The sequence below is a fragment of the Malania oleifera genome, chromosome 2, assembly GCF_029873635.1.
Source record: "Malania oleifera isolate guangnan ecotype guangnan chromosome 2, ASM2987363v1, whole genome shotgun sequence".
NCBI classification, from domain to species: domain Eukaryota; kingdom Viridiplantae; phylum Streptophyta; class Magnoliopsida; order Santalales; family Ximeniaceae; genus Malania; species Malania oleifera.
In genome coordinates this window covers 96,478,726-96,550,814 of record NC_080418.1, presented here as the reverse complement: position 1 = coordinate 96,550,814, position 72,089 = coordinate 96,478,726, and the positions used below count along the sequence as shown (strand labels likewise).

Sequence of the window (72,089 nt, the reverse complement as noted above, 5' to 3'; positions counted from 1 at the left end):
TGATTTTAACAGCAGACCACTACAAAATTGGACTGTCACCGTTGTTCCATTGTATGAGTAGTTTATTTATTTTATTTATCTTGTCCTATTTGATTCCTTAAAAGAAAGAATAAGCCAAAGCATTTCTTTTCAATGGATATTGCCCTTTTTACACTTACTTCTCGTGTCCTTAATCGTATAATTTCTTTCTTGTTCTTTATATATATATATATATATATATATATATATATATATATATATGTATGTATGTATGTATATGAATATAAATAATAATAAAAATCTGAAGATGTTCACCACTTACACAAGATAGTGTTAAATATAATGATACCACTTTGATTTAACCTATGGAGGGTGAGGAGGAAACTAAACTAATAGTTGAATTTTTGTGGTTGATTAAATAGGAGGGCATAGAAATGCAAGCCCAAAAAGAAACCATAGAGTTCATAAACCTAGGAAGTGAGTGCACTCCATAAGAAGTAAAAATAGGATCTATAAAGGATGGTTAGCTAGAAAAAAGTTGATATCACCGTTACGGGAATTTAATGATATTTTTTCATGGTCATAATAGGGTATGTCATGGTTAGATACGGATATGGTCCATCAAATCCCAATAAGACTAGAATGTGATCCAATGTATAGAACCTCAAAAGGATGAAATTGGAAGGGTAGATAGAAATTCCTGGCGAGGTCAAGAAACAATTCAATGTTGGGTTTCTAGAGGTGTTTCACTACTCTAAGTGGGTGGCTAACATCATATCAGTACACAAGACAAACGGGAAGGTAATAATGTGCATGAATTATAGGGATCTTACTAAAGCCAACCCCAAGGATAACTTCCCATTGCCTTGCATCTATATACTAGTTGATAATACAACACGCCATGCTATATTTTCATCCATGGATGAATTTTAGGGATATAACCAAATAAATATAGCAAAAGATCGAGATAAGATCAATATCACATTTATCAAACAGTGGGGCTTCTTTTACTATAAGGTCAAGCCATACGGACAAAGAAATGTGGACATAACATATTAATGGGTTGTAGTGACGTTGTTTCTTGATATGATGTATAAGGAGTTGGAGATGTATGTAGACGACATGATAACCAAATCAGGGGATGGAGAAGAACACATCGTATTCTTGAGGAAACTATGCAAGAGATAAAAAAGTACAAGTTGGGATTGAATTTGGTGAAATGTACTTTTGGGGCTAAATCAAGTAAACTATTGGGAGTCATAGTCAATTAAGAGAGAATAGAGATGAGATCTAGCTAATATTGCAAGTACCATAGAACAAACGGAGCCCTTTACTACTTAGAAATAGATCTAGGGTTTCTAGTTAGATTGAACTGTATTGCACAATTCATATCCTCATTAACCACCACCTATGAGCCAATATTCAAATCACTCAAGAAGAAATACTCAAGGAAATGGAATAGGAGTGCCAAGAAGCTTTTGATAAAATTAAGCAATATTTAAAGAAGCTCCCAATATGAAGGCCACTCGTCCCAGGAAGACCCCTGATATTATGTGAACAATATTGGAGGAATTCATGGGATGTGTTTTGTGCCAACATGATGAATCCAGAAGGAAAGAGACAACTATCTATTACTTGAGCAAGAAATTTTAGTAGAATCCAACTATACTTTTGTGGAAAAGGCTTGTTGCACCTTTGCATGGGTGGCACATTACCTATTATATATGTTATACCACACCACATGGTTAATATCAGGGATGGATTAACTTAAATTCATCTTTAATAGACACACTATATGGTGAGATCGCCCGTCTTAATACATATACTTCTTCTCTGTATGCTTGTCTTAATACAAGGTGGTATCTTGTAGTTTTATTATGACCACTAGTATTTCTTTTTCAAAAAAAAAAAATACTGCTAAATATTAATTTTATTATTATATATGAATAAAAAATTATGAAAAGAATAAAATACCCATAGTAAATGTAATGAAATTAAAATATTGAATAATTAGATTAAAATCCATATGAATTTTAAAACTTATTTAACTGCAACATAAGTTTGCAAGGTGGATATTTAGACCGGATATTAATTTGTCATGTTTGTTTAGGAGAGGGAAGATTAGGTCCACAACTTTTTTTTTTTATAAATATTAATAAAATTAATTAATATTTTAATTTCATGACATTTTGGTCTTGATTTTTAGCACATTTGGTATTTCATAGCCAATTAGATATTTCAAAAAACAATAAAATGGAAATAAAAAAGAAATGGAAATAATAACTAACTCTTCAAGTACCATAGAACAAATGGAGCCCTTTACTACTTAGAAATGGATCTAGGGTTTCTAGTTAAATTGAACTGTATTGCACAATTCATATCCTCATTAACCGCCACCTATGAGCCAATATTCAAAACACCCAAGAATAACCACTCAAGGAAATGGAATAGGAGTGTGCTTTTGATAATATCAAGCAATATTTAAAGAAGCTCCCAATATTAAGACCACTCGTCTAGGAAGACCCCTGATATTATGTGCAACAATATTGGAGCAACTCATGGGATGTGTTTTGTGCCGACATGATGAATCCAGAAGGAAAGAGACAACTATCTATTACTTGAGTAAGAAATTCTAGTAGAATCCAGCTATACTTTTGGGGAAAAGGTTTGCTGCACCTTTGAATGGGTGGCACATTACCTATGATATATGTTATACCACACCACATGGTTAATATCAGGGATGGATTCACTTAAATTTATCTTTAATAGACCCACACTATATGGTGAGATCGCCTGTTGCAGTATGTTACTGTGCAAATATGACATAGATTACAAGACGTAAAAGGCAGTAAGGGGACAACATTATAATCCAGACTTTTCAAAATTCATTCAGTGGGAAAAGTTAAAGAAGAGATAATTAATTATATTTTTTTTCTATTATATTTTAGCCTTGATTCATGAATACATTGAAATGTTTTCTATATCTAAAGTTGTAAGCATAGCATAATTTAATAATTTTTCTGTTAGCTACTATTTTATTTTAGGAAAAAATTACATATACTTCTCCTATATATGCTTGTCTTAATACAAGGTGGTATCTTGTAGTTTTATTATGACTACTAGTATTTCTTTTTCAAAAAAAAAAAAGAAACTGCTAAATATTAATTCTATTATTATATATGAATAAAAAATTATGAAAATAATAAAATACCCACAGTAAATGTAATGAAATTAAAATATTGAATAATTAGATTAAAATCCATATGAATTTTAAAACTTATTTAACTACAACATAAGTTTGCAAAGTGGATATTTAGGCCGGATATTAATTTGTCATGTTTGTTTAGGAGAGGGAAGATTAAGTCCACAACTTTTTTTTTTTTTATAAATATTAATAAAATTAATTAATATTTTAATTTGATGACATTTTGGTCTTAATTTTTAGCACATTTGGTTAACAAACATCAATGAAATCATGATTTGATATAGTTCTAGAAATTACAAGAAGGTTTACTGGTGATAATGAAATCACAAGATACTTTTATTTTGGACTCAAACAATGCATAGGGGAATTTTGTAATTTTTTCTTTATTTTATTACTCTCTCTCTCTCTCTCTCTCTCTCTCTCTCTCTCTCTCTCTCTCTCTCTCTCTCTCTCTCTCTCTCTCTCTACTTATAAGACTAAATGCTTAATACATTCATTGCAAAAGCAGTTATAGGCTTCTTCCTTGATATTTAAAATAATTAAAATACTAAATTAGACATTTATGAAAAGAAAGAAAAAAAAAGTCATTAAAAATAATAAGAGATGTAAGTGAAATTGGTTTAGTGGAAATCCCACTCAATCTACATCCATGTGGCCGGATCTAGAGAGTCCTTAGTGGATTGGGGAAGTAATTGGAGAAGATTTGCCATGCGATTTGAATTTTTTGTAGCAATATGAGAATTGTATTTTCCTATCCAAAATCCATCTACTCCTACTAGTTTAGGGCTATTTGACATTACTCTCAAAAATTATAAAGACTATTGCGACGTCCCGAGATATTTTCCTATCCAAAATCCATCTACTCCTACTAGTTTAGAGCTATTTGATATTACTCTAAAAAATTATAAAGACTATTGCGACTTCCCGAGAGCGATGTTCCTCATGAATCGTGAGTGTGAATAAAAATATGATTTTTTAAAAAAATATTTTGAAACTTGGAGTCGCTAATAACCTATTTTTTATGTTGCGGTTAGGACACATAATAACTACTCAAAAAGTAGTTTCGGTTTGCATATACCAGAATTGGGATTAAGAGTTCAGTTATATAAGAGGAAAGTATTCGTACCCCCTACGCTCCTGTTCTACGATCGGTACCTAATTAATTAAAAATTATCCCTAAATTGAATTTTAATAACCTTTAAATTTACTTTTGTTTTTTATTGAAGGCAATTAAATGAATAACTAAATAAATAAAAATATAGATAAATAAATAGATAAAAATATAGATAAATAAATAAATAAATGAACAAAATGAAATAAGAGATTAAAAATCTCAGCGTGGTTTAGGAATATCTAATAAGATCTCCAAATGAGAGGATCTTGTTAGAAAACCCCTCTCAGAGCTAATACAGGCGAGGTATAAAAATACACATTGCCCCTTTTACAATCAAAGGGACACAAACACAAAAATAAAAAATAAAAAATATATACATATATATTTAAAACAAAAAAAACATTCCCTAATCTTTCAAAATATTTGTAGAAATTTTCTTAACACTTTTAACATTTTTCCAAAACATTTTGGGATTTTTTTTAAAGATTTATTCTTTTTTTTTTTATTTTTAATAATAATTTTTTATTAAAAAAAAAAAAAAAGATCATATCAAGTAACCGAGTTTAACTATAATACATATAACATGCAAAGGTATTTCATAGCCAATTAGATATTTCAAATAATAATAAAACGGAAATAAAGAAGAAATGGAAATAATAACCAACTCTTCAAGGCATTAAATATTAATTTGACTAGTCAGAATTAAGAATGGTACGTCAGAAATAATTTGGTAAAATTTTAGCTTAATCGATAAAAATCACGGTCCCATCGTTTTCATTATGTTGACTGTGCAAGTGCAGGCGTCGAAGACTCCGCTTCTACTACGGCGAGGCTGCACTCCAAGGCACAATAACAAAGATTCAAAGCTCCAAACAAAAATTCAACCAATGAAAATTAACATGAGTGAGCTAGAAACAACCTGGCAAAAATTTTGACCTCATTGACAAGCAATCACCGCCCGATCGTCTTCATTAAATTGACTGCGTACGCCATGATGTCCTGTGTTGCTGTCTGTGAGCTGCTCTGACGCTGCCGCTGCAGTCCGTGAGCTATTCCAGCGCTGCCGCTGAAGCTGCTGCTATGAGCTGTTGCTGGCTGTGAGGTGTACCACTACTGCAGGTGAGCTGTCTCGGCGCTGCTGCTGCTCTTCTGGCGCCGCCGCTGACGCTGCTGCTGTTGTTAACTGCTGCTGGCCTTGAAATTTGGTTGTGTGGGCGTGAATAGCGGCTGAATTTCTGCTGCGAACCGGGAGAGGAACAACCGCGTGGTGGAGCTGCTGCTGCTGCTGCTGCTGCTGCTGCGTCTGCTGGCCTTGAAATTTGGTTGTGTGGGCGTGAATAGCGGCTGAATTTCTGCTGCGAACCGGGAGAGGAACAACCGCGTGGCGGAGCTGCTGCTGCGTCCTCTTCTTCTTCTGCTATTTTTCTCTCTCTTCTTCCTCTGCTCCGCTCCCTGCTCAACTTCTTGGCTTTGCTCTTCTTCTCCTCTGCAATTTATAGGCATTCAAATTCTAAAGGCTAGTGCGGCTCCATGTGCAAGCATGTAGAATTCCGAGAAGCTCGTTCAGGTGCCTAGAATGCAACAGAATTCTTGTGCGGCTCCATGCTTTCCTGCATTTTAATTTGTTGTTTTTATTTTATTTTATTTTTATTATATATATTTCTTTTGAATTCCAATTTTTTTTATTTTTATATACTTCTTTATAATATATTTTTTTTGATGCATTTTCCTTTGTTTTATATTTTTTCTTTCACGGTAAATGTACACATGGTGTACTATAATAATAATAATAATAATAATAATAATGCATTTTATTTGAATTTTTTTAATGTATTTATATATTTTCATTAACATTTTTTTTGTTGTAATTGTATTACTAAATATTTACTTTTTTATAATTAGGTCCAGGACAAAATCAGGTGTCAACAGTTGTCCCTCTTTATAGGTTTGTTGTTTAAGATGATAAAAAGGGTAGTCTTTTGTTATCTTTCAATAGAAAATCTAAAAAGATTAAAGATACAGATTTTGGATTGGGCCAAAGATAACTAGAGATACTAATCCATGGAATTTCAAGTCAACCTGATGAGCTTGCCCCACAAAATATAGGGGACCAAAACCACAGGTTTTTGAATTAATCAAAATATTTTTGAATGTGACCACTCAAATTAACGAGATGGTCAAGACAACTTGGAGTGTTAGCGGTCAGTATAATACTGGGGTGTTAGTTGTCAGTACAATATTGAAATGTTAGTGGTCAAAACAATATTGGGATGATAGTTGTCAGTACAATGTTGGAATGTTAGTGGTTAATACGATATTAGAGTATTAGTAGTTAGTGAAATATTGGAGTGTTAGCATAATATTGGGGTGTTAGTTGTTAATACAATATTGTGGTGTTAATACAAATATGAATGCAACTATTTGGATTTGGGAACTCTCAATGCCACATGCCTTTGAAATAGCCAAAATTATATGAAGGTTACCACTCAAATTTGGGAACTCTCAATGTCACATGTCTCTAAAATGGTCAAAACAATTTTGAAAACGACCATTCGGATTTAGAAACTCTCAATGCTACATGCCTCTGAAATAGCTAAAGCATTTTCCTTTGAAGATGACTAATCAAGTACATAACCCCTGAGGTAGCAATAGCGTTTTTCTTTGAAGATAACTACTCAGGTACTTAACCCGAGCACCAGAGCATTTTTCAATTTGGAAGATGACTACTCAAGTATTTGACCCGAGAGCTAAAGCATTTTCTTTTTGGAAGATGTGCAGACACCCTAATTTAATCAGGTCTTCTCGAAAGGATCTGGTGAAATAAAAGGTGACTTTGAGTCCTAAATCAAACCCTTTTTTAAAATTAAGTTCTTGAGTCCTGAGTTTCAAAAATTCAGCCCTTTTGAGTTTTAAATTCAAGTCCTAGTACCATTTACTTTTAATTGAGTCCTATATTTTCAAAAAAATTGAGACCTTTTAAACTAAGGTTCTCTAACTTCAGTTAATTTCAAAATTAATTTTTTTTATTAGGTTTTCAAAAACTGAGTCCTCATTATTGAATTTTTCAAACTTTTAGTCGATTTCTGTAAGTTTCAAAATTAGTCCTTTTATTTTGAAAATCAAGTTTTCCATTTCTCTAATTTGAGTCTAGGAATTTTTAAATTGAGTCTTTAATTTTGGGTCTTTCAATTTCCAAACCAGGAATTTTGCTAGGCCTTAAGGTCATATTTTATCACCATGTGTTCTTTGGGTAAGGCTGGCCAATCTTGATATTAGAGTTTTAGTCCAAATTAAATAAAACATGCATAAGGTCATATTTTTCATTAGAAGGGGTGGCCATGTGCCCTAAATTGAAGTACAAGATGCTGCAGTGCACATACATACAAAAAATTGTAAAACGTGCATACATACAATGGGTTAAAATTGAGCAAATACAGGGAAAGAAAAAAGGTTACAAAGAAATGTTGTAGTACAGACAATACGAGGGTACATTCAAAAAGATAAAAAAAATTCCAAAAAAAAAAATACAAGGAAAATCGCAAGCCCTCAGCTCCTGGATTGCCTGTTGGAATAGCTGGAGCTTCCTTGCCCAATTTCCCTGCACACAAAAAGAGAAATAACACATTAGTTAGCAAAGAAAATTCATAAAAAATAATAAAATTCACACGTGCAAAAGGAATGAAGCTTATTAAAAAGAAATATTCCTTGTCAGCGTCAAGGAATAAGGAAGGGAGATCGGTTAGGAGGGAGGAAATTGGCACCAAATCCCCCCCCCCCCCCAGTCGCATTATAGAAGGGTCAAGGAAGAGTGCATTACAAAATCCCTAGAAAAATTAAGAGACAATCAAAGAGCATTACTAGAGAAGCTCTGTCGAAACTTTGTAGAGATTGAGTGGGAAAACATTGGAGAATGCCTATAAAAATTGAGAGAAAGGCAGACAAATGCCTATAAAAATTGAGAGAAAGGCAGACAATCGTAGTAGAACTTTGCCAAAATAGAGAGAATTAGAGAGAAAAGGTAGAACTATAAAGAGAGCACTTTGCAGAAATGGAGAGTAGAAGCAATTGAGAGCCATAAAAACTCTACAGAAGCCAAGAGCAGAGAGCACTACTCAATGCGCCACCAGTTCCACAATACAGAAGCAAACAAGCTCAATTCCACTCACTGGAAAAGAAGACCGAAGGAGGGAAGAAGGGAAGGTAAAAAAATCTGAAGCCCTCACTCCCGTCTAGTTCAATTTACATAATAGTTGCATGTGAGTTTGAATGTAGGTACCCCCCCCCCCCTCCCCTCCTCAGGTTTTAGGTTCATATTTGAACCTGAGTACCCCTGCAACTAGATCCTAACCCCAGATCCGGACCCTAATTTGTGTTCGAACCCTTCTGATAATCACCTTGAGTTGAATCTTGAACTAAAAACTTGAACCCAAATTTGGGTTCAAGCACCTTAACCCTGTGTTTGATAAACCCAATGCCCCATATTTTTAAAAACTCCCAAGCCCATTTGTAAAAATTAACCCAAGCCCAAAAAGTCTTTCTCTTGGGCATTTTATTTTTACAAATCATATTGCTTATAGTCTCATATCTCATTCATTTTTCAAATCATTATCTTGAGAGTAAATCCTAATTTTTCTCCATATATTTTCATTGATAAACATCCTTGGATAAAAAATATTTCGTGCTTGTGAATCTTGCACATCCATTGCAAGATTCAAAGGCTCATTTGCTTGTGCTTACAAAAATAGTTTTGAACCATAAACCTAGATTCTTTGGTACTTTATTTAGAAAAATATTTTTGGAGGGATTTCTCATTTGGGTTAAAATCTTTGAGCACTTATCATAAACATCTTTATACAAAGATTATTTTATGAGAAAATCACCATACTCACATTGAGCTTATTTTCATATCATACATGAGTGCATATTGTGCTTATTAGTGTACACATCAGCTTGTGTTAAAAGCAATTTATTTGTACACAAATATTTTATTGGTTGTATTCCCAGCGTGTTGGTTGAAAGAGGGAGACTTGCTCTATGAAGAGTCCTAAACTTGCTCGAACCCGGTTAGGAGAGCACTGAATTGCTTAGACTCGGTTAAGAAAGCACTCGATAGTTCAAACCCTGTTAAGAGGACCTATTGCATCGTAAGGTGTAGTTGTAAAGAATGGGATTAGCCCTGTGAATGTGACCTGGAGTATTCCCTTGCCCCGTAAGGAGAGGTGAGTGTAATCAGTATCGCTCCACCTGTCAAGTGAGCATATTAGTGAATCCTCTTAGTTGTTAGCTTGGGGTGGGGACATAGGTAGTATTGGCTGAACACCAATAACATATTATGTGTCTACTTTTAATTTCTTACACTTTATGTTCCTGCACATGTATGTTATATTTGATATATTGTGAATGTTGTGCACGATTTAATTTCTACATATTATATTTATCTGCGCAATTGGTATATGCTTAAAAAGACCATAGGTTGTGTATTATTACTACTAATTTAGTTTAACCTAGGAATAAATTTTTAATACCCAATTCACCCCCCCCCTTTTGGGAATACACCAATCCCAACAGTTTGGGCATTTATTTATTTTACATCAAATGAAGTTACTCTCACTTAATCTTTTTATTTGAAAATCATTTTGAGAGTATTCTTAGAGTTTTTCCCACATTATTTTCTTGATAAATTTCTTTGGGAAACTCTTTGTCGCATGTGAATCTTGCCCATCCATTGAAAGATTCATAAGCTCATATTCTTATTGCAAAATTATTTTTGAGCATAAACCTTAGTTTCCCTTGAACTATATTTTCTACATATCATTTTTGGGAAAATTATTTGAGGACTTATAAGATCTTTGAAGTTTTTCATTGCATACTCCATTTTTGTTCAAACATCATATATTTAAAAATAATAATTTTTTAAGAGCAAATACCCAAGTTCTCTTATTTCTTGAAAAATGTTTTAGGGAGAAAATTTTATTAGGGTAAAATCTTTGAAGTACTTATTATATACATCATCTTTCAAAGATTGAAAATATGATTTTGAGAAAAACATCCTTACTCTGAACTTATTTCATATCATTAGAGAGTGCATTTTAAGAGCTTTCATTGTGTACATATTTTCTTGTATTTAGAAGCATTTTATATTGTACAAAATGTTTTATGTACCGGTTGGGTTCAACATGTAAATTGAACTGGGGAGTCTCTACCCCATAAGGGAAATCGATTTGCTTCAGTCCGATAAATTGAACTGGGGAGTCTCCGCCCTGTAAGGGAGACTAGTTGGGCTCAATCTGGTAATTGAGTTGGGCTATTCCTCACCCCGTAAGGAGAGGCTGTATTGGTTGTGGGTCAGTCCTATAATTGAGTTGGGGTTTATCTCGCCCCCTTAGGAAAGGTTGTAATGGTTTCTGCTCCACCCGTTAAGTGAGTAGGGTTAGTAAAATCCTTGGGGGGTATGCCTAAGGCGGGGACATAGGCTGGTTGACGAACTTTGATAACAAATCTTGTGTCTCTCTCTCTCTCTCCCTATCTCATTTACTTTCTACACTTAAATTTCCGCACGTGTATGCTTGTTTATTTATTAGTATATTTACTTGCATACACACATTTTAATTTAAATGAGATATGCTGCACACGTGTATGCTCGTATTCATTACTTAATCATTCCACATACACATTTTAAATTTTAAATGGGATATATTGTGGTGAATCTTAGCGTAAATAATTTTTAATACCCAATTTACCCCCCCCCCCCCCTCTCTTGGGAATACACCATTCTTATCATCATCTTTAAATATATTTTTGAGAGAAAATCTTTTGGGTTATTCTTAAGGAGTTTTGAGCATATATCAAATTCATATATATTACTTGAATGACTTCTTTTTATTGTGATATTATTCGAAGATCAAGTTTCTCCTATTTTCATTTTGAAAATTCTTTTGGAGAAAATCTTGTGAGTTACAAGAATGACTTCAGTGCCAGCCTGACCATAAGACCATTGAACAGTGTGCTTAGGGGCCCCCAATTCTTTTTTTTTTTTTAATATTAACATTATTTATGATGCATGTCATCTCTTTCCATATATTGATTTTCTCACTATCTCAAAAGTTGGGGCCCCCAATTTTTTTTTTTTAATGTTAACATTCTTTATGATGTCATCTTTTCCCATACATTGACTTTCCCACTATCTCAAAAGTAAACGAAATTGTATTTTGAAAAGTAAGGTAAATATAATTTAATTCTTTCATTTTCAAGTTTCAATGTAATCTTGAATATAAAACTTTAATTAGTGATTTTGCATCTCAAAAAGTTAGAAAAATTAATTTTAAATAAAAATAAAAATTAAACAAAATATTAAGAACCCCTAATTAAATCATTCGCTTAAGAGCCCATATTGTGAAGAGTCGGCCTTGAATGGCTTGAGCATATATTTTATTTCATATATATTGCTTGGAAGTCTTCTTATTATTTGATTTATCAAAGGTCAATCTTGGAGAAATATTTTTCTTCAACTCTTCATTTTGAAAAACCTTTTGGAGAAAATATTTTTGAGTTTTACAAGGTAGCTTTGAGCATATATTCATAAATATATATTGGCTTGAAAAGCTCATTGAGAAAGGTTATAGCATTGATTTACACTCATATACTTTGCTTGGAAGCCTTATTGAATTTGATTTTTAAAAGGTCATTTTCAAAAAGAAAAAGCAATTTTCATACTCTCAGTTTTACTTGGAAATTGTTTTTGAGAGAAAACTAATACTCTACTGAGCTTCACTTTACCAATCATATGAGAGTGTATTTAGATTTTTAATGTGTACAAATCAACTTTTTAAGAAGCATTTTTATTGTACAAAAATTATTTTTCGAAACAGCCCTTCTCAATTCAAGTTGTGAACCGTGGGCCAAGTGAGGGTATATCACTTGGATAGGTGGCTCCACCTATGAGTGTATAACAGTTTGGCTCCGCCCGATTAAGGAAATTAGGAGGACTCCACCATGTAAGGAGTGTGTAATGGTTTGACTCCTTCCGGATAAGGTATGTAAGGGGCTCCACCCTGTAAGAAGTATAAACAGTTTCTACTCCACCCAGTTAAGTGAGCAGATTTAGTAAAATCTTTGTGGGGTTTACACAAGGTGAGGACATAGGCAAAATTGGCCGAACCTCGCTAAAAATATTATGTCATTCTCTCTCTCTCTCTCTCTCTCTCTCTCTCTCTCTCTCTCTCTCTCTCTCTCATTTAATTTCTACACTTTAAATTCTGCACATGTATGTTTGTGTTTATTGCTATAATTATTTTGCATATATGATTTATATTTTGATTGAGATATTGATTCAGTGAACTGGTTCATTTTATCTGTAAAAGTTTTTAAAATCCAATTCACCCCCCTCTTGGGATCACATCGTTTCCTTAGAAATAATTTGATAAAACCTTACATTTTATGACGAATAATTAAACTTAGTTTAGGCAAAAACAAATTTATACTATATATAAAAATATGAATAGCGAAAATTATTTTTTGGACCAAAATACCATTATCTTTGTAAGTGATAAAAAAATTTTCTAATAAAAGACTAGAAGGATATTTCTATATATAAATATGAATTGTAGACATCATTATGAGAATTGAAATATCCACACCTTTTAAAATAAGACTAAACATTTAATACGCAAATAATTTTTTATACTCTATGTAGAAATGTAATTGTGTAAAAAATTTTGTCCATCTTTTGAAAATAAGGCTAAATATTTCTAAAAGCAGGAATAACTTTTTTATATTATAGAGTAATTCAATCTAAATTAGATTAAAAATTTTCATCTATAATGTCTAGAAGTTATTATAAGACAAAATATTTTAAATGACAGTAAATTCAATTAAAATTAGGTAAAATAAAATTATAGAATCTATTTTGGATAAGTTAAATGTGGAAATTGAAGAAAAAATTAATTTGGCGGACAAACAATATAAACTAGTAGTGTAGATACGTATCATTATACAAAAAATATGAATAGTGTATATCATGTTGTAGAAAAAATAAATATATTATTATCTTTTAGAAGTACAACAAAGAATTTCTAAAAATATTAAAGAAAAAAGATAAATTTATATTTAATGTTTTTAAATATTTCATCAATTCATTAATTAAATAATAAAATGAATATAATAGTATTAGAAAGACTAGATAAAAGCTAAATCCCAAAATAAAATAGGTAAACTCCTCTAATCTCCTCTAAAATTATTGTGAAGTTACTTAGATAAATGATAATAACATTAATTCTAAAAATAAACTTTAGAACTAAAACTATAGACCTACAAGTACCCCCTACATAATTTTTTTTTTTAATTACAAAATCATTAATTGATCATTATGTAAATAAAAAACAATAATTACCAAGATTTTATGTAGCAACTTACAATTTTGAAATTAGAACAATTTTTTTAAGAATTGGAAGAAGTTAGATATTAAATTTTTTTACAACATAATAAAAATATATTCAATGTATATCCATATGTTAAGGTTCTATCTATAATGATATATACATAAAATTAATATTTAATATTTTGTGCATGTTAAATAAATTATTCCTATCATATCATATACTATAGATAAAGAATTTTCTTACTCTAGTATCAATGTGGTATTATAATAGTATCTCATGTTTATGATTTTATTTATAGTTTCAAATAAAATATAATTTTTCATAAATAAATTTGAATATTTATACTTTAATATCAGTAAACTAAATTATGAAAAAATATCCTCTCCTAGTTTTAAAAATATATATAAATTTTATTAAAAAATACAAATCTGTCTTTTTTTAGTATTATTTACATGCAAACACTTGCATGTAAAGCATGTGACAAATTTACTAGATCATGGAAGCATGCTCATTAAATCAAAATAAATAAATTAAAAATGTACATTATTTGATGGATTGTCATACAATATGTGAATAGAAAAGTAATTGCCTGTGAAGCTTAGAAGTGAACACAAAGATAACACTACTCCTAATTTATACAAATTAAATGGCAAAACTCTTAATTGATTAACCATTATTTTTTGTGGGTTCAACGAAATAAAAATACAAATAATCATAAGAGAATGGGTTAAAAACCAGGCAAGGGAAGGAATTTTCCTTTCTAATAATAGAGATTATTATTATTATTATTCACTCGTTAACTTAAAAAAAAAAAATGAGGTTGCTGAGCATCTCTTTTTCTTTAATAATTTTCCTTTCTTCCTGGACAGCTGGTCTTTCCTGGTATTTATAGTAAAAAACCAACGATGACGCTTTCTTATTTCAAGCCCCTGCCGATCCGGGCACCTCTACGTGGAGATTCTTCCTCCACACAACACAAGTTGTCATTCCATGTCTCCCTTCCCCTCTCAATTTCTCTCTCCCCAAACCTCTCCGGCATCTACGCAACCATTTTCCGGTGACCTCTGCATCGATATCCTTCCTAACTGCCACACATTCTCCGGCCAACAAATCAACCAGATTTCGCCGTTGACATTAATTAACACATACCCCCAATTTTCCCCGACGGCGCGCGTTCATATCCCCGACGGCGAATCAAGGTAACGAACGTGCATGGAGCTGGTGGGCAGCCAGCATTCTCGTCCTCATCTTATGATCCGTGAAGGGAGCGTTTAATTAGACCGTGCATGGTCCAATAGTACGTGGAAAAGTTTAATGCATGAGGCGCATAAAAATAAAATTTCATGTTGGATTACCTAGTTCAATGTCAAACATGTTTGTTGTTATTTCACCCTCAAGATCACAGGTTTGATAATTAAGAGAGAGAGAGAGAGAGAGAGAGAGAGAGAGAGAGAGAGAGAGAGAGAGAGAGAGGAGCGAGACAGAGATAGAGAAGGGGACTCGCAATGTCTTCCAGTCATCCATTAAGAGCACAATCAATGCACGCCCAATCAAGCATGTCTCTGGGAGACAAATTGGGAGAAGAACCCGTGACGGCTAAAACCGCGCAAAGCACGGTAACTTGCGTCTACCAGGTGAACATCGCCAGCTTCTGGCGCTCCGTGACCATTCTATGGTGCAAGAACCTCATGAACCATTCCCTCTGCATCACCGTAGACAGCGTCGAAACCGACACCCCTCACACCTGCAAAATAGACCTCAAGCCCTGGCACTTCTGGAGCAAAAAGGGGTTCAAGTCGTTCGAGGTCGACGGCAACCCCGTCGACGTCTACTGGGATCTCCGGTCGGCCAAGTTCGCGGGTAGCCCCGAGCCCTGCACCGACTACTACGTCGCCTTGATTTCCGAGGAAGAGGTGGTTCTATTGTTGGGAGACTATAAGAAGAAGGCCTACAAGAGGACAAAATCCCGACCCGCACTCGTGGACGCCCAGCTATTTTACAAGAAAGAGAATGTCTTCGCCAAGAAATGCTTCTCTACCAGAGCCAAGTTCGACGAGAGGGGAAAAGAGCATGACATCGTGGTGGAGAGTTCGACGGCGGGGCCGAGGGAACCCGAGATGTGGATTAGCGTAGACGGGATTGTGGTAATACATGTGAGGAATTTGCAGTGGAAGTTCAGGGGGAATCAAACGGTGTATGTGAACAAGCAGCCGGTGCAGGTTTTCTGGGATGTTCATGACTGGCTGTTTGGTAGCCCGGGCACCGGCCACGGGCTGTTCATATTCAAGCCGGGGGCAGCTGAGGCTACATCGGAAAGTGACAGAGAAAGCAGTTGCAATGGCGACGACGGGGATGGAGACAATGACAGCTTGGGGAGCAGGTATTTTTCCTCTCGGAGTTACTCGGGGGCGCCAGAGTTCTGCCTATTCCTGTATGCGTGGAAGATTGAGTGACCAAGGATATGACGATGATCTGCATGCATACATGCACAGACTTGCATTCGGTATATATCTTAATACGTGAATTGTATTAATTTGGATCAAAATGCATGCATGGTTGACACCAAGATGACTGTAAAGATGGTTTTTTTGTTCTTTCAAGTCATGGATAGACCGTGTTTGGATCAAAATGACTACACCAAGGAGACTGTAAATTAATGAATTAATGAATTAGGAAGGGCATATACCCTTGTATGGACGTTTACTTGCATATTGGCTATATATCAAAACGTTGAATGTGAACTTGGCCACATTGTCTGATCGAGTTGGACATTACTCGGCCCAAAACTCATCCTCACTGTGGAATTGCTTTTTATCTTTTCCTTCTAGCAAGTTATGATAAAAATATATGGTGAAACTGATCTGGGAAGCATTTATATATGATTACACCTCATGTTTATGTTCTCTCTCTCTCTCTCTCTCTCTCTCTCTCTCTCTCTCTCTCTCTCTCTCTCTCTCTCTCTCTCTCTCTCTCTCCTCATTTTTTTATTAAATACCCCAAGAGGTTCTTTTCCGACTTCTTTGCCATGCATTAATATACATTGTTGTCCATTCTTTGATACTGAGCGGTAGATAGTTTACATTAATTTGCCACTAGTGTACAACCCTGAAATAATCACAATCTGCCTACGGTTATGTCCACAAAGCCACCTTGAGATAACCCTTCCTGTAGCTTTATACTTGTGAATCTCCAACCCAAGAATTCTCTTGACCGCACCCAAAACTTTCATGTCAAATTTCTTTTTCAATAATGTTTTCAACTGATTAACCTCAATCGAAATCTTCCTAGCAACATGTCATTCACATAAAACAATAGAATAATTACCCACTTGCATCCTATCACTCACTTCCCCTCTGGAAGCTGCACCAGCTCTCATACCTGATTCTTATGTAGTAACTTCATCTCCTCTACTATAACACTCGTCCATCTATTTTTTCCTTTGTTGTGCACCGCATATATCTTGAAAAGTAGTAGGAACCTTACTAGTAGTAATAAATGCATAAGACATCAGATCATCAAACTCATACCTAAGCAATGACCTGATAGTGCATTTGGGCCTATTGTGATCCTACTAGTCTCCCAAGTTAAAACTCCTTGCAATATGAACGATTTCATCTCTGCTTTGAGTTTGTAACTCCATCTACATCACAATCTCTTTTTTGCTCCAGTTTATACTATGATACTATTGGTCTCCTGAGTTAGAGCTCCCTACACTTCTGCCTTGAGCCTCCAACTCCACCAGCACAACATGCTTATTGCTGTTGCAACTTTCTGGCACTCGTTTCTCTTCATCTACCTAAGTACACTGCACCATCGCTTTATCATCAAAAACCATGTCACCACCGATCACCACCCTATTTGCCATTGGATCACACAGCTTGAACCCATCTTTCTTATATCCTAGAAAGATGTACCGTCCAGACATTGCACCAAGCTTAGATCTCACCTCACTAAAAATGTGCATGGTTTGACCTACAAACTTTCTTAAACCAGAGAAGTCTACCGCATAACTTGTCTAAACCTCTCCTGCAACTCTCCCATCCAATTATGCCTTTGGCGATCGGTTAATCAAGAAACACGTCATAATTGCTGACTTTATCAAGAAGTTCCTTTCAAGCCCTACATACAACCTGTCATGCTCACAAAACTCCTTGAATACCAGTGTACTCAACTCCAATGTCTGACTTAAAGAATTCTCTCCAGGTCTAGTTTTCCACCTCAGCCACAACTTAAACTTGAAAAACATCTCCAAGTTGTGCCGCATAAAGTACCCTCAGACCTTTTCGTGATAAACTCATGAAGTACCTATGTCCAACCTGTGATGCTACCCTTATCGATCCCCAAACATCCAAAATTTGACTTAGAACTTTTAGCTGCAGTTCCACCTACAATTGTGTTACCTGGAAGTGCATAGAGATTCCCCAGTAACCTCTATCCCTTCATCACAATCAAGGCGCCTTTACACACCTTCATTGTCCCACTTTCAAACTTGTATTTATACCCATTACAATCCAAAGTGTCTAATGATATCACATTCTTTCATAGATCTGGTACATGCCTTACACCACATAACGTTCTTACCACACCATTATAAATTTTGATTCTAATATCCCCTATTTTGACAACTTTACAGATAGCACCGTTTCTTATCAAAACAGAACCAGAACTCACCAATATGTAAGTGGCAAACCATGCTTTGTTGGGCATCATGTGAAAAGAACATCCTCTAAGATCCAAGAATCCATGAGGCATTCTAAACTCGATGAAATAGAAAGCATATCATAATAACTGCTCCCTGAGTCTCCTTCTTTCACTACTTTCGTAGAATTTGACGAACCCTCTTGATTTTATGCATTCCCTTTCTTCCACTCCGGACATTTCCATTTTATGTGCCCAATTTTCCTGCACTTAAAATGATGAACGTCCTCCCTCCTTTTGGACTACAACTGAGTTTTATTACCGCTCAATCTGCTCCAGAACTTGCCTCTCCCACGATCCTGATTATCCTTCACCACGAGCCCTTTACCTTGTGAACTCTCATCGTTGGCCTTCTTCCTCTACTGAAACCCCAACAATGCACTCGTGATATCTACCAACTCTAGGGTTTCTTTTCCCTATGTCAGAGTCGTAACGAGATTCTCGTATGTAGGAGATGTAGGTATGGAATTAAGATAAATCAATGCTTTGTCTTCATACTCAAACTTCACATTAACTCGCTTTAGATCACTAATGATCTGATTGAAAATGCTGATATGCTGACTCATGACCAAACCCTCTGCCATCTTAAGCCAATATAGTTTTTCTTAAGATACAAATTGTTCTTTAATGACTTAGACATGTACCGGCTCTCCAATTTCATCCAAATCGCTGCCGGTGATTCCTCATCCAAGACGTGATACATCACGCATTGGCCAGACAATTTCTGATAGTAGACACATCTTTTGCTTCCAACTCTTTCCAACTCGTTCCAACTCGTGTCATCCATGCCTTCTAACTCCTTTCCGTATAGTGCCTTCACCATACCTTGTTGCACCGACAAGTCCTTAACCTTCCTCTCCCAAAGTCCAAAATGTCAACAGTTTCAGCAAACCATCCATACCTCCTCTGCAACTTTTTCATCTTGTGATGCCCTTAGTGATCTGTTAACCAAGAAACAAGTCATACTCACCGTCTCAGCCCAGAAACTCTTAGCGAGCAAAGCATTCAACCTAAGGGTTCAGTTTATCCTTTCTGCCACATGATTGGCTAATTTTATTGACTTCCAAGTGCAGAAGCTATCAAAGTAATATACAAGGGTGAGTCCCAGGATCAAATTCATGGGGACAATGGGAAATATGTAAGCATTAAAGTTTCAGTTATAGTCCAAGAAATCAAATTATTATTTATGGTGACAAGAATTCCTAAAACGAATAATTAACTAACGAGTTAAAACAATAATCAAGAAAACAAAGATAAAAATAATGAGATTCATGCACAAGTATGATTTGAAGATGATGATAAATCTAAGGATCTAAAATTACCAATAACTAAACAACTCAAAGAATCTAAGGATCTAAAATTACCAATAACTAAACAACTCAAAGGAAATGCATAGAAAAATAAATTGCAGTTGTAAAAGACAATTAACTAAACACTTGAAACGCAAGTTTCACCCATTTCCGATTTGATGATGGATGTTCCCCTAATTTCCTTTTCTCTCTATCACATTCCCAATCCTGGAGTTCATGATCGGATAATATAACATTCAAGCCTGCAATTTCAATATAATCCAAAACACTCAACAGATTGTATAACAAATTCAAATAATAATAGTTCAAGCATCAGTTATGCCTTCACGTCTACAACTAATCAAAACCAATAACAAAGAATTTGCAGGGAACTATTAAAATATTGTTACTAGTTCTAGCATCAATTGTGTTTTCACGTCTACAACTGATCAAAACCTAAAATAGAGAATTTTAATATTTTATAAATATAAAGTGAAATACAATCCATTAATTTAAACATTAAAGTTCCAGGGAAAATAAGGAAATCCAACCCAAAACATCCACGAGTTACTCATTGAATCTCAAGATAAAATTTAGCCTAATATGTTTGCACTCTGAAATTTTTGGAACAAATTAAACCAACAATAAATCATTGCAAACAATAAAATAAAAGACAACAAAAGCAAAGGAACAAAGACAAAGGAAGAGAGGATGAGAATAAGAAAATAGGAGAGTCGAGCACTTGGTGAATGGTTTGCCCTTCACAGCTGCCCTGCTTGTGGCTGAACCACTTTTTTTTCCTTCACGGCTACCTCCTTATCTTTTTTTGTTGCTGTTAGGTGCACATGGCAGCCCCTCATGCAGCTGCTTGCTACCCTAAAAACTGCTACCCTCTATCCTTTATAATATGTTGAGTTACCCTAGCCTCACATCTATTGCTTCTTTGTTTTGGGCCAGCAATTTGCATTGCCCATGCAATTCACACAAGGCTATTGCGTGGTAGGCTCTCCAAGGTTTGGGTCCTTAGCTACCAAAAATAATATTTATACTACCTAACAATCCCAAGTTCAGTAGAAAGTGGGGAAGTCGGGTGTCGATCCACAGGGACTAAACCATGTAGTTATAAACCTTCTCTCAATTAGTCTATTGTTGTCTCGTGTAAAATAAAGTGAAAAGGATGGTATTTTGAAATGAGTGTTCTAACAACTACTGCAAAGCATGTAAAATCTGAGTTACCCTATTCCTACAAAGTGATGCTTAGATATGAATCAGCCACTGGACGTCATGCCTCAAATTACGCTCAACTAGTTATACATAAGAATACTAACCCAAGAATCATAGGCCAATCGGGGATAGGGTCATTCGAGGGCACAGGGTAGCAAGGGTGCACCAACTGTCCAAAGCACAGTTGGGAACCAGAGTATACCCTATCTCAATGATTACACGAGCACCTCTGCGTTTCCATAACCAACTACTTCTAGCTGGTTGAGGTTGTAGTAGTGCTTATCCCTTCATACAAGCCTTTATCAACATCAAAGCAGTAAATCAAATCAGTAAATCAAAGCATGTTAATTGAAAGCATGTAAAGAAAAGTAGTAAAAATGGTTTCTTATTGCAAACGGATTCTTCTGTCACTAACGATCAGAAATACAAAAAAAAAAAAACCACAACAAGAATGTAAAGGAAAGCAAGTAAATCTACTCTACGGTGGTTCTCAGTTGTGTTCTAAGTCTGTCACTAATCCATAATTAGCCAAAGAGGAACCCGAAGCTCTTGTTCGTAGTGGATATTTATAGGCTCTAGGGTTTACAAGGTTTGATGTTAGGAAAGTTTGCAGCAAATCTAGCTCAAAAGATCATCGCTATCGACCAAGTCGCTCCCATGCTTCCTTTGTTCGTGCCCTGGTCGAGACCCATGGGAAATCGGGGATTTGAATCTTCAGTACTTTTGACTAAGTCGCTTCATAGGGTCTTGCTAATCGACATGCATGATCTCTTTCATCGAACACTTCGTCGATACTCTCAGTAGTTTTGCTTCAGCATGCTTCAGTATCTCGACTTGGTTGCCCCTTGAGAGTTACTTGGTGGAAGACTTGATCGATCCTTGCAACAATTCTTCTTCAGTCTGAAACCTTGGAGCCTGTAGATGATGACTTAGTTGCCCCTTATGTTGCTAGTCGCAACACTTTGTCGAACATAACATTCTTTTCTCTTGGTGATCCGAGGCTTTAGGAACTTGACTGAACATCTAAACTAAGCTTTGTGGACTCCAAATTTTCCTTTAGCTTCTTGTATGCCTAACTCCTTGGTTTTAACTTGTTTTCCAAGAAAATACCAATAAACCTTACATAGCTCTGAACAATGATAACAATGGATAATTACATAATAAAGTAAGGATAAACAAAGGTAGATGAGAGTCTAAAATCATGCATTTTAGGGACTCATCACAACCTCCAACTTACACTTTACTAGTCCTCGTGCAAAACAATATCTTATAAAATTCTAAAATCCTATCTACCTTGGGAAACACAGTTGCATTTACTGTTTGCAACAAGGCTTTAAACCCCTAGATTGATCCTAGTGGACGAGTTCTAGTCTCGTAAGGGTTTTCAGGGCGATACTCACAAAAACCAATTCCAATGAACATAGCTTATCATGCTAAGGCTTAGAGGACCAAAAAGTAGCAATACTTCTCCATGCACGTGAGAGGCTCAACACAAACCAAAGCTCTAAATGATTTGATTTAAAAGACAGGAGCTCACAAGATGAGATTGTATAATACTTTTATACAATTAAATTTCCTTGAACTCAAAAGAGTATATGAATATCTAATGAATGATACTCTTTGGTCATTACAAGTTTGCCACTATCAGAAAGTATCCTTATGATAAGATCATTATTTGGAGCAAGATACAGGCGAGTGACTGAATGAAATTTTATCATATATGATCGTGTTGTGGTAAAGAGATCCTATGGAGGAAATGAGTGAACCAAGATTAGAGGATTCAAATTTTAGACTCAAAAGGAAAATTTGATTTAACTATGAAACTTGAATCCCTTAGTGGACGCCTCTAATATTGATTACAAGAAAAATGTCTTTAGATAAGCACCGGAAGAATAGGAATTTATGATAGCCAATGCTTAAGCCTAAAGAGATGGCTAAAATTTTTAGCAGGCTTTTAGGAGAAGAAAAATGAGTTTAGGGATATGATAAATAGAAAATGATGAATTCCCTAAAGCTTAATTTTGTGCAATGGAAAAACTGTGCTTAACTCAAAATATTTATATTTAAGCGTGAGTTAAACATTTAGAATTAATTACCTGACAAATATGCTTTGTCCATTTGGAAGTGGAGCTTACTTTAGCTAGTTATAGCTAATATATTTTTAAGTTTTACCCCATCATTGTGATATATATGAATTAAATTAAGATTAGATTAAACACCTAAATTTTCGTATTGGCTAGCTTCCCTATGGTTTTTAGTATAATAATAGTAGTGAGTGCATATACTAAGATTTGACATTTGAAGCCCAAACCACTTCCCAAGCCTATAGTCATCTCTACCCCCTATAGCTAACCCTAAATGCTAAGGAAGAATTGTGTGATCATGTAATTCCTATTTGGGTAAATTCTTCTTGAATTTCAAGGGGTTTGCTTTCTTAACAACGCATACCATTTTTCTGTCTTTGATTCTTGATGGGTTAGGGGTCGGTGATTTTTTAACTTTTCATACTCGTTTGGGTTTCACACCTTTTCTTTTAAATGGGCAATCAAATTTTATGTGCCCCTTCTTTTAAAACAAGACACATGTGGTGTGAGTGTATGGACCAGAGGAGGTACTAGCATAATGTTTAGATTCTCTTACAAAGTATCTCATGTACAGGTTCTTTCTTTTCCTGTTCTCAATGTCGTTAAAACCTATACCTTCTTTGTCTTAGGTCATCTTTTGGGAGCCTAATAATTTTTCAAAGTTTTCTTGGCCCTTAGTAAATTTGTGGATGATCTTAGTTTGGTCTTCTAATTTTCTTTCTAGGCCTTGAACTTTCAAATCTTTTAAGCCTTTGCAAACACTTTGCAATTTTACAAATTCTTTGGTCATGGTATTTGCATTACACTCAAGTTTAGAGATTGGAAGATCCTTTTCATTTTCAATAGAAACTTTGGATCTTAACTCTTTAAACTCTTTATTCAACATTGCATTCTTGTTATCTAATCTTATGATTTTCAAAACCTTTTCAATTACAATAAGAATTTTAGATTTAGGATCTTTTAATAAAGCCTCATTCTTATCTTTCAACAACATATATCGTTTGTTAATTTTAACAAGAGACTTATGAGTTCTAATATATTCCCTTTTAAGTTCCTCATAAGTTGGCATGCTATCATCATCAGATTCACTACAATGTTCACTACTAAAAGTATCATCAGATTTAACAGAATCATTGCATGAATCATTTAATAAAATGGAAGGAGACGAATTTACCTCTTCGTCGGTTAAAGTTATAAAGCACTGATTTTATCCACCATGATCCTTTGAGCTTGAATCACTGGGAGTGATGGCCTTTTCTGGTTTAGTTTCTACATACCTCTTTTCGAGTTTCTCACATATTTCTTTCGCACTTTGACATGTCATAACTTCATGAAGAATGTTAGAATCTAAAGCATGCAATAAAGTGTTCATGACATCAAAATTTATTTGCATTAAATTCATGTCATTCTCATTCAACTCATTTTCTAGCCTGGGAATTTCAATATAATCAACATATTTCATAGGCACAACATTCCCATGAGCAATAATTTTCAAAATCCTCCAATTTAATGCTTTAATAAATATAGTCATTCTAAATTTCCATTTGGTGAAATTTTCACCGTAAAACACTGGAGGGTTTGTAGATAACCTTCCCTCACAAGATGGGGATACACTAACTCGAGTCATTATGATCTTTTACAAAATAATGTTTAGGTCTATATGACGAGGCTCTAATACCAAATATTGACTTTGGTGTAATCCCAAGAGGGGGGTGAATTGGATATTTAAAAATTATTCTTCCTAAGTTTAACTAAGCCAACGGCAGTAATACACAACCTAGGGTCTTTCTAAGCAAATACCAAATGCATAAATAAATTTAATATACGAAATTATAAATCAGTGTACACAAGATATGTTATCGAGATTCATCCAATACTACCTACATCCCCGCCTCTAGCTCGCAAGCCTGAGGATTCCACTAAAACTCACTTAACGGGTGGAGCGGCACCGTATACAATACCAGGTCAAATTGTCCGGGCTGACCTCAACCTTTACATACAATCCTTATGGACTAGATTTTTACCCCTTTAGGCCACACTTGGAACACAGCAAATCAATACAAATTTTGTGTATAATATACATGCTTCTCCAATAAGCAAAATTTTACCAGTATAACCAATGCATTTCAAAATGATAGGATATTATAAGCTCAGTGAAGACAATATAACTACTCTCAAGATGATGCAAATAATTAAATCAAAGTGTGAGAGTGTGTTAGCAAAGTTTCTTTGAAACAATATATATATATATATATATATATATATAACCACAAATAATGTTTCAAAGATTTCAAGAGTATAATCAAATATCTCAAAAATTAATTTCTAAAGTTCAAGCACAAGAGATATTTGCAAAACAAGCTTGTCAAAAATATTTTCTTCAACACACAAGACAAGTTTAAGAGTCTTGCGATAAAAGTGCAAAGACTCACAAGCTTATAAAAGTTTCCCCATAAAATACATTTATGGATTAAATCAATGGGTTCAACGTTTGGGCTTAACTCTTACTAAAATCAAAAATCAATCACAAATATGAGAGTATAAGCTTGTAGTGGTAGTGTAGGTAATGTCACAATACTCTCACTAAAAATGTTTTTGCAAAGGAATGAGCAAAGGTGTTGACTTTTTGAGTCTGATCCCTATTTTGATGCTGACAAAGTATAAGAATCTCATGTGTGCATTTAGTGTTTTTGAATAGGTTCATGATTCAGCACACACATGAGGTAAAGGACATGGCAGCCTGGGGGAACATAAAGATCATAATTTCTGGCGTATTCCATGAAGACTGAAGAGCAAAAGACGAAGACGTTCATTTTATTTTATATATGCATTTAATTTTTATATCTTGATCTGTAATAATGCATGTATCTGCATAATATGTCTTGTATGCTCAGATAGGCCTTAGATTGACCATAGGGAACCAAATGACCATAGGTGGTCGATCAACGCCGAATTTTTAGGGTTATTTCTCAAAGGCCTTAGATTGACCTTAGGACCCTGAATATTGCATAAAAATGTCCCCCCATAGTTTTGAAAAAAAAAAATCATATAATTAGGGACAACATTATAAAGAGAAAAGGACCGAAAATGCTTAAATTGGCATGTTCGATCGACTGAACTTAGTTATTCTGATATCTTCGGTCGACCGAACCCCCACCGGGTCAACAAGTTGATCGCTCGGTCGACCGACCAAATAAATATAGGCAAGCCCTGGTCAACCGAACATCACTGGGTCATCAAGTTGACCGCTCGGTCAACCGACCAGAAATATATTTGCAATGCCCTAGTCAACCAAACCCCCATGTGGGAATGTCAATCACCCGATCAACAGAACTTCATAATTCAAAATGACCTGGTCAACCTAACTGCGTGGATTTGGAAAATCGGCCTTAAACCCCTCAAGTACGGTCCACCATCTTTCTAATTCAAAATACTCTCGATCGACCGAACCCAGCCACTTGGTCAACCGAACCTTAAGTTTGGTCGACCGGTGCTCTCCGGTTGGCGAATTTTACCGATGTTAAAAACATTGTTAAATTTTATTAACCTCCCTTAAACCTTTTGTAAAATGACTAATATGTTCCTAACGGTCGGATTTTTAAAAAAATCTATATATACCCCCTCCATAACTCAAATTAGTAACTTTGATTAACTTTAAATTTCTCTCTAATCTTTTGTTAATCAAAGTTCCTCCAAACCATTCTTATTGTAAAAATTTCTTCTTTGAGACAAAAATTTTCAAACTAAACTCTCTAGCTCTCTTTCCATCCATTCATGTCAAAGTCATTTTGTGAGAGTATATTTGTTTTGGGCAATTATTTTTATATTCACATGTTATACTCTCACATACTATTTATTTTTGAAATTCAATTTTTGAGAATATAGCTTGGGTTTCTCTCGATTATTTTCATGATAAATATTTTTTAGGAGAAATTATTTATTGCACAAACATTTTCTTGGACTTAAAATCTAGATTCTTCAAACACTTTAATTTGCCAAAATCTTTGTTGGAGAACATATTTCTCATTTATATATATTCACATATATTATTTGTGCAAAAATTATTGAAAGAGCAAAACCCTAGGTTCTCCTATATTATTATTGAAATATATTTTTGGAGAAAACTTCTTATTAGGTTTTAAATATATTTAAGCACTCTTACTCTACTGAGCATATTTCATATCATATTGAAGTGCATGTATTTAGAGGTTAAATGTATACATTTCTGCTTGTATTTTTCAAAAGCATTTTCATGTACAAAAATATTTTTCATGTATCGGTTGGGTTCATCTCGGAATTAAATTGGGGAGTCTCAGCCCCATAAGTGAGACCGGTTCGATTTAGCCCGAAATTGAACTAGGGAGTCTCAGCCCCGTAAGTGAGACCGGTTTGGTTCAACCCAAAAATTGAACTTGGGTTTTTTCTCACCTCGTAAGGAGAGGATGTAAAAGGCTTCTACTCTGCCCATTTAAGTGAGTAGGGTTAGCAGAATCCTTGGGGGGTATGCCCAAGGCAGGAACGTAGGTAGTATTGGCCAAACCTCGTTAACAAATCTTTGTGTCATTCTCTCTCTATCTTATTTAAATTCCCGCACTTAAATTTCAGCATGTGTATGAATGTTTGTTTAATGTTATAATTATTTGCATACATGTATTTGATTTAAATAAGATATACTACGCACGTGTATGTTTACTTTCACTGTTAAAATTATTTTACATACACGCATGTACATTGAATGGGACATGATATGTGGTGAATCGGTGTAAATATTTAATTTAGTCAAAAAAATTTTTTAAAACCCAATTCACTCCCCTCTTGAGATCACACCAATTCCAACAAAAGGTGAAGTATGTAGGCTTGTATGTGAAAGAAAAGCTCTAGAAATTTCAGAGAAAATTTTTTCAATAAAAGCTCTAATCTTGTTGCTAATCTTTCCAAATGGAGACATACATATAGCCTCTAACAAAAATATTGTTGTTGGGACATAAAGGGTATTATTAAAATTGTTTAATGAATTTTTAATCTAATTTACCCTTAATTAATCTCAGTTACCGTGATTAAAAAATATGGCAACCCGAGAGTTTTGGTCGACCGTATTCATGGTTCGGTCAACCCAATTGCCAAGTTTGGTCGACCGTGAAGATTTTGAATTACGAATATGGTCGACCGTATTCAAGGAAATTTTGAAAACGTTCGAGGTTTGGTCGACTACTAAACTATTCGGTTTGCTTAATAGTTGGGTATTAGACTTGTGTTAATTCAATCGAAAATGGAAGATACGTTCAAAAACTGATCAGTCGACTGAGCGAAGTCAACAAGTTGACTTCTGGTCAATTTGGTCGACCGAGGTTTTTTTAACGCACTGAGTTCAATCAACCAAAGCCCTTTCAAACTTCAAGATAAGTCCTATTTTTGCTTAAATTTTACCCCTATTTGCATAGATATGATTTGTAAGTTAAAGGGGATTTTTCCAAGTGATGTGAAAGGACCTAAGGTCGATCTAAGGTCATTGAGCTTATAGTCCTACCATGCATACAATGCATTAATTATTACAGACTGATAATTATTATAGACCCAAAATGATTAAAATATTAAATACAAATAAAAACAATTTGGTCTTCATCTCCCTTGTATCTCCATATGCCACCATATGAAGTAAGAATGAACCTGTACACAAACTTAGGGCAAAGGTAAGATACAAAGATATTTGTCATTATCAAAACAAGAGATGACCTATAAGATCAATAATTAGTGCCCTCTAGTAAACTTATCCTAATGCCCAAGGGCATTGGGTCATCCATTAAAGCAACAAATGTAAATCACGCAAAATTGCTTCAGTCAATTCCAAAATAATTGCCTCCAACTGCAATCGTTCCCACCATAACTGATGGGGATCAACATGCCTTATCTATCCCTTTTACTGATATGATGACACATAGATGACCTCCCAATGTCCACTCCTTTGCTGATATGATGACATGTGGACAACCTCCAGATGTCCACTATTATTTATATCTGCTTTGCAGGAACACATGGGATCAATTGAAGATCTTCTACTTCTTTGATCGATAACTTTTTTTTATGTGAAGACTTTGTTATTGTGTTAATTTATATTTTTCATGGATATGCTATTTTAAGATTATTAGGTGCTTGAAGACCATGCTTTAAGACCCAAGTGAAATATTGAACAAAGTCCAACTCAAATCCCCGTGTGGGCCCCACATGGCTCCAATGGGCCCCACACGATTTCGATCTTCCTTTAGGAATATGTTTAAATTTCAAATTTGAATTGTAATAATGCAAGACAACGAAGTTTGACTTGTGTGCTTATGAGTTGGAGTTCCTTGTTTTTTATAAAGTATTAATTGTCTTAGGTTAATAGTTGTTGAAAGTTATTGAGAGTTGTTGTTGAAAGTTGTTGAGAGTTATTGTTGAAAGTTGTCGAGAGTTGTTGAGTGTTTAATGTTTTGTCTCCCAGACTATGCCTATAAATAGCCTTTTTATTGTAAGAACAACATATGAAGTTGAAGTTGAATATAGAAGAAACATTTCTTTACTTGAGCTTGTAAAGCTTGTCCTTCTCCTTGTGAGTGAGTAGTGTGAGGCTATGGCGTTCTCTCCGGAGATCAAGTGGTGAGAGACCACTAAACTATCCAACGACTCCATCAGCCCCTCCTCCATCTAATACTCTCACGGCCTCCACCAACACCACACAGCCAGCACCTTCATACACCCACACGACGATCATCATCTACACTTTATTGCTACGTTCATCTTGTGATTCAAAGCTTGTAAGAAGGACCTACGGTGTGACCTAACTATGTGTGGAACAACGTCAAGTCATCCAAATCAATCCCATGGTAACTTCAGTACTTGTGTTTGAATCCTTTGCTATATTTTGTGAACCCTTGCTAGTAGATTAAAATCACATCTTTGAATAACCCATTTGATCCATAGATTACAATATTGGTACTTGCTAGTTAAAATCAATTGTATGAATATTAGTTTGCTAACATAGAAATATTATTCTTGAATCTTTGAAATAACAAATTTTCAGCATATAATTTGATTCCCTTTTGAAAGAACCAATTGAGACTTAATTGCTGGACAAGTTATACACCTTTTCAAAATCCTTGAACGTGTGAAATAAAACATGATTTATTGTGTTTATGTTTGGATAATTAAATTCTTAAATTAAAGTATTTAAGTATATGTGCTTGTGTTAGGGTTGAATCATAGGATATAGGTCGACCATTCTCGTCCTACATCATCTTGGTATCAGAGCCTAGTTCGAATTAGGCAAACCCTTTGAGTCCCAACATCTTCATTTTCCGTCTACCGACTTGATGTGCAGTTTTCACTATCAAAACCTTCCCTTCTTCAAAAATGTTAAATACAAAAATTTTGGGACATTTTCTTAGCTTTCTTGTAACACCAATATCACCTTATTTGGAGTTCTAGAGAAAAATTTATGCCCCAAATACCAATAGGTGTTTGAGACTAAAAATCCTTTAGCAGCTCTCGGGTTTCCAAAAAAAAAAAAACAGCTCCATTGGATGAATGTTGAGAGGCAAGAAGCAAGGTTAGATCATAGACCCATTGAGCATTAGGATCTAATGAAGGATAGGTTAAGGGAGAAGTACGTACCCCTTAGCTATAAACAAATGCCTTATGGATAAGCTTTGCAGCTTACGCCAGGGTAGTATAACTGTTTCAGAATACATGAGTCAATTTGATGAGTTGTCTATAAGATATGGTGTCTATGAGTTTGCTAGTCAATAGATCTCCCGATTTCATAGAGGATTAAAGCCACTAAGGAGAGAATTGTTTTTCTATCACATTGAGTCCCTTGAACAAGCCTATAATTTAGCTCATGACTTTGAGCAAATGACTAAAGGGCCCATAGGAAAATAGTTTGATACCTCTTCCAATGAGTCATACTCTCGAAAGGTACATAGTTATGACAAGTCCCGACTAGCACAATCAGGTCAAGGTCTCCAAAGGGAGAAATCTTGTTGACTTACAAGACTTAACATCTTGTTTTGATGCTAACAAACAAGTAGAACTTAACATGCTTTATTTAAGTGATGTATTTTTAGGACTCAATGATGAATGCAAGATTAAAGAATTCATGAAAGCTTGTACTTCAAAAAAGGATGATTATATCAAGCTTGAGGCATGGATTAAAACTTGAAGATATAAGAGCATTGATATAAAAGAAAAAGCTTCAATAATGAAAGCCCAAGTGATCAACATGGAAAGCTCGAAGAAAGATGAAACAAACATAAAGACCTCAAGGATTCAAGAATTGAACATTTGAAAGAGTATATAGGAAATGTCATGTAAGTATTTCAAAGAATTTCAATATGGATGCATGAAACTTTTAGGTTAATTTATTGGACCTAGATACTTTTTTACATACTTGAAAAATATTTTTATAGGGTCAAAAATTATTTCAAAAAGGTTAGAATCATTTTTGGAATGAAAAGCACCAAAAAGAGGATTTCTCAAATGCTGTCAATTTTTCTACATCTACGTTGATGTACATTTTTCTCCATTAAAACATATTTATTTTAAAATGTGTTCAACATCAAAGTTTTGAGATTTTCTCTTAGCTTTCATTTGACACAAAGAATGTCAAATTTTTAGTTACACAGAAAAAGTAATAATCAAACTACTGAAGGGTGCTCGAAGTTGACAACCTGACAGACGACTGTCAAGAACTGGATAGCCGACTGCCAGTGCACTTTGAGGCATCTGTTCATGTTTGGACAGCTGACTGCCACCTTACTATTCCTTTGGTTTAACTAGACAGACGGCTGCCAAAAATGGACAGTCATCTGTCACGCAGTTGTTTTGAATTTTTTTCATAACGGTCAAATTTTTAAATGAGGTTGCTTGGGCTCAAAATTTGTGAAAACTTGGGGAATACTCCAAGTCACTTGGGGATCAAGTTACATACCTTTTAAAGTCTATAAATAGGCCTCAAATATCATTGAATCAATGGCCCAAAGAATTCAATTCGGCAAAAATTCAAAATCTCTCTTAATTGCTCTCAAATTCTCAAGGCTCTCTCTTGCTCTCAACTTGCACGAATTCAACTGAGGTTTTGCTGATCTTCTTTCACCAGAATTGTGCAACAAATTCTAAATCTTTCAATGATTGAAAGAATTAATCGGTGATATACTTCATCGAGCTTCAAGTTAAATTCCATATTGTTATTTACTTTGAAGTATATTATAGTTCTGAATTATTGTACTAATCAGCTCTGTGTGAACAATTCGTTGTACACAAATATTTGATTTATTTCTTGTAGATTGATGATTTCAAATATTTTTTGGATCGTTGGCTAAGTAAGGGGATATTGCTTAGAGAGGCGGGCTCTAAACTAGTTAAGGAGTGACCGGACAAGGGGATATCGTTTGAAGAAGGCAGGCTCTAGCCTTAACCAAGGAGTGTTGTAAAGGTATTGTTCCGCCCATTAAAGGAACAGGTTTAGTGAATCCTTTGGTGAGTTGCCAAAGGCGAGGACGTAGGTTAGGTATAAGTCGAACCTCGTAAAAGTCTCTTGTCTCACTCTTTCTTTTCCTACTCTTTATTTTCAGTACATATTTAAATTACATGGATGGTTTAAATTGAAAATCTTTATTTTTAGGATGACAAACTGGTTAAGAAGAATACAAATTAAATAATTAATTAATTAAATTTTTAAAGAAGTAATTAAAACCTGCTCATAAACACCTAAGCTTATCAAAAGGGCAACAGAGGACTCAAACATTAGACATAAATTTATTTAATTGGAGATTAGGGTAGAAGGACAGACTAACCTCATGTCCTAAAAAAGTAATCAACTATTTGAAAGGTCTTAAACACCATCATAGAAAAAAATTATAAAATAATTTTCATGACTAAACCTGATTAGCAAAGACTTTACCTGATTAGCAAATACTTTAAACACTATCACAAAAAAAAAAAGAAAAAAAAAAAAAAAGAAAGATAAAACAACCTCCATAACTAAAAGTGTCTCAATCTTAAGACAGCAATTACACGTATGGTTAATGAACATTATCAAATTCTCGGTTGCTGATTCAGCTGCTTTGACATTTTCTATTATTGGTGTTTTCTTCAGTTTTTCTATTGATTTGTTGGTTGCTCACTGTTTTTATTGTCATGTTGGTTTCCTGTTTTGGGTCTTAAAGCACCAGCTCTCCTCCATTTGTATACTAAATTTTTTTTATTAACTCTTAATTTGTATGATTCACGACTGTCATAACATCAGTACGATGTCATGCATGCATGCACTACAGTCGTCAGATGCAACTTTTAACTATTTCTTTGTAATTTTATTGTTATTTGAACAAATGGAGTTTTTGTATTTTAATTTGAATTTGTACTACTATTTGTATTTGAATTTTGAATATTTTGAAATAATTTTTGTTATCTGAACATATGTTATTTCTTTATTTTAATTGAATTTGTATTTAAATTTGAAATTTTGAATAATTTACGAATTTTGTAGTAATTATGGTTTCAGTTTATGTAATCGAAAATGTAATTACAAATTTTTATATAAAAATTGATGATTAAAAAAAATCAGTATTAAATATTTTTTAATTTTTTTAATTATTAGTGAAGGATTCAAATTCGTCAGTAATAGCTACTATTAGTGATGAATTTGAATAGCTATTAGTGACGAATTTGAATCCTTCACTAATGCCAGGGTATTAGTGACGAATTTTAGTTGAGCTGTTCTAGAATTTATAATGATAGTATTAGGGTTTTAGTGACGATTATGATCTGTCACTAATATTCCATTATTAGTGACGAAATATTTAATTTGTCACTAAAAGTTAGTAGTAACGGTACATAAAACAACTATTTTAAAACCGTCACTAACACCCTGATTATTTGTAGTGGAAGGTTTGCATGCCAGCTCTTTTTCTTTCTAGAAATTCATTTTCCCCTCCTTCTCTCTAGATTTTTAGCTTTGTTCTTCGCCGGTTCGATGATCGGAAGTTGCCACGCTACTCCTGGGAAGATTCTTTACAAGTCTACTAGAGTAGATTGTTAGCTAGGCCAACTTGGGCACCATCCCGAAATTTAGGTAAGTTAGTTATTTTAAGTTTTATAAGATATTTGGTATTTTTGGATTGAGGAAAATGTATTAGGTGAGATAATACTGGAGTTTTGTGGGGAAAATGTGAATTTCAGGGTGTTGAACTAGGAACACACATGGTAGCAAGTTTGGTTAATTTTGTGGGCTTCTTAGTAAGTTAGGTAAGGGGATAAATTAAGTCAGCATTTTTCATGGTATTATTTATTATTATACAACATTTATTTTCAGAAAAATATGTATGTTATAGAACTATGTTTGGGAATACTACTGTTGCACAGAGAAATAGTTTTAATACATTTTGTAAGAAAATATGATTTCAAAACAAATTATGAGTTTAAAAGGTTACTCACATTTGTGTGGCATGAGCATAATTTCTATGAAAACTATGTTATATTAAAATATTATGATTTTTCCAAGATAAGCATGTTATAATAGTTTTCAGGAAAACTATAAAAACAGTACATGAACTATGGTTTTAAGAATATTATGTTAAATAGAGCAAAAATTTCATGTTTAAATATGTTATGATATACCGATGCAAATGCCGTGATTTATATGTTATAATATATTGACACAAATGCCGTGATTTTTATGTTATAATATGACGGCGCAAATGCCGTAATTATGCATGTTATGTCAAGTTTCAAGAAAATATTATCATGTCAGATTTTACTTTGAAATATGAAACTGCTATGTTTCAATAACATGAAATGTATTATATGTTTTCACAACGAGGCTAACTTAGTTTAGTTTCACGAAGTACGGTATCATAGTTATATGTTCAAGATTATGTTTAAGTTAGTGCTATCGCACATCTCAAATAGAGTGTGGGAGATGGTAGTCGATGTGGCTTCATGCTAGTGTAGTCGTTCCCTGGTCCGACACAGGTGGGACAAGCTTATCGTACTTACAGAGTTATGTTCTGCCATAGGTGGGACAAGCTCATTGTACTTACAGACTTATATTTGACTTAGTGTGGTCGGCCAACTATTACTAAGTTTCGCCTATGGGCCGCACAACCCTGTCATGTGGGGGGTAAGACATGACATTAGCTAGCTACCCATCCTGAGTATTATTTCAAGTATTATATAGTTGTAGAAGATATTTTACTTGTTACAGAAATATAATATGATATGTTATGTTATGGCTAATAATGTTTCTATTCAGAAATTATACAAACAATTTTACCTGATCTATATTATGTACATTTCATGTTTAAGCACGTTATTACTCATGTTGTCACACACTGATATTAGTTTATCTCCTTTACTGAGAGGTGTTTTACTCCAATATTACAAACATTTCTAGAAATCAAGATAGGCGGGCGGACCAAGCTCCGCAATAGTAGAGATTGACTGAGCTACCTTGTTTGAAGCGTAAGTAGATGAGCTAGGGTCAGATTGTTTTTGGGTTGTGATCTTAGGATGCCTTTTTGGTCTTTTTGGGATGTTTGTACATTTATGACAGATTTAGTAAAACTCTAGTATGATGATTGGTTAGATGACATGTATGTAATTTATGTTTTCCCCTGCTTAGGTATCAGAGTTGTATGACAGGTATATCCTCGGTTCCCACGGGTTCGGGTTGATCATGATTAGTTCTAGCAGGTTATCAAGGTTGTAAAGAATGCTGATATGTGAAAAAAAAAAAAATTATATAACAAAAATAGGCAGGTCGTTACATTACAAGGATGGTTTGAGCTCGAACTTTGTGAGACGCCTTTAATAGGATAAACCCGTGAGACTAGTGGGACAAAGTAGACAATACCTTATTGGAGTTAGGCTAAGACCGTTACACTGTGGGTTATTAGTTTTCATAGAATAAGTTAGTTTTTAGAGAGCTCATTATTAAAACCTAGGTGTTAAGGAGAGAGAGAGTTAAGATGATCTTATACTGGTTTTGAAACTGCTCACAGAAATGATGTAGGACTGGACGAACATTAATAGTAAGACCACACAAATATAAAAACTAGCTCATAATGTCACGAGTTAGTCTAACCAATTGGATCGACAAACATAAAATATTAAATTAGAGAGTGTAAGGTTTTCTGTTTTACAAAAAATTTATTTAAGTTTCTAGACATACCACCACTTTTATGTTATATTAGGGTTTTTGGTTTAATAAAAAAAAAAATATTTTTCTAAATATACCTCTTCGTGTGTGAGTAACGTATCTTTTGCGCTCATTAGATATGATCCACTCCTTGGCATCGTGGTAAGGCTTCCCCCCCGCCTGCCCCCCGGGCCATCTTGCAGTCGCTGATGTCGCAATAGCGGCGTAATTAATTAATTTTTATTGAATAATTTATACTCTCAGGTATTGAATCAGAAATGAGATCAGACAATTTTGAGTCTCCCGCGACATTCTGTAATATATATATATATATAAAGGATGCCGGATGAGATTTCTCTCTCTCTCTCCCTCTCCCTCTCTCTCTGTGGGGAAGACAAACAAATATTTAATGAGGGGGTTGGGAGGAGTAGGAAATATAGGCGAGAAGGTTGGGGGATCGTTTGGCGTGGGAACACTCTGCTTCCAAATTCAGTCCCTATTTATGACTATGATCCGTTATTATTAGCAGTGCAGCGTCAACTGCTTCCGACCCAGCCCGCCCCTTGCGTTTCCCCAACCGCCCCTTCGCTCCGAATTACCAGGGATGCGTAATACTTTGGTTATCGAAAAAACCAACCAACGCACGATTGCAAACAAACGTCACTGCGACCCCACCCCCTTCCCTTTCTCCATTTTCCGCCTCCTTATTCTTCTTCTTCTTCTTCTTCTTCTTCTTCTTCTTCTGAATATTAATCCATTTGAATTTTCTGGTTTGAATCCCGCCCCCCCATGGGAAGTCAATCCCCCACAACTTCCGCGAAACTTCTCCTGGAGAATTATTAGCGTCATTTTGTCTGACCTAGGTGCGTTGTTTTCTATTATAATTCCTCCAATTACACTTGTTCTTCTTCTTTTTTCTCTTCAACCTGCAATTTGTTTTCTGAAAAATCATGTATGTTTCTCTCGCTTTCTTTCTTGGCATTCTGAATAACTATCGATGAGTTAACTGCAAATCCTTTGCATTTTCCCTTCTGCCAAAAAAAATAGTAACCGCTGGAATGTAATTTTGTAGGACCTTGTTTTCCTGTGAATACTGCTCAAATATTCCTGCGAGAGTGATGCGCCCCGCCTGGAGATGGAATGCTTCTTGTTGCATTTAATGCCTACAAGCAGCATCTTATGGATCACAGCAATATTCAAATGGCTAGAGTCCACTCCCATCTCGACGTGAGTTTTTTTTTTGGTTCCTTTGACCTTCTCTTTTTGTGTGCTCCTTAAAACGTACATAAAGCCTTGCATTCCGTACACAGTTGCCTATTCATTTCATTTTATAGCCGCTATGTTCTCTCCTGCTGCCATTTTTTTTTTTTTTTTTCTTTTTCTCACAATCAAAACTCTATTACTTTCAACAATTATATGAGGCCTTGGAGGAACTTAGTGCGATTTTATTTTTCTAGTCAAGTTATGCACGTTTCTCATGACAAATCTACAACGAAAAACACTGTTTCTGCAGATGGGATCGATAGAGGAAAAATCCGTACTTCAGTTTGAAGCCGACAGCCTGGTTGATGAGGAAGTTGATAGGAAGTCTGTGTCTCTGGATGTGGCTTCTCGGAGATCTTCATCTGCCGCTGCTACTTCTGGGGAAGATGTTACTAACTATCCGAGGAATAATGTGTTTAAGAGCATAAAAATTGTAGTCTTCTCTACTAAAATCAACTTGCTCATACCTTTTGGACCTTTAGCAATTCTGCTTGACAAATTCGCTGCTGGCCACCAAGTGAGCTCCATTTTTTTTTTTTTTTTGATAGCAGAGCTGCATTTCTCTTCCCTATATGTTCATACCTAACAGAGCATTGTGTGTGTATTTAGGTATGTATATATAATTTTACAATACACAATTGTTTCTCATTTATTTGGATTATTCCTTGCAATTTAGGGATGGGTCTTCATTCTTAGCTTATTGGGCATCATACCTTTGGCAGAGCGCTTGGGTTATGCTACAGAGTAAGGATTCACGCATTTCATTAACTGCTACCAATATTTAAACTGTCTTTATTCAAGATCATATGGTATAGGCATGGACACAGGATTCCCATCTGTGCGTTTCATTTCTTGTCATGGTTTTTCCAATGAAGGATGACGGGCACATGCTTGTTGTTTGCTAAAAGTTATGACGCCTTATGAAATCATTTCTAGAGTATTAACATTTTAGGAGTGAAAAGTACACATGGTGCATGCACTATTCAATTCTTTGAAAAAGAAAAGTTGGGCATCTCGATTCAAATGTGTTTCTTGTGACCAACATCATCTTGATTCTAAGAATCCTACATTCAAGACAATGATACTCATAATTACATGTGGGTGTTTGAGTCCTAAGACATAATTGTACTAGTTTTCACTGCATTGTAGATTGATGAGAACCTAATACATTATGGTCCTCCTTTATGTGTAGGCAGCTGGCTTTCTTCACTGGAGCTACAGGTAATATTTTGTAAATTTTGAATCATTCTTAACTGTACTTCTTCCCTTTCATGTGAGCTTAGGAATCCTATAAAACATTAAAAATTGGATATTGCTATTTAGTTCAATATTTAATATTGTTAAAGCATTGACGTGTTATAGTATCAGTTGTCCTTGGTGGAACTTTGTATTTTCTATCTAGGTCAACATTGACTAGTTTGTTACATCCTACAAAATAATTAAAAGAATGACTGAAAATACAAACAGAGAATGAGTTAAAAAAAAATCTAGAATCTAATTTCGGTTACTTATAGAAAAAAATTATGATTTATATCAAAGTATTGTTGTGGGTTAAAAATCTTTAATGCAAATTGAGATGGACTTGATCTTGTTGCAATGTTTGTTGTTGAGTAATCTACTTAACAATGATGTGCAAGACACCACAATGGATTGGTTGGTTGGCACCATGTCTGATGGGAATATTTGCTGTAATGCTAAAACTGACCTAACTCCGATTAGTTACTTAAAAAGGAGAGAGAGAGAGAGAGAGATGACAAGGAGATGATAACGATAGAAGAGAAGAGGGTAGGGCGACAAAGCAGCTCACAAGCTGCTTGATCATTGCATAGTGGGATAAATAAAAAAAAAAAGAAAGGAAAAAGGACAGAAAGGAGATAATGGAAATAGGGATAGAGGGATTGAGAGCAAAGTTCCTTAGCTTATACTCAATCTTATCACTTTGATTGGCAAAAGAAAAAGTTTAATATGTCGAGATAGGCATCTACAAAGTACAAAAGAAGCTCATTTGAATACACTTCAATGACTTCTACCAGTGTCTACTGGTTAAACAAAGAGTATTGGCAAAATTTACATTATTTAAGACACTAGAGATAAATAGACATTCTTTTTTACCAAAATATTGCATGAGGCGTCTGCAGGACTACTAACTTTTAAAATATATCCATCATTTCCATCTCTTTAGAAATGTGGCTATTTTATTGGTGTTACAAGCACTAAAACATAACCGTACTCAATATTTACACATTAGAATGATCTTAAAACTCATGAAAATTTTGAAAAAAAGGGAACATCCCTATTGAATAAAAAACCTCACTAAAAGAACTACTAGGTAAACTCTTTTGGGTGTCAGGTGCATCAGTAATTGAAAAACTTCTTGAAAATGTCAAAGTTCCTATGATGAATTTGAAGAGCATAGAGTTAGGGAAATTTTACATGCTCAATAGAAGATGAAGATGTGCTTTTTCTTATTGATTTTTTGGTTCCCTTTGCATCTTTCCCATTTGGCATTTCTAATGGGTGCTCAATGTATTAAGATTATTTAAGTTGTCTCCTTTACACTAAATTATAAACTCAATCCATCTCTTTAGAAATGTGGCCAATTTATTGGCCTTACAAACGCTAAAATATTTTAACCCTATCCGACACTAGAATCCTAGTTCTTATATTAAAACTCTTAAATATATATTTTTTTTAAGGATGCTCTTAATGAAATAAAGCACTAGCTTAACTGAAAGGACAAACTGGTATATTCTTTAGTTGTCAGGTGCATTAGTTATAGAAAAAATTCTTGAAAATGCCTGAGTGGTCACAATGAAGATGAAGATCATTGTGTTAGGGAAAATATAGTATTTTCTTAGTTGAAGATGGAGATGGGCCTTTTTTATTAGCTTGTTTGGATTCCCTTTGCAATTTGCCCTTTTTGTTGTTTCTCATGTATACTCTCTTGTCTACGAATTTTAGGTTGTCTCCTTTTAATAACATCTCGCCTATTCATAAAAAATGTAGTGGTTTATCTAATTATGTAGCACTATTTTTGTTTGTGAATTGACTTTTACATGTTGGGATTGCTGATAACTTGGCAGTTTCATCTAAAGGCTAGAGTGGTCTGTCTTGCCATAATTAGCTCCATATTGCCAAGTAGGTATCATAATATATCGATGTGTACATTGATACCATAAGAAAGCCTGTCTAAAATTTTCTAGCTTGTTGTATATTGGACTATAGTTCCTGACAGTGTCACAGTACCTTAGCATTTCTTGTTTGTAGTGAGCTTCTTATATCTGTCTAGTGACCCATCAGACTGAAACTTGACCGAGTACATGCATTTACAGCCAATAGGTTTGACACCAGAGGGACAAGTCATAAGATCCCAAGTGTGATTATCTTGAAGAGCTTGGATTTCTTCTTGCATGGCCTGCTGCCAACATGCTTGGGTGGCTGCTTGGGTACATGAGTGAGGATTAGAAACATTGTTGAGAGTGGCAGTAAGCGAGGTATGAGGAAAACCATACCTATCTGGTGGATGTGTAACCTAGTGGAGCGTCGAGGAACCACAAAATCAGATGACGGATTAGTGTTTGGAGGGAGTGTTGAAAGAGGAGGAGGACGTCGATGATACACCACACCTGGTTTAAATCGCTCAATAGAAGAAGACACATCATCAAAAGCGGGAAGAAGAGTAATAGGAGTATTAGAAATAACCTGAGACTGAAAGAAATATTGATTTTTGAAGAAAATCACTTTCTGGAAAATCCAAAATTTGTTTGCATGAGCATCATAACAAACAAATCCTTTCTGAGTAGGGCCATATCCCATAAAGGCACACGTGACAGACTGGGCAGCAAGCTTGTGGCACTTAACAGGTGGTAGATGAACGAAAAAAACACACCCAAAAGTATGAAAGGATTGATGCTCAGGAGATATGCCAAATAATCGAAAATAGGGAGAATCATAATTTAGAGTGGCAGTAGGCAAACGATTGATCAATTAGGCAGCAGTAGGTAAAGTTTCTACCAAGAACTTAGAAGGTACATAAGAATCAATCAACAAAGTACGAACGACATCTAAGAGATGACGATTCTTACACTCAGCGACTCCATTTTGTTGAGGGGTATAAGGACAAGAACGCTGGGAAATGATCCCCTTTTGCTGAAGAAAAGTTTGAAAAGAATGAGACAGTACCCCCCTCCTGAGTCGGAGCTTAAAGTTTTGATACAAGTATTGAACTATGTCTCGACAAACGCAACAAATTTTTGAAAGACAGAAAACACGTCAGCTTTAGAGCGGAGAAAATATATCCAAGTGAATTGACTATAATCATCAATAAACGTCACAAAATAACGACACTGACCATAAGAAATAACAGGACTCACAACCCAAACATTAGTATGCACAATCTCAAAGCAATTAAAAGCATGACTACCATGCGTAGGAAAAGGTAAAGTTTTACTTTTACCAAGACGACAAGTAGCATAATCAAAAGATACAGGAGAAGAAGAAAGGAGATTTATTGCCCAAAAAACCATGTTTCATAAGATGAGCCAAGACGACAGAATTAGGATGATCCAATTTCTTATGCCAGACTTCATTATTATTGGCAGTAGTCGTACAAGCAAGAGAAACAACATTACGAATAGAAAATTGTAAAGGAAATAAACATCCCACTTTATGCTCCTTCGCGATCACCTTCCTCGACGCCTGATCTCGCACAAGACAACCACCACGAGAAAAATGAACATCATAATTATTATCTACCAATTGTCCAACAGAAATCAAATTGGTAGACAATCCAAGAGAGACAAAAACATTGCGAGATGAAGAGCCCAATTTACCAACAGCAGTAATTGGAAGCATGTTGGCATTAGCAATCTGAATATTTTGCGTGCCTTCATACTTACGAACACCATGGTGACCTGTCATATTACCAGTCATATGATTAGAAGCGCTCAAATCAACAATCCAAGAATTTGAGTTAGTAGCTGTACCTTGCAGGCCTAAGGCCGTAAAAGCAGATACAATCATTTGTTGGACCATTGCTGGTGTGAGAACAAACGAATCAAAGCTTACAGTGGGTAGCGTAGAAGAAGAAGAAGAGGACTGAACAGCCCTGAAAAGCTTGGGATTGGCGATTTTGAGGGCGCACTCGACAGTCTTTGATGATATGACCTTTCTTGCTGTAGTTACAAACTTTCTTAGGAAAGTTGCGAGCAATATGACCAAACTCCTTGCAACTAAAACACTGCAACTTGTTCCTCCCTCTTCCTTGTGCTGCATTTGCTACCTTCACAGCCTCAGAAAATACCTTCTTAGAAGTCATACCCATCTGAGTGGATAGCTGCTATTCTTCACGCAATAAATCTCCCAAACAAATATCCAAAGAAGGAACTGAATTACGGTTTAATAAACTGGCTCGAACAGGCTCAAATTTAGGTCGAAGTTTTATAAAAAACTGATCGCATTGACTCTTAGCATGAACCAATTGAAGAGCTGCGAGTGCCGTAGGGGGAACCTTAGCATGAACAATAGCAGAATACTCGCTCCAAAGATTAATAAAACCAGAATAAAATTGTTCAATAGGTAAATTACCTTGACTATAATTACTAATTTGCAACTCCAATTGGAGCTTCCGAGCATTGTGATCTTGGTGGTAAATACGGTGGAGATAATCCCACATAGCCTGAGCCGTTGTAAAACAGCGAAGATTGGTCACAAGGTGAACTTAATTGTCCCCAACAACCAAGAGATCACCTTAGCATCCTTGACCCCCCATTGTACAAATTCATTTTTATCAGTGGGAACTTGAGCAGATTTATCAATATGATTTGATAATTCGTTCTCTTTCAAGAAAATTTTAAATTGGAATTCCCACATAAGGAAATTATTTCCCGTAAATCGAACAATAGTCTTTTCAATAGACATGATGAAAGGCACTAAAAAAAATAAGCCCAAACAATCAACCAAATAAAGGGCAAGCCTAACTCAAATTAGGACCAAGTCCAGATAAAAAGAGGTCCATAGTCACAACTAGATTACAAAAGCCCAGCAGAAATAAAAAGCCCAGATCAAATACGGAAGCCTAACTCGAAATACCTGTGTGAAAAACGACAAAGCAGAGGAAGAAACACAGCACCTTCGTTGATCACACCAGTAGGAGTCGAAGCTGGTGACCACCACAGAAACTGCCAACAGCCACAAAGATGCCCAGCCACCATGAGAAAAACACCGAGATGAGTAGCCCGCAACCAAGGACAGCATGCGCAACTTAAAAAAATTCCGGCAGCCCCCAAAACAAAACTCAAAACTACCAAAATGGACACCACAGAGAAGAGATTTACATAGTTATTGCCTGATTTTCAGCGCCTAAATGCTGCCAGATTTTCAGCATTATTTACAGCCTAATTTTTTTTTGCTATATACAATCTAAATATAATATAAAATATTTCAACTAAATTATTAACAGCCTAATTATCCTAAATTATCTCCGTTACACTATGTAATCAAGGTTGAATGCTTTACTATTTCCCTCTATACAGAAGCAAGGCCTCACCCCCTATGCAACTATAGGGTTAGATGTTATTCTCAAAAATAAGCCCACCCTATGACAGGGGTAGGTGTTTTTCTCTAGGTTAAACCCACTTTTATTTAGTAGGATGGCTAGATGTTATTCATCTGTGTTAACTATGCAGTGATAGGGCTGGTGTTAATCCATAGGACTAACGTGCCCTACATTGTGGGGCTTTTAATTTGGGGAATCGGTTGTCTCTCGTATTCTCTTATCCATTCATTTAGGCAATGAGAATTATATGCAAAATCCTTTTAACCCTTAAGGCAAGAGTAGGATTTGAGAGTTGGTCTTCTCAAAGCTGTTTCATCCTTTTAAATGGGGGTAGAATTTGAGAATAGATATTCTCAAAACCCCCTTTTATCCTTTTAGATGGGAGTAGGGCTTAGAATAGGTCTTTTTAAAACCCTAGAGTATGATTTGAGAATAGATCTCCTTCAGGCTCTTATACAATGTTGGGGGCGATAAAGGCCAAGGATAGGTCTTATTCAACACTTTTAATCCTCCCTCTTGCTTGTATCAAGATGTAGGGAAGAGAATGTCTTTACTACCCCTTTTCATCAAGTTTCAACCACTAAATTTCATAATCCTCAAGGCTGCCTTCTGGTAAATTTAGATTGGCTTATGGCACTAAGAATAGATTTTTGCTAGCATTGCAAGGTTACGTCATAGGGCAAAGTGAGAGATTTGTTTGACTAGGTATATACATTGACTTGTTCAAAAACATTAAGGGACCATTTGCTATAATTGTTAAAAATTATGAAAGCAAAAACTAGAAACAAAAATTGAAAACCAAAAGTAGAAACTAAAAACCAGAAACCAACAACGTGTTTGGTTAATATTTATAAAACTAAAAAAATTAAAAACTTGATTCAAAAAATGATTATTTTTGTCCTTGTATTGAATAATAATTTTAAAAATATGATTAAAATAATAAAAGTACGAAATAACACAAATTTAAAATACTATATAAAAAATTATTATAATAATTTGACTTATTTAGTATATTTCAAGATTCACTTTACAAGAATAATCTTGTTTTGCACGATAATTGAAAAATAGTAAAAATAAATAAATAAATTGAAATGGCTTTTATTATTTGTTTTAAATATTTTTTTTTTAATTTTGTGAATATTTTGTTTTAATTATATTTTAAACTCATATGATCATTTAATTTTAATTTTAATTAAAAATATGTAGAAAATGAATTATTTAATCCAAAAAAGTTAACTGAAAACCGATAATGACAAATGTGAACAAGCATGTTTTTGTAATATGTTTTTTCACTGTAAAAAAAAAAAAAAAAAACAAAAAAACAAAAAAATGTAAATAATACCAAACACCCCTTAAGACTTGAAGCGCATTGTGGGGAATCAATGAATTTTATTGATAAAGGTTTTTTAAATTTGCAACATTCTATAAAGGTCTTTGAATTTGTATATCCCAATTCTCACAACCCCAACTACTTGATATGGTTTTTCCTAGTTTAGCAAAACCTGTTCCATATTCCAGTGTTTCGTATAACTGTAGCTTTTCTTAATAACAAATCCCCAACTTTGACATTTCTGAGTTTTGATTGGGGGTTGTGAGTGTGAGCTATGTGCTACTAGCAATTTTAGTATTCAAACATTCATTTCCTGTTTGTGCTCTTCAAGGTCCATGTTAGCTAGTTGGTTTTGGTCATCCTTATTGGACCTCAGTGTTGAACCATGTTACATGGTAAGGAGACAATCTCCATGAAGCTTATGCTTCTGATTTGAAAGACATTTTGGATTAGATTTCCTTGCAGGCAACCTGCTCATAGTTGTGCCCAACGCAAAGTTAGTAGCTCATCAACCCACTTTTTTGGAGTGAGAGCTATTTGTCTTCTCAATCTAGACATGGTAATCTAGTTTGTGACACCAGCCTGTTTGTTTCTTACAGGATTCAATTGCTGTGATCACAAATGAATGCCAAACTCTTCAAAGAACCTTTGTAACAACCCATTATCACCATTATCGAATACAATCATAAGTTGGATTCCATACCAAGTTATGATTGATTTTCAGGTGAAGGTCTGTACAGCTTCTCTCGTGATCCAAGCTAGGGGCTGTACTTCTACTTGCTTGATGAAGTAATTGACAACTGCAACTAAAACCTTCTCTGTGTTAACTGCTCGAAAGGTCCTAGTATATCCATCCCTCATTGGTTGAAAGGATGTGGACTATGGTTGCTGGATAATGATAGAATTGCTCTATCAACTACCACACTTGCAAAGCTAGCTCAATCATGTCAGCAAACTGGGAAGTAATAACCCACTCTTGCGACCTTGAAGGCTATTGACTCACCCCTAGGAGTTTACCACAATTGCCTTCATGTATTTCTTACACTTGGCTTCCATGGGGCTTACGCAACATAACTAGGTAATACCAATGATCTCCCATAGAGGGGGCCTTGATGTATGGTCTACTAAGCAACCCTTTCCATGACTTTCTTGGCCTCTTATTGTCCTTTGGAAGTGTGCCATCTCTCCAGCAAGTGAGGATAAGATCCGCTGAGGTTGAATCTGGTTGATCTTGTATTGATCTGCGTGACTTGACCTTTCTTTTCAACAGTCTGATCTACAAGTATTTCAGTTCTTACCAGCCTATTAAGTCCCTGTTTGGGAGCACTTAAAAAATAAGTACTTATAACACTTTTCACTTAAAGGCCAGTTGAAGATGCAAGCTCTTAGATGTTCTATGTCTACAGTCTGAGCTAAATTAGTCTGAAAATTAGTGCTTCATACTCCGCTTCATTGTTTGCTTCTTTAAAACTAATTTGAGCGTATTCAATCACATTTCCTTCAGGGATGTCATGATCAGACCAGCATCATTGGCTTATTTAGTGGAGGATCCATCCGCATGTAGCAATCATTGTGCCTGCTTTTGTTGTTCATCCAAGGGTATTGTAACTTATAGTGAGGTAGTGAATTCATATGTGGGTTTTCATGCTTAATATGGCCTATATTGGATATCAAATTCATTTAGTTCCATGAACCACTTCATTAATCTTCCCAACAACAATTAACATACATTGTTGAACAAAATATGGTTCAGCAAATTTTTTGATTAAATTTTATAATTTAGCAGAATATTTTAATATTTTTAGGCCAAATTAAAATTGTACTTATGTTTTTGTTATTACAGCATATTTATGTGTTTGTTGTAATTAGTTATGGTTACCTAAGACATATTTTTATATTACATTATATTCATTATTCAACCAATATTTGTGTAAAAATATTTTAGAAAATTATAGGTGGACACCAAAGTGGGTGAATCCACTTTAAATATAACAGAAACAGAAGAATTTCCTTGAGAGAAGCTGAGCAGTTAGGATTATTACTGTATGAGTTTGGAAGTAAGCGTGTAGCTTTTGTGCTACAATTAAGAGCCTAAAACTAAGATTTGAGTTTTTTTTTCCTTACCAAAATAAGCATATGTATATATTTATTATCAGTGAATAGAAATCTTGTTGATTGAAGGATGAAGGCATATAGGGGTTGCCATCCAAGTACTACGGAAACAACAAAAAACAACACAAACCTCACACTAAGGTGTCAAGGGAATCAAGGATTACAAAAAGGTCCCTCCCAACCAGCTCACTTTGCCAACTAGAAATCATAGTTATCAACAGTGTATGACAGCCTGAAGGGGTGAAACCATTCCTTCGAAAGCTCTCCTATTCCTCTCCCTCCATCCACCCAAAAAAAAGGGGGATGAGGGAAAGAGACTTTCTTCCTAGTTCCTTCCTTCTTTGAGTGGATCCCTTTCCATGCCCATAATTTGCCCTCCACCATAGCTGCAGTGATTCACTTCTGCTTGACCATGGAGATGGCCAAGTTCCATATTTTTCTGGTCCGTGACAGTGCAAAAGGATGTGCTCAACTGTTTCAGCCTACCCTGGCATAAAAGGCGCCTATTAATGAGAGATAAGCCCTTGTTCTGGAGATTGTCAATGGTAAGGATCCTTCCAATAGTTGCCCCACATGTGAAAAAAGCAACGTTTGCAGGGGCTGCAGTTTTCCAAATGAGTTTGCAAGGAAATTGCTACTGCACTCGGCCAGGGAGCTAAGGTGTTTATAAAGTGATCTGACTGAAGTTTTCCATCCATGTTCAAAACCCATTTGGGCTCATTGGAGGTGGCCTGGCAATGGATTTTGTATTTCAAATATACTTATTTTGGTTTTTTGGTTTTTTTTTTTTTTACCAAAATAAGTATATTTGAAATTTAAAATACCAAACAGGGCACATTGTAAACTAATTGCAATCTGGGGCAATGTGTATCTTGAAGATGTAAACAGCCCTGTGCCCCACTGATGGAGCGTTGAGCCGTGATGAAGGATTGAGTGGGGGCAACCTTTGATCCTGTAAATGTTTTCGTCCAAAATCCAACATGCAATTAAATGCTGTCCCAAACCCCAACAACACATGCACACACACTCATCCCTGCAATTAAAGACTTCCTCAGCCTTGCAAACAAACTCAACCTTCCTTTGATTTGTTGCTCCATAAAAGTTCATGAATCACTCAATTATGGAAACAGGACATTCCACCTCTGTACCATCTGAGCTTGGATGTACTCTTGGAGGAACCACATGAAAGGGGAACAAAGCCCATTTCATGAACCCTTCTATCACTGCATTCCAAGCCAATGTTGAATATGGATCAATGCGGAACAATGAACCAAATCCAGCTAGTCCTATCCATCTATAATCTGGTCTCTCCCTGTCCAAAACACCAAATAGGTCCTTGAATTTCATTATGCAAACCCAATCGTGTGGTTTCTGTTCAATAGTGACACGCCTTAATCTCTCTCTTTCTAAAACTCCATGAAAGAACGAAGCATTTAGAATTATAATTTAAATAAAAAAGCACAGGTGGGGGGGGGGGGGGACATAAAGACAAGAGAAGCTGCTCCATCAAGCCCAAACTATAAGACATGGGAAGAAGGGTCTTATGAGGCAGCCTGATGCATATGGACCTGCCGATCGTTTTATGAAAAGGTCATTGGGGACCTGCAGGATGGAATTGGGAAATATTTTAATGCTGTCTGCATTTTTAATGTGCACAGCATTAAATGCTGTCCACCAAGGCTTAGTCACACTCATGATGGCAGGCAGCGTGGAACTGATGGCTGCCTGCATTTTTAAAATGCAGATTGCCCCAGAATTGTTAGTCTGAAATGTCCCTTATTTTGGTAATTTGAATTTGAATTTCAAATGTACCCATTTTGGTTGGAAACCCCCAAGATTTTCAGCCAGTGACTCTCTCTTCTTTGGTCCATCAGGGCCTTGTTGAGGTAGTAGATCAGCCTTTGAACCTTCTCATCTCGAATTGTAACCAAATGATCAGATAATACTAAATAGAGAATTAAAGAAATAGCTCATCTTCCATTTTGGCATGTTTGGTTTGCAAATGAAATGAGGTAGGAAAGGAATGGAATGAAAATTCGAACGGAAAGGGTGGCTAAATCAAGTGATAAATTTGATTCTATTTCTCCTGATTCCATTCCATTGCTACGTGCCAAACGTGTAGGTGGAGAGCCAAAATATGTCTTCAGATCTTCAAAAGCTTGCGTACATTCTGATGTCCATTGACAAATTGCTAAATTTTGCATAATTGCAAGAACAAGAGGCACTTTACTTTGAAACACTCTGCTGTCTCGGCTCCTACTTTGCCAGCTAACTTTGGACTTCTCTCATTGTCTTCAGAGTGGTAATGATGGGGGATTGCTTGTGGATAATTTTAGGTGAGCAAATTGTGTTTGACGATTTAAAAATGAGGGATTTTATATTAGTTTGGGGATTGTGTTTATTTCAGTAAATTTTAATTTCTTTAGGGTCATTATATGATTTTTGACTGTTTTGGGGGTTATTTTGTAATTTTTATTAGTTTGATAAGTTTTTTAGTTTCCTATAAACATATACTTATGATGTAAGAACGCGGAACTTGGGATGATTAATTGAGCCTTACGTATTTCTCTATCACACAGCTGTCTTTTTCTCCTTCTCCGTCACATATATTCTCTTTCTCCCTCCTAACATCTTCTTCTTCTTCTTCTTCTTGCTGTTTCTCCCCCTCAATTCTCTCTCTCTCTCTCTCTCTCTCTCTCTCTCTCTCGTTATTTGTCTGTTGATCTCCTACATCAATTGCTATCAAGGCCTAACAACTATCTACCACATCCATCACTGCCTTCTTGTTGGTAGGTTGCACTTGCATTCTTAAGCACAAAAGGCATTACCTCAGTATTTCCTTACAGGTGTTCTTATAATTAGGAGGGTGCTTTCGTCACATCCCTATTCTTGGCACGTGACCAGCTGTGACTTCATCTAAAATCCAATGGAGTCACTAGGCCTAGGCAAGAATTTGTTTACAAATCATCGTTTGGAAACAAGTCAAAAGCTAATTAAGAGTGAACATTTGTTGAAAACACAAGACATATATATATATATATATTTTGTAAGCAACTAAAAAATGTTTTTCATTCAGTGACAAGCTCTTTACATTGGGCTGTACTTTACATACAACATTTTTCACATTCCCTAGTTTACATACATAACCGCCAAAAAATCGAACACACACTTAGCATCCCTATTGTTTCCCTACCAACCTATAATACATGTCAAAATGGTAGTATCTTGGAGAACTTACAGTGGAGCTCTCCTTCAGTTTGAACCTGAAATTATTAAGGAATAGGGTGAGCAATCACAAGTTTAGTAGACATTTTTTAACTCCCCCTTATTCAAATAAGAATTTCAATACTTAACACATGATTTCTTACATGTATGCATGATCATAAGGTGCATGAACAAACTTTGTTGAAAACAATATGCATGAACACACTCTTTATCCTAGGCAATCTGTTCATCTAAAGTGACCATCGCAAAACATCCAAATAGCATGCATTTACACATTTTTTTCCAACATAGTAGTGCTATCCCAACTAAGTGCACATTTTATCTCAAACAAGTGCCAAATTCCAGCTTGGCCAACTACCGCTTAATATAGAAATACCAACAAGTGCCAAATTACAGCTTCGCCAACCACTGATTAATGTGGAAATACCCTCCGGAGGTTTAGGGCCTTTTCCTCAAGGGAGACACAATCCCTACTTTCTCAAATTCCACAATTTCACAACCACGATAACACATGGTGTCATCTATTTCACAAAATAACAATTCAACATATGCATATACAAGCTTTGACATAGCAAGTAAGACCATAATCCTTACAAGATGAATATCTATTGCATGAAAATTTTCCAGCTAAACAAGATATGTAACTATGATAACTAAAGAAACCATATATGCATTATGCTGCTATATCAAGTAATTAGAGATTACAAGCTTAAATCTTCCTTCTTAGGATTCAACTTTATGCAATTTTCTACCCTTGTTTCCTTTAAATTCCCAAAATCCCTAGGTGAATAAATAAAGATTAAGAACACCTATCTTGATTTTTCAGCTTCTTCAACTTAGCTCAAGTTTCCCTCTGAATTTCCTGTATTTTCTCTGAGTTTCCGTGATTTTATGCAGAGTTATCTCCCCCCCCCCCCCCCCTCTCTGTCTCTCTAGAACTAGGGTTTTCAGCAAGGGTTTGTGGCAAATGTCAAGACAGCAGCTGGACGTATGGCAGGTTCGTAGCAGCTGGTGGCAACAGGGCTCCTGTAGTGCTGACATCTGTGTGCTAGGTTTCTGCTGCTAGTTTTCAGAGCTGCCAGCTGGCTGCTGCTGGTCTGTAATGCTGCCAGGTGCCACACCTGGTTTCAGCATACCTCATCATTTCTCTCTCTCTCTCTCTGCCCCAATAACACAACTCAAATAAATGAATAACATGGCTAGTATGAACTTGTTTATTGCAAGACAAAGCAAGTCATGCTAATTTATCAAAATAGTTTAAATGTATCGTGGCCTAAAGGGTATGGTTATCACAACTTTCTTTGTGCTTCTATCTTGAATAGGCATCCATGAATGTTAGCAGTTTGTGATTGAATATTGATTTGTTCTTGTAAATTGAATGTTGTCCTTTGGGCAAGCTTTATCAAGGTCAGTGAAATCAATAAAGATTCTCCCCTTATTGTTGGCCTTTTAAACCATCACAATGTTAGCCAGCCATTCTTAATATCCTTCAGAATCTTGGCCTTAATGAACTTTTCTTCCTCACTGATTGCTTGGATTTCGTCCAGCGCTTGCTTCCTCTTCTTCAATATGATAAGTTGGAAGGTGGGGTTTTTGTTGCGCTTGTGCCATCACCTTTGGGTTAACATATTTGTGGCGGACATTCTAAACACATAAATGTTGGATTGAGGAGTCAGATTAGTCTGATCTCAAATTCTTTTGTATCTCGAAATTGGTCTTAACTATTTATTCCTTCGAACTAGACTATCACAATTTGCATGAGCTCATCGGTTTAGCCCTTGGTCTGGTCACTTTTATCAGCCATCAATGTTGTCTAGAGTTAGAGCCTCAACCTTATCCATCAATGTTGTCACATTGGCCTATTTTTGGTTGATCTCCATGTACTCTTTCCACACTATTCTTTGTCAAGAATTTCAATAAGAGATTAGTTGAAGTGCTCATTTGGTTTAAACATGGTATTCCTTCCCTAGTATGAAATCATATGATGAGGTTTCATTCACCATGAGGTTGTCTATCATCGCCATGGTTTGTGTAACCCAGTATCAAAGTGATTGGTAGTTTCATTTGCCCATGAGGTTAGATAGCTTCTCTTATGTTCCCCATAAGTTGAGTTTTAAGAGGTTTTAACTGATCTTCACAACACTTCATTTATTGAACACATGGTGAAGTAATATGTTGGTTGAATTGCCATTGTCCAATATTATTTTTAGCATATAGTAGTCAATTATCGCAGTAATAAAGAGTGCATCATTATCAGGGTGTGATACACTTCTTGAATTAGTCTCTAAGGAAGAATTTCTTCATCCTTAATAACTTAGGTTTCTTTTGTTCATATTCTTTCAACCTTCCACAGATCCACTATGAAGACTTGAGCTTTCTTCTCCAGCTAGCCCTCTTGAAATGACAATGGATGACATCAACGTTGGGTTGGTTATCAATTGGCGCCACCTTTGTCTCCAATTCCATCATCAAGTGGTCTATGGCTATACCTTCAAGAAATCATTGTTAGATTAAATACTCTTATCTTATTTAAGATTTTTGCACTCGTTCCTATCATGTCCGTGATCTCGATCAGTGAAAACGACAGCACTTATTTATGTCTGGTGTCTTGGCTTCGACCTTCATTTTCCTTGGTCATCTCTTTGAATTGTCATTTTGAATATGTATCAAGATTTCTGATCGAGATAGATTTAAAGTGGCATGATTATGAAAAGATTGCTTAGGGTCATGCTTTTGTTTCTTTTGTGGGCTTCCATATTGAATCTTTGGGTTTACTCTCAAGGATTTGTGGTGCTGTCTCATTGCCATTAGGTTTACGACCAAGTTCCAACTTTCTCACCTTTTGATTATTAATCGTGTCGTGAATAGCTTGTATAGTTGATCAAATTGCGAACCAAATTTTGCAGAAGGCTCATACATCATTGGCTGAGAGCAAAAACTTTCAGCGTTTTTGCAAAAGACAACCACATGAAGACATCTAAGACTACATGAAGCATCATGACTGTTGAAAAGTCCTTCACATGTTTGGTATGGTCCTGAGTCTCATCATGGTTGTTTATCTAAGGCGTCTCAATGTTTTTGGCAACCAACAAGGGCTTATCGAGACACCTTAAAAGAAAGGCAATTGGTGCCTTAACCTGTTTCTATGGTTGGGTGAGCTTTTCGTTGTTGGTCTTCTTTCTTGTCTTTTCCTCTTTTTAACTTCATCTTCCAAGGCAAGTGTTCGTCTGCAATGACTATCCAATCATTTTGAGAGTAATGTGTTATAATGCATCCCTTTCCTCAGTAAGTCCTTGTGGGAGCTAAAAATTCTTCCAGATTATGCTCGCTTCCTCATTGTGTTTCTACTCAGGGATTAAGCTATGATGCACCTTGGATTCTAGGGATCTAGGATAGGAATCCCTTCTAGTTATAGTGGGTCAAGATAGTTTGCTGGGTAGGGTTTACCAACTTTGACCTTGTTGCATTGAATTGTGTTTGATTATTTTATGCTCATAAAGCTTAGATCTTTTGGTAGAGGATATTGATATATTCCTATAGTTCAACCACTTTGTATGCTAAGCTGTAGGATTTTCTCAATGGGAACCTTGTAGTGATGGTTGACTGATAGTCCCTCCTAGGAATGTAGGAAACCCTGCATACCATGCATTTCTTTGCAGAGTTACCAAGGAATGTTTTAGAAATTTCTCATCTAAGATGCCAATTGATGCTGCAAAAGTCTAGTAGGTAACTAATACTGCACTTTAGACACCAAATGATGTTGCAAAAGTCTAGAGGGTAACTAATACTGCAATTTTGAATCCTAGAGCAAACTGCAAAATAAAATTGGTTAGAGAGTTCTCGATCAATGACCCTTCCATGCCCAAGTCAGAATAAGATTAGACAACAATGAATGTAGTCTCTTGTGCATATTTTCTTGCACTTAATCTTACAATGTGAAGTTCCTGCTTTGGAAAAAGCACTATTTGGCCTTTTGCTTATTAGCGTGAAAGGCACTATTGAATCAGTAAGGCTCTCACCGCCTTCTTGGCCATCCCAATATTTGCAGATGTTATTTTCTGTTAGAAAGATGCACCATGTCTACTTGGCGTTTCCTCAGTTGACAAACCAACCTGTGCGATTTTAATTGACCTGATTTTTTTTCGGCTGTTCCTCGGCAGTGCTGCTTCTCTTGGTGTGTCATGTTGCTTCCAAGTTTCTTCCTGAGTCAGCGTCTGACCTCAATCCTTTCCCCATCACCAACTCTAATGTAGCACGGTAGGGTATCTGCATAGGTAGAACCCAAGTTGACCATGATTGACCAAAAATAACCTCAGTCCCTAAACATTTAAAAAATTTTAGATGAATTTTCATAATGAAACATTTTATATATAGAAGTACAAATAAAATCTTCAATATAATTTTGACATAAATTTTAAAATTCCACTTTACATCAATAATCCTTTTAAGCAGCTTGGGTTACGATTTGCTGGATTAAGTTCCATAATAACATGATCTAGACTTGTAGGCTAGCACATATTATGCACAACCTAACTACAATTGTAGTGAATATTTGCTATAGCAGCAGCAGCAACAGTGGCAATATGTTTGAATTTAAATATCCATTCAGGGGTATATCCACAAAGCCTGTAGGATGCTATGCTTCCTTCTTTGTTGATACTTGAAACAGGGTGCTATACCAAATAGAACTTTGCTGACTATTGCCATATGAAGTAAGTGTATATCTTAAAAAGCAGAGAGGGAGGGCAGAGAATGAGCTGGTCTATGATCTATATAGCATTTGCACATGTTAGAGAGGGAGGAAGTCCATTACTCATATCTCTCTCCATGAGCAAGATGTATGTAGAATGTGTTAGAAATAATTTGTGGCAATGCATGCAGTGCCAGCTTCCATTTATTTATATATTTATTTTTCTTCTAGAGAGGTCTTTGAAATGCCACTTATGTTTTTGTTGAAACAACTTGCAAACACACAATTTGATAAAGTTGTGAAGCTTTAGGGATGGAAATATTTGGAAACATAGAGATTCAATCTAGCTAGTGTCAAACACAGGGATCATTGGGCGTTTTTTTCTTGGTTTATGTATTGTACTTTTATTTTTTTCTGGGAGTCTCCTGGATATAGTTTGTTCACAGGACATTCGTCTGCCACCATTATTTTCTCTCTGGGATAACTTATAGTGCTCTCAAATAAAATTTGCAGTTGGGGGTCTTTTAAATGCTACATTTGGAAATGCGACAGAATTGATAATATCAATCTATGCACTGAAAAGTGGTATGATACGCGTTGTTCAACAGTCCTTACTGGGATCAATTCTGTCAAACATGTTGCTGGTGCTTGGATGCGCTTTTTTCTGTGGCGGAATTGTTTACTCAAAGAAGGATCAGATGTTTAATAAGGTCAGTCTGTCACAATTACAGATTACTATCCCTTTTTTTTATTTGAATTCACAATTACAGGTTGTTAGTTCTCATATGGCATTCAAATTTTGGTTGACAGAGTAGTATTAATTGTCCTTATCTTATTGGCAGGCTTCTGCTGTAGTGAACTCAGGATTGCTGTTAATGGCAGTCATGGGTCTGCTATTTCCTGCTGTCCTTCATTACACACACACTGAGCTGCATTATGGAAAGTCTGAATTAGTTCTTTCAAGGTTTAGCAGCTGTGTCATGCTCGTGGCATATGCTGCTTATCTTGTTTTTCAGCTGAAGAGCCATAAGAATCTTTATGCCCCAGTTGACGAGGTTGGTGTCTCTGTTATTTCTAAGAAATACACTACTATTACTCCTTTTGGTAAAAATGCTCTTTTTATGTTTGTTTTTTCTATACTGGATATCTACATTCTGATTTGATAAGTGTGAAGACCTCATATAAAGGTCACATAGTTGAATGAGGAGTGTAATGAATATTTGTATGATGTGATAAGCTTTAATCAATCTCTCAACATTGAAAGAAGAAATTGTATTGTTATTATCACACACTTATCTGCCAAATATTGTTGGGGAAAAACACCATTAATGAGACTTTTAGTAGATTGATTTTGAACTTTTGTAAGTCATTACACAAGCTTTTGTTTTAGTCTATGAATCAAATTGACAATTTCCATAAATGGAATGAATGTGCAGAATTCGTTTGATATAAGAGTATACTAATACCGTTAAATTACTTTCAAATGCTTAATATTAATAGATGATTTTTTATTATTATTTCAAAATATTTTTTATTATACAAGGAAACTCTCCAAGGCCAGATGGCCGTGATCATATCTCTGACATGAATTTTTGCTATCAACATTCACTAATCAGGGCTGATTGATGGTAGTTTTGAATTTTAGGGGGCTGTTTGGTATCACCATATAAAATTATGGGAAAAAAAACCATAAATAAAACTAAAAAACTAATAGCAGAAAACTAACAAGCTGTTTTGTTAATATTTCCAAAACTAATGAACTTTTAAAACCTAATTGAACTTTTGTTTATTTTTTTCCTTAAATTGAATAGCAACTGAAAAAAATGATTTAAATAAAAAAATTGGAAAAAATTAAATTATTGAACATTATAATGAAAATAGAAGTTAATTATGATTATTGTAGTTGATTATTATATTTTTAAATTCACTTTTTAGTGCCCCAAGAACAATTATACTATACATGAGAATTGGAAAAAAGCAAAATTATTTTTTGAATATTTTATTATATATATTTTAAATTTTTTGAAAAATTGTATAGATATCTTTATTTTAATTATTTTTAATATGTTTTAAATTTAGTGATTTTACTTTAATTTAATTAAATTTTTCTGTAGAATGAATGATCTAATCAAGGTCTTAAAATTCAATTTCGAGTCAAATTTTGAAGCTCCAAAAGTACTGTTATTTGGACGGAAATTTTAATTTCTATTTCAACTTGAAAAAATACCGGAAATCAGTATTAAAACATGAATTTCTTTTATGAAACTTTGGAAATGGTTAATGGACATAATAATGTAAGTTTTGAGACTAATATATTACAAGTTAATACATCTATGTTGTGTGTGAGGTGGAAAAGTTGTAATATAATATGTGTATCAAACATATTTGTAAGATAATGTGCAATAAACATATTCAGGTAATGCAAATGAAATTCATAAATCATTTAAATATTATTTATTATACAAATAATGATATTTTAGACATGAATGGATAAATAAAACGTTGTTGTAAGTTTATTTTTTTATATAATTTCAAAAGCCCTTGTAATAATATTTTGGTTCTATAAAAAAAATTAAATTAAAAGAGAAATTTTACTTCACTCCTAAATCTCATTTGAATTCTGAGGAAATTTCATTGTATAGTTAAAATTTTGACAAGTTTCGCTAAGATTTCAAGATTTCCATAAATTTTTAATGATTTGTAGAAATTTCAATGGAAATTATGTAAGATGGGAATTGACTACCATTTTGATTTCAAGGGTGATGGAAACTAGAAATTTCGATGGAAATTTCAACAATTTTGTGGAAATTTAAGTCATGGATCTAACCTGCAAAATTTTTTTCTGGATATTAAAGTACTATAGAGACAGGTTGCCAGTTGCCATAGTTGAAAACCATAAAAATATGATGTTTAGTTCTTATGAGAATTGACAATAGAAACAGAAGACTGGCAACATAAACAAATGCATTTTCATGACTTGTTTCTTCATTGTATAGCAAGGAAAACGTAAAACAAATAAATAAACATAAATGATTCCAAACAATCCCTTAACTTGTTGACCTCTGTAATTTCCATTTATACAAGTGGGTATGCTGAAGATCAATGTGATTAGATGATTTACATGTTAACTTAAATTGTTTTATTTCCCCTTGATTGTTCAATGTATTCTTTAAATGGCTGGACTTGAATTTGATGTCATTTATGATAATAACTGTGTAATTTAACCATTTTATTGGCAATTCCGGTAAAGACTAAAAAAGTATCCTTCATAAAAGCAAAAGGTAATTATGATAGCACTGCTCTTGCTAGACTGATTTTGGATCGTTGCCCATTGTTGGATGCTAACCCCATAAAATAAGGCCCTATCCCTTTCAAATTTGAAAATATGTAGCTGATGCATCCTTCATTTAGGGAGTCCACTAAAACTTGGTGGTGAGAGGGCAGCGTTCAAGGGTGGACAGTGTTAAAATTTATGAACAAGTTGAAGTTTGTGGAAAACAATTTGAAATTGTGGAATACAAATATTTTTGGTGACTTAATAGAGAAGGAATGTGATTCTTGATGAAATTAAAGTGTAGGTAGCTGGGAGGAGTGTAGTTTGGCTAGTAAGGAGGTTAGAGTTACGAGGGGTCACTTTAGTAATGACTTGTTCTTGATCCTTTTTCAGGAAGGCTTTAGTCAAAGTTAGAAATCGAGGGTTAAGTGGGTGAGGAAAGGGGATTGGAACATCATAGGGTGGCCAATGGGAGGAGGAGAAGTTCTATCAAATAATTGGAGTTAGACTTGGGAGGTGGTTACGGGACTCCCAATATATTGGGAAGCAGATTGCAGAATTTTATAGGAGTTTGTATACTCAGAATTCTGAGCACGGGTTGATTCTAGAGATTTTCAATTGTGTCCTATCAGTGAGGATTCTACTATTTTATTGGAAAGACCTTTCGATATTGAAATTGGGAGGGGAGTTGTGTTTGAGAAGAGAGATATGGCTGTAACTGTGGTTTTCTTTCAAGATAGTTAAGTTGTGATCTGGAAGGATTTTATGGAGTTTTTTAACAAGTTGCATCGGAGTGGGTGGTGTCCTCCTTTATTCCCTTGTTCCTAACAAGGAGCCTTCTAAGAAAGTGACAGATTTTCAAACAATCAGCTTGGTCGCTAGCCTTTGCAAAATCCTGGGAGATTTTTTCTAGAAGGTTGCAACAGGTGTTGGTGGTACAGTTGGAGCAGTCTGCCTTCATTAAGGATAGGCAGATTTTAGATGATGTTTTGGTTGCAAATTGAGTGGTAGAGAGAATATCATTGATGGAATATGTCCTATGAATGTGGAGAATTCATACCTTTCTAAGTGTGGAGAAAATGTCTGTGAATTCAGATGTCCTATGAATGTGGTTTCTAGAAATGGAGTAACTTGTATGCAACTTTGTCTGGAACATCCTCACCTAGAGCCTTATGAGATATCTTGGGTTGATAGCACTGCTTTACATGTTTGTGAAATGTGAAAGATGTTCAATTCCTTATTAAATGGGTGACTCCTTGGTTCCCATTGGTTGGATGATTTGAATGTTACTCAACAACGCAAGAACACATGTATATCACTATGATGGTGAGAAGATTATTTTGAAGCTTTCTTTACCAGCTAACGAAGACTAAGAATCTGACATTATTGATTATGTTAAAATTACTCAACTTGAAGTACAAGCAAGGAAATGCATGTGTTTGAAGACATCCAAAGTCTTTCAGACATTCCTATTGTTGAATTTGTCATTCCTGATGTGTTCATTGATGCAATTCTCAATTCAGGTCTGTGGTTCTGTCAAAGGAACATGGTTTCTTGCATTACTCAAGCACAAGCTTTTGAAGAGTCTTAGTTCACTTATTATTTTGATCCTTCCACATTTCAAAATTCGAGGCCCAAAGTTTTCTAATTGGGGCAGATTTTACATAAGACAAGAAGTCGGACCATGGGGTAGTTGTTGGAGACTAAGTCAGAAAAACGGGGTCAAAAGATTCTTGGTTTTGGTTAATAATTTATTGCATGTTTGTGTTTTGGGAGGAGGTCTTGTTTGTAATATTTGTGTATTCTAGGGGTTTGTTTCATTGTTTGTAATTAAATACATCTTTAGGAGTATATGTGTAACTTCTTGTATAATAGGCTTTCTTATAAATAGTGTGCGAGAGCCTTGTAAGAGGTGGTTATTGATGAATTTGAATTGAGAAGTGGACATGGGTTCTCTGCTCCCCTAATTGTATCTCTTTCCTCTCCTCTCTTCTTCCTCCTCCTTGTTCTTCCCCTTCTCTCCTCTATTTTTTCCAATTTCTCTCACTGCTTTATTCTTTGATGCTATCCTGCATCATTTTGGTGTTAGCACAGACTGCTGATGCTTTCTTGTTGGGGCAATACAAAGGTTTGGGGAGGAGGAAGAGGGGAATAATTTTATGGAGATGTGTGGTTTTTGCACTGAATGCGAGGATTCCAATGGCAAACAAATATCTTGTATATCCTTTGGAATAGAGTTGGTTTCCTTGCTGCTTTTTGAGCTCATTCTTTGAGTTTCTTTCAAGGAATTTTGTTCTTAGATCTTCAACAGGATTGTAAAGGAGCTCTAATATAATTGTTTTTGTTTTTATGATTTTGTTTGTATTTAGGAAGATATCTTGTTCTCCTTTCTCTGTAATTTTCTCTCTTCTATTAGTGATTTTATTTTTCTGTCAAAAACTAAAAGTAAAAATTATGATAGCGCACCTCTTTCCAATCCCATTGCAGATTGGACAGCAATATTGCTCCCTGCCCCCTGGCAAAGCACATAAAAAATAATTTATTTAGAAAAACAAAAGAAGAGAAAAAAAAAAGAAAAAAAAAAAGAAGGAATGAGCCCAAAAAAAAGCAAGAAAAGCAGCTTTCTCCCAAAGCAAAATATGAGAAGTCTTCTGATCCTAGAGAATTCTTGCATTCCTCTCAAAATAAGAGTCCACAAAATAACATATCCTGCACAAGTTCATAAAATCCTCCCTCTTCTACTCTTCTAAAAACCCTCAAAATCTCAATAACAAAAATTATACCATTTTGTAGGGCCACTAATTCCTCGCTAGAAAAGGAAAACAAAGTATTCTAAAGATACTTCACCACCCAACAATGATGAACATTTGTCTCATTTGACTCCTGGAAAAGCATGCAAGCATCTGATCTGGTGGCCTTATAAGATCTCCTCCCCTGTATCAAGTCATTTGTATTAATGCCATTGAGAACTATAGTCCAGATGGAAACCTGGTTATTGAAAGGAACCTTTGTTTACCTAGCAGCTTTATGAAAATGGAAAGGTCTAGAATAAATGTTTTAGAAGATGAGTAAAGGAAGGCCTTGAAGACAAAGAACTTGAAGAATCCCCAGTCCAAAACTGATCATCTCCCCTTCTAACAGGGCACAAGAATCCAGCACACCTGGTTATGAAGTAACTCATCACCTCTCTTTCATTAAGACTGCTGAAGAAATGGAAATCTCATGAAAGAGCCAGCAACACCACACCACCCCCCCCCCCCAAAACAAAAAGAATAGAAGAAGATAAAAACAAACTTAAATTGGTGCATTATGAACATTAGGTTGTCTAAACAGCTGCAGCCCCAACAGTCTCTTACCCCCAAATATCCTCCCAAAAACTAATATTCTATTACCATTACCCACTTTAAAGCCAGTAAAAGTAAAGAAAAGACAAGCTCCTTGGGAAACTAACTTCAAGGGGCTCGTGTGGAAACAATGCCACTTCTATCCCACCCATTACATTGAATTTCATACTCTCTTTTAATAACCTAAAGCCATAAGGAATTAGTCCCTAAGGGGAACCTCTATAACCACTTTCCTATTAAAAAAATGCTTTAGAGACCACATTATGAAGCCCCAACCTCCCCTTATATTTGGTCTCGTAACCACATCCTAGCTAACCAGGTGATCCCTCTTATCCTTCCCCCGGGAACCATACCATTGGAAATTTCTCATAATTATCTCCAAAGCCCCTGCCACCCTGGCAGGAATTCTAATAAGGGATAAAACAAAAATGGGAATAATAGAAAGGGAAGCACTGGTAAGTGCTAATAATATTAGAAAGTGATGCGAACTATAGAAAGCTCAAAATAGAGCAAACATAAGATCAAAGAATTCGAGACATGAACTAAATTTGAAGTGAAGCATACTTAGGACCTTCTATGTGTGTCTGTGTGTGTCTATCTGTATTTGGATAAAGGAGGGGGCTATCTCCAATTGGCTAAAGATTTTAGAAGATGGGTAAAGAAAGAATTTGAAGAGAAAGAACTCGAAGAATCCCCAATCTAAAACGGAGCACCTTCCCTTGTAGTTGGAGCTGAAGAATGCAGCACACATGGTAGTGAACTTTTTCATTAAGACTGAAGAAATGGAAATCTCTTGAAAGAGGCAATACCCCCCCCCCCCCTTTCTCCCACCCACCTACCCACCCACTGAAACTTAAATTTTGTGCATTATGAATAGTAGATTGTCTAAAAAGCCGTTGCACAAGCAGCTCCAATAGAGTCTCTCCCACCCAAATGTCATCCCAAAAATGAACTCTGTTACCATTACCCACTTTGACGCAAGTAAAGGGAAAGAAAAGACAAGCACCCTGGAAAACAAACTTTGAGGGGCTTGCATGGGAAACAATGCCACTTCCATTAGTATCCCACCCATTCTAATGAATACTATACTTTCAATAACCTAAAGTCATAAGGAATCAGTCTCTAAAGGGAACCTCCATAACCTCTTTCCAATTGAAGATATGTTTTCAGAAACCACATTACCAAGCCCCAGTTTCCCCTTAGATTTAGGTCTCCTAACCACGTCCCAGTTAACAATGTGATCCCTGTTATCTCTACCACACCCCTCCCTCCTAAAAGAAAAAAAAAATAAAAATAAACCATACTATAAGAAATCTCTCATAATTTTTCAAAGTCCCTGCCACCCTTGCGGGATTTCTAACAAGTGATAAAAAATTGGAATATTAGATAAGGAAGCACTGATAAGTGCTGATAATAGTAGAGAGTGATGGGGAGTATTATAAGCTCAAAATAGAGCATAATGTGTGTGTTTGTGTGTGTGTGTGTGTGTGTGTGTGTTTTTTTTTTTTGGGTAATGGAAGTTTTTGGATGATGAAGGTGCCTGCTGGTTGTCCCCTTGGGATGACAAAGCCTTTGCCTTCAGCTTCTTATTTTTTAATATTCTTCAGCATTTTGCTATTAGATTATGGTATGATTGTTTTCTCGCATTGTGATGAAACAGTGATCATTGGCAAAATTATAGCCACTCGTCAATTATCATTTGGAAAGGAACTGATGATACCTAATTAATATTATTTATCATTTATCCAATGGATAGCTTACTGGTGGTGATTCACAATTTTTCAACAGTCTTGCATTTCTCCCTGTGCCCTGTCTTTATTCTATAGTTTACTTTGGCCTGGGTTTGTAATTTTTCCTACTGCTTCCATTTCTGTTATGAGTTCTTGTGCATTGTTTGAAGTGTTCTTGTAAGTTTGAAAGTGGGACTTTCTAGTGTGTGCTAATTGCTGACAATTTTCCTGTTGTTCCCCAACTTTCTTTATCTCATACTTGCAATTAGTGTGTATACATGCTGTCTGAAAGACAAGTTGATAAGGTGTAGCAAGAGCTGGAGAGAGAGAGCCACAGTAAATTAATTTACTTGTAGTCAGGATTGTCCTAAAACATGCACATTATTTAAGAAGTTATGATCTTTCTATTTTTTGCTGTGTGCAACTCCACTTTAGTTGACATTTTATATCCATGTAGTGTCAATACTTTTGATTTTTACTGTAAATGGTGTAATTCGATAAATGCTTTAAAATCAGGTGGGGGATCATGCTGAAGGGAACCTAGATGATGTAGAGAATCCAGAGATCTCCAAGTGGGAATCAATAATTTGGTTATGTATTTTGACTGCATGGATTTCAGTCCTCTCCGAATACCTAGTTGACACAATAGAGGTAATTTAGCTAGTTATTTTATTCAGACTCTACAGCTATTGAATTCCTCAGAAAGCCTATTATTTATTTATTGGGATATAAGTGAGATATCCCTTTTTCTCTTCGACAAAATTTTATTTCTCCATGTTGTAGACTGCAACTTGCAACTGATAGGTTACCTTTAATTCCAACAGGGAGAGAGCCTCCCCATTTGCAGAGATATTCATCTAAATTACATTTTCCCCCATTATATTCAAAGATGTGAAGCTTTCTATAATGTAGCTGCTAAGATTGATGCGATGGAAGGGACATTTTTTGTTTTGTTTTGTTTTGTTTTTGTTTTTTTTTTTGAACTTTTTTTCCCTGATCGTTCTTTACCCCAAATGTGATTATTTTTTTCAGGGTGCATCAGTTTCAATGAAAATTCCGATGGCATTTATTAGTGTTATACTGCTTCCCATTGTTGGAAATGCCGCAGAACATGCAAGTGCCGTTATGTTTGCTATGAAAGACAAGCTTGTAAGTCCTTGAAATTTCTTATAGCCATGTCTTATTATATTCTACTAACCTATGAATCATTTCTTTTTAGGACATTTCTTTGGGAGTGGCAATAGGATCATCAACACAGATATCTATGTTTGGGGTAGGTATTGAAAACTATCTAGATTCATACTACCATCTATTTGTTAAGATGCATTTTTGTACGCACAATTTTCCTGAGCTTGCTTCTATGGGCTTGAAGTTTGTAGGAAGAGGCCAGCATTGATTTGGTGGTGCACAGTAATTTTTATTTTGAGTATGATCATTGGATATTGAACGAAAATGTCTCTTCATATCATGGACTGCTATCTCCAAGGAAAAATGACATATCCAATGATAGATACAGGATAATGGAATATGAGAAGTACAACATAAAAAATAATTGTTTTTCTTGACAGTTGATTTGGATCCAATGTTTTTCACAAAATGATCCCCTTGAGTAGATATTAAAAATAAAATTTCCCTTGGATGCTATTTCTGCCTCATGATGAGGGGTAATTTTCTAAATTAATTTATTGCGCCTTTTAAAGTTGCATGCCGGTTGGGAAAATAAGTCAACTTGATACATGTTCTATTTGTAGTGAATGTTGCTGCCACAGATATGCCTGTGATTAGATTATCCATTGGCAGATCTTTACAGAGAATATGATTTTTATGGTCCTCCAAAGATTTTTTTTTTTTTTAAAATCAATAAAGAAAATTTTACATTAGAAAAGCATCAAAGGGATGACATCAACCACTCAGTGTTGCTGTTGGAACAGAAGAATAGAAAAAACAGAAAAAAAAAATAACAGAAGAAAAATACTGAAAAAATGCCTCTTTAATTTACTGACTTGATGAAGAAATTACATATATAAAAAGCTACAGGGCTGCAGCACCTTTTGCTGGATTTTTGAGATTCTTTTCTATTTTTTTTTCACTACTTAAAATGACTGGGATAAGGCCACTATTTATAGGGCAGAGTACATGGGGAATAGATGGAACTTTTAATATTCTAGGGACTTAACAACTCATCTAGAAACAAGGCAAAGAATATGACAAGTTCTTAGACTGAATAACTCACTCCTGTGCTATTAATGGATGACAGCTGTATTCCACTTTGAAAAAACTGAACAGAACTTTGAATAAGAATCACACTGGCTGTAACTTGCTGACTGAATAATTTTATTGCTGAATGTTCCGCTGACTGTAAGTTGAGTTGTCTGCTGACTTTTCAACTAAATAACTGAATTAACTAACTTCAGTAGGTTCATGGCTTTCTCACAGTTGCAAACATCAAGGATTACATTATGATCATTAACAATTTGCCCAACAAGCCAGCTGGAAACAACAGCAATCCACTGCTCTTCACAAATCTGAGGTGGAGTAGCTGTATCTTGGAAGGCTCTCTTATTTCTTTTTTTCCAAGCTCACCAAAATGTGGGGAGAGGGATGAGGTTCAAAGCCTTCTGCTTCTCCTTGGTGGCTCTGGTGCCTTTCCAAGCCCAAATCGCCCCTCCTATGGAATTGGCCGTAACCCACTGCTGTCCAGTCAAGGATAGGACCATATTCTACAAGTTCCTTGTCCGGGGGCAGTGGAGAAGAATGTGATTGACTGATTTTGCATCAGCCATACAAAGAAAACACCTACTTGTAATTGTAAGCCACCTTTTTCTGCATATTGTCAAGGGTTAAAATATTTCCATGTGTGGACTGCCAAACAAAAAAAGCAACCTTTAAAGGGGGTGCTGTCCTTCAAATATGAAACCAAGCGGAGCTTTTGCAATTTGTTCCCATGGAGAAGAGCTTGTGTAAAGATTTAATAGTGAAAACACTATTTTTTTCCAAAGTCCATTTTGGTTCGTTGGTGATGTTTCGATAAAGGAAATTATAGAGATTTTTGTAAAGGTCAGAGAGTGCATGAAGTTCCAAATCTACCACATTCTTGGTAAAAAAAAATATATTCTAGAAAATTACCAGTGATTTGGAGATGATGACTGATAAGGGTATTGTCACAAGGCAAGCTGTAGATGGGCGGAAAAGCAGGTCTAAGATTTCTGTTCTCACTCCACACATCATGCCAATAATAAACGTTGGCCACATTTCCCACTTGAAATCTCACAAATTGAAAAAATCATCCCATCCTTTCCTGATGAATTTCCAAACTCCCGCTCCATAGGGTTCCCTACTATTTTGTGTTGTCCAACCATTATGCTCAAGCTCATGTTTAGAAATAATAATATCCCACTAAAAGTGGTCTTTCTCCTTCATAAACCTCCATAACCACTTCCCAAGGAGGGATTTATTGAAAATAAGGGATTTCAGCCTCAAACCTCCTGAGCATATAGGTTGTTTAAACATACCCCATCTAACAAGGTGATATTTTAACTCCTCCCCTAAACTTTACTAAAGAAATTTTCTTTGAATTCCCCCCAATCTCCTAGCAACTGAGGCCAGTAAGGGAAGGAGGGACATGAAATAGACTAGAATATTCCTCAAAGTGCTCCTAATAAGGGTGAGTCTACCTCCTTTTGATAAGAAATTTCTTTTTGATCCTGCCGGTCTCCTTTCAAACTTCTCGATGATGGGGTCCTGGACTCCTTCGTCTTTGAATTTGGCTCTGAGGGGGAAGACTGAGGTAAATAATGGGAAAGGATCAAGACCAGCAATCCAATTGGAATAAGCTCACGTCTACCAAGGTTCACTTTCAAGCTTGAGACAGCCTCAAACCCTAACAAGTTGTAAAGAAGGTTGAGGATATGAAGGGGGTCATATTTGCCAAAAATGATATCATTTGCGAAAGGAAGATGAGAAACTTTTGTAAGCCCTCCATTTCTGCCCACCTTGAGACCTCTAACGATCCCCCTTTAGTAGCTTTCATCAGCATGAGGCTAAGCACCTCCACAACCAAAATAAACGGAGAAGGAGACAAGTGATCTCCTTGTCTCACACCTCATGAGGAGCGAAAAAAATCAAAGGGCGGCCATTTATGAGCACCGAGAAGCTTTGAATTTTGATGCATTGAGCAATCCAACTGCAGTAGAGGCCCCCAAAGCCCATTTTCCTAAGGAGATAAAGAAGGAAGTTCCAGTTAGCATGATCAAATGCTTTCACCATATCCAGTTTGCACACTATTCTCCTTTTTCCCTCCTTTAGTTAGACATCCACCGCCTCATTGGCAGTAAGGGCAGCATGCATAATCCATCTTCCAGTCACAAAAGCATATTGATACTAACCAAGACTTCCGGATTGCTTTTTTGAACCTCTCAGCTAGGACTTCGGCGACGGTTTCATAAATGCTTCTACCAAGCTAATAGGGCAGAAATCCTTGATGTTAACACTCCCAATGTTCTTCGGAACAAGAGTGATAAAGGTGGTATTGATGCAGCTGCGAATTTTCTTGATTGTACACGTATGTTGCATGAGTGACTTGATCATTAGTTTCTGATGGACAGATAGAGAATGTCCTACTTCAATTTAGCAACTTGGTAGAAGTATGTTTTGGCTTTTAGTGGTGGAGTACCTCCCCTATTAAGTGAGCATGGAATGTATGCTTAATAACCAGAATTTAGAGCCTTATTCTCCCCAATTAGGTTTGTTGGCTGCATGAATCCTCCTTCAGCTCTGTCTAGACATATTCTGCTTTTGAATCTTTTGTCCCTCAGTAATAAATGAGAGGATATTAGCGAATAGTTTATTACATGGCTGCAGTACAAGCACCCTCACACAATCAGGTGGGGCGGTGGAGTGGGTGTGGGTGGATGGGTGGGTTATTTCTGCCATGAATATTTCTTTCATCATTACATTCACACAATGGTGTGTCTTGATCTAATGTTTCAACTAGCTTGGTATAAATGGAAGAAAGCAACAAAAAGGTGTTTAGTCCTCTGTTACATAGTGCTATACTAATGGTGTTTCACTTTGTCTATCTGCATGTGACGGGTTTCCATATCAAATTTTCAATATTGCATCTCTACTTCCCTATTTATGATGTAAGAAAAGTTGTGTGTCACTTCTTGGCTCGGTACATTGTTTCATCCTGTTTTCAACTAAACTTGCACTAATTTCCTGTTCTTTCTGTTTTGTTTTCTAAAGCTATGGGTGGTTGTGACTTTCTATATTTTATGTTTTGAGGAACTTGAAATGCTTACTATGAGTGATCATTCCTTGAAATGCCACAATATAGAGTTGAGCTTTGCTGCAGTAGTATGGTCTCTTTTTTAGAGTGGTTTTGTCGAGCCTCAGTCTGCTCAAAAGTTTTAAAGTTATTCTACTTCTTATCCTCTTTATGTCAAAATCTCTTAAAGGCTGTACAGCTATAACATTGTTGCTATGTCTACAGATTCCTTTTTGCGTGGTAGCTGGGTGGATCATGGGGCACCCTATGGACTTAAATTTTCAACTTTTTGAGACTGCCACACTTTTCATGACAGTTCTAGTGGTGGCCTTCTTGTTGCAGGTTTGCCCATTACTTTCCCTGAATGCCTTCATACATTAATTTTTTCTGTTTAGATGGCGGTGACTGGAAATATTTCTTGGTCACGTGGAAGTTTGCTAGCTATGAATGAGCTAATTTTTAAAGGCATACCTCCCATCCTCCCCTAAGGGAAGATGAGCCTTGGCATTCCATGTGAGGGGCCACCAGATACGCTGTTAGGCCTCAAGCCCTTGCTCATTTGTAATAGATCAAATAAATTATATTTCAAAATTTATATTAAATAAATAATTTAATATAAGAAATATAATTATAATTAATAAGTATAATAATTAAGATAAAATTATAGTAGTATAGTTTTGAAAAATTAAAATAAATATATAAAATATAAAATCAAAATATATTAAATGTTTCTATTAATAGTATAACCTATTATATGGAGTTATTAAACATTATGATATTATATTATTAATTTTGCTTTTTATTTGGAAGTTATCATTTTTTATTTTTTTTTCCCAAGCTCACTCCTTGCATAAATTTGAGCTTGCAGGAGGGAACATCTAACTACTTTAAAGGTCTAATGCTCATTCTTTGCTACCTGATAGTTGCTGCAAGTTTCTTTGTACATGTAGATCCTGAATCTGTGGGTGAGCTTGTTTCTTCTTCCCCTTCCAACTGGAAATATAGAAGCTTTAATGACTTATATGTATGCTTTGAGCATTGCCTTTGTATCAGTACTTTGTATTTGGTTATATTTCCTTTTTCCATTTTATTTTTCTAGAGTGAAATTTTGTTCACTCTTGGTTATTATCCCGTTCACAAAACATGTCTGCACCCTAAGCTCTAGTTGAGCATGTCCTTTCTGGTGACATGGGAATAAAAATGAAACAATTTTATCTGAAGGGCATCCATTCAGATTCTCTTACGCTGCGTTTGGGAGCATTAATTTCAGGTCTTGGAATTGGATTTGGATTTGGACAAGGTTCAATACAATTTTGTGTTATATTTCTTTCAAATCCATACAAATTCAAATCCAAGGCCTCTTCCAAACACATGGTTACAGAATTTCTCCTACAAAGTCTGTCTATACTATTGCCTGGTGAAGCCCTTGTTAATTTTTCTGGTCTTGTGATGATTAATCTGTAACACAATGGTTACATGGTTTTGCAGCAGATAAGCCCGGAAAAATGTAGTCATAAAGAGCAATGTATTCACGGAGTTGCCCTGCAAAAGGACTTCATCCACTCAAATGTGGATATGATGATGAGGAGGTTCCTAGTTCGAGACAGATTCTTGGACTAGATACGTTCTGCTCAAGAGCTGTATATTAATGTGATAGCTTTTTAAATTGAACCATTCCTCTCCGATTTCAAGCTTCCAGGATGTTTTGAAGTTCACTTTGATGATGAGGTGATTGGTGAATACTTTCTTGTTTCATACTTCATTGGTAGAGAGGTGATAGCTGGACATAGGCATTAGCTTTTAGTTAAATTTCATATGGTAGGGAGGCAAAAGCAAGTGAAATATATGAAATTCCAAGTATACAGAGTTCTCTTTTGTTAATATTACAAATATGGATGTAGTTTTTGGTATTTTTTTCCCCTTATCCACATAACTACAAAATGCTTCCTACATTTGGATCCTTTTTCGTGTTCTTGTTTTTTTTTTTTTTATGCTATATTTGTGAAATTTACTCGTGGGAAGAGACGCAAGTCATATTTGGAACGAAAATGAATGTTGCTGTAGAAATCTTTGTCTATCTTTTTTGTCATATTTTGCAATTTTTAAGTACTGAATTTAAATAAAAAACTGCTCATATTTGAAGTTAGATTTTGCAAATGCTTTTGATGATTTACTATAGTATCATGTCATTAGAAGTTGAATTGCATCAAATATGTTTTTTTGGAAAATTGCAAGAGTCAAGAACCTTTCCTGGGGTTGCTAACATTGTCACTCGTGTTTGAGCCTTTTCAAGATGCACTGATTTGAGAGATTAAGATTAACTTAATATCATAGGTTAAACTTTTTAAAATCACAAGTTTATCTGCATATATGTTGAAGTTAGAATAACTTGAACGGGACAAATAATGGGAAAGATATTTTCTGTAGCTTATATGTTCAATAATTTACTCTTGCCCTATTTTTTTTTGTTTGGGGGGGGGGGGGGATATAAGATTTGATGTATAAATTTGTATTGGTATCTATTAACGATGTTCATAACATCAAATCAAATCAAATTTCGTGAAGAAAAAAAAATTAAAGGATCATTGCTTATTAATTTTAGCAAAACAAAAAAAAAATTAATAGAAGCTAAACTAGTTACAAGAAGAAAAATGGGATAAAATTTTAAATGTTAAAATTTAATTTGAAGACAAACAAGAATGCATGTTGGTGTTCTTTTCCCTCGATAATCTTCCTAACAGTAGGAGCCTACCTAACAACAATTCTAAGAGATGTGTAACCATGAAAACCCTAGTAGAGAATGTGCTAGTCCTACTTGAGCCCTTTCCCATAAATGAAAGGGGAGGCAGCTTTAAGGTGCTTCAAGAATCAGCCTTGGAGCAAGGATTGGATTGGCAGTAGTTGCATTAATGTACAGCTTTACCCCTTCCAATTTTAGCTTAACATTGTCAATCGAAATCCTAGATAAGCTTTTGAAGAAGGCAGAGGAATAATGCACCACCAAGGAGGTGGAGCAACCTTAGAAATAATTTAAGCTCATGAAAGAGAGAAAACTAATAAGGAAAGAAGGGAGCCACAAAAAAAAAAAAAAAGCATCAAACCCCATTGTCTCCATCCCGTAGGAACTGCGAGATCGCCCCAAGGACGCTTTCGACATCCAG

At 35.4% G+C, this 72,089-nt stretch overlaps 2 protein-coding genes across 4 annotated transcripts; both read left to right on the top strand.

The window, feature by feature from the left end:
- The first annotated feature begins 15,180 nt into the window (after nucleotides 1-15,180).
- LOC131148284 (uncharacterized) lies at nucleotides 15,181-16,128 on the top strand. Its single transcript, XM_058098004.1, has one exon. It carries the CDS (start codon nucleotides 15,181-15,183, stop codon nucleotides 16,126-16,128), a length of 948 nt encoding a protein of 315 aa, XP_057953987.1.
- Nucleotides 16,129-36,492: 20,364 nt separating this feature from the next.
- Nucleotides 36,493-70,995, top strand: LOC131148824 (vacuolar cation/proton exchanger 5-like). Of its 3 annotated transcripts, none has more exons than XM_058098756.1 (13): nucleotides 36,493-37,001; nucleotides 37,211-37,365; nucleotides 37,652-37,918; nucleotides 38,078-38,145; nucleotides 38,594-38,622; nucleotides 55,828-56,024; nucleotides 56,157-56,369; nucleotides 64,179-64,313; nucleotides 64,695-64,811; nucleotides 64,882-64,935; nucleotides 69,154-69,270; nucleotides 69,797-69,893; nucleotides 70,417-70,995. In XM_058098756.1, exons 2-13 carry the CDS (start codon nucleotides 37,279-37,281, stop codon nucleotides 70,437-70,439), a joined length of 1,404 nt encoding a protein of 467 aa, XP_057954739.1. In that variant the 5' UTR covers nucleotides 36,493-37,001; nucleotides 37,211-37,278; the 3' UTR covers nucleotides 70,440-70,995. The 3 variants fall into 3 exon arrangements, with proteins under 3 accessions (XP_057954739.1, XP_057954738.1, XP_057954740.1); XM_058098757.1 differs by lacking the exon at nucleotides 36,493-37,001 and adding an exon at nucleotides 37,041-37,090; XM_058098755.1 differs by having other exon boundaries at nucleotides 36,496-37,001; nucleotides 69,797-70,995.
- The last annotated feature ends 1,094 nt before the right edge of the window (nucleotides 70,996-72,089 follow it).

Bases quoted from the DNA above. Each gene is read 5' to 3' on its own strand.
- LOC131148824 (XM_058098755.1), top strand. From the start codon at position 37,279: ATGCTTCTTGTTGCATTTAATGCCTACAAGCAGCATCTTATGGATCAC. The intron at 56,025-56,156 runs GTCAGTCTGTCA...TCTTATTGGCAG, and splicing joins AGGATCAGATGTTTAATAAG to GCTTCTGCTGTAGTGAACTC. The intron at 64,812-64,881 runs GTAAGTCCTTGA...ATTTCTTTTTAG, and splicing joins TTGCTATGAAAGACAAGCTT to GACATTTCTTTGGGAGTGGC.
- LOC131148284 (XM_058098004.1), top strand. From the start codon at position 15,181: ATGTCTTCCAGTCATCCATTAAGAGCACAATCAATGCACGCCCAATCA.